The sequence below is a fragment of the Sturnira hondurensis genome, unplaced genomic scaffold, assembly GCF_014824575.4.
Source record: "Sturnira hondurensis isolate 20B ecotype Veracruz unplaced genomic scaffold, ASM1482457v3 Scaffold0017082, whole genome shotgun sequence".
Taxonomy (NCBI): domain Eukaryota; kingdom Metazoa; phylum Chordata; class Mammalia; order Chiroptera; family Phyllostomidae; genus Sturnira; species Sturnira hondurensis.
In genome coordinates, this window is record NW_028089713.1 from 1240158 (window position 1) to 1311089 (window position 70932).

The following is a 70932-nucleotide window of genomic DNA, read 5'->3' on the forward strand; positions in this document are numbered from 1 at the left end:
ACCTGTCAGGATGGCTATTATGGAAAAAACAAAAGACAACAACTGTTGGGGAGGATGTGGAGAAGTTGGAACCCTTGCACACTGTTGACGGGAATGCCAAATGATGTCACTGTAACAGGGTGCAGCCAAGAGGGGGCCCCGAATAGGGATTTGTAACAGGGTCCAGAAGAGCTTGGAGATAATTGGCTCCACACCACAGGGCCACCCCCCTCCCCCCCGGAATGCTGGCTGCTGTGGCCAGTTGTGGGAGGGGCTGGAAATGGGGCTGCAGAGGAAGAATGGCGCTGGGATTTAAAGGGAGGCACGGCAGGCATTTGGCTTCTCTCTTTTTGGGACCACATGTCTGTTTAGGGCCACGCAGCTTTGGTGTCTTGGCTGGGACCAGGAGGCTTTCCAAGCGCTCCCTTTTGCCACGTGGAGGTGCCTGGAGGACTGTGTGCCTTTGTGGAGAACTTTAGTTTGGATTATTTCAAATAAATAATAAATTCCTTTCCTTTTCACTAATCTCTGATATTAAGAGACATCTTCCCTCAGGCGACAGGCTAAACAAACCCAACAGGTGAGGAGGAACCCCCAGAGAAAAAGAGTGGTCTTGTATATTGTTCAGCGCCCCCCTCCCCGGTCTGTTCTGTAACATCACCATTGGAAAATGGTGTGGAGGTTCCTCAAAAAATTAAAAATAGGACTACCTTATGATCCAGCAATCTCACTTCTGGGTATTTATCCAAGAAAATTGAAACCCAATCTTGAAGAGACATAACTCCCAATTTAGCACTATTTACAATAGCCAATATATGATAGCAGCCTAAATGTCCATCAACAGATAAAGAAAAGTAGTATATGTGTGCATGGACTATTACTCAGCCTTCAAAAAGAAAAAATTATGCAACAAGCAACAACATGGATGAAACTTACGAACATTATGCTACATGAAACAACCAAGTCACAGAAAGACAACTACTGCATGATTCCACTTAGGTACGTATCTAAAACAGTCAAATTTATAGAATCAAAAAATGGAATAGTGGTTGAGAGCTGGGGGAGGGAGCCTTGGCTGGTGTGGCTCAGTGCATTGAGTGCCAGCCTGTGAACCAAAGGATAGCTGGTACATTTCCAGTCAGGGCACATGCCTAGGTTGCAGGCCAGGTCCTCAGTTGGGGGCACGTGAGAGGCAACCACACATTGATGTTTCTCTCCCTCTCTTTCTCCCACACTTCCACTCCATCTAAAAATAAATAAATAAAATCTTTTTTTAAAAAGCTGGGGGAGGAAGAAATGGGGAGCTACTAATCAAGGTACACAAGTTTCAGTTAAGCAAGATGAATAATTCTAGAGATCTTTTGTGAAGACTTGTACCTATATTGCACACTTTAAAATCTATGTTTTTCTATATTGTATCGCACACTTTAAAACTTGTTAACAGTGGCCCTGGCTAGTGTAGCTCAGGGGATTGAGTGGCAGCCTGCAAACTGAAGGGTCACTGGTTCAATTCCCAGTCAGGGCACATGGGCGGCAGGCCAGGTCCCTAGTGGGGGGCATGTGAGAGCCAACCACACACTGGTGTTTCTCTCCCTTTCTTTTCTCCCTTCCCTTCCCCTCTCTCTAAAAATAACTAAATAAAATCTTTTTTAAAAAGTTGTTGAAAGTATACATCTAATGTTGAGTATTCCTCCTACAATAAAAAAAAATCTTTTAAAAAAATGTGTGAGGTCTAAAACCTGAGTGGAGGGAAGCTATAATGCAGACAGTGACAGAAACAGGGAAGCTGAGGAGAGGAGCTGCTTTCCTGGTGATGTAGCGGGAGGGAAGCTGTGGCGGGACTTCCACGCAGATGTACCTTTACGGCAGTTGAACACAATTGATTGGCAATAAATGCATAAATAAAGTCGAGACTCAGAGAGACATTTGGGGCCAATGACAATTTACTAAATAAAGAGTTTTAAGGACGATCAGCTCAGGGACCTAAGGAAACGTTCATTTATGAGACGATGGGATGGGAAGAAGCCATGAAGGTAGAAAGGTGATTATCAGAAAAAGAGAGAGCAAACAAGGAAGAACAGGATCACAGAAGCAACGTGAGAAACAAATTCCAAGGAGTGGTCAACTACATCAAAGCCAGTGGGAAGTAAGAAAAGACCATTGGAAAGACATCTGAGATATCCTGGAATATGAGTAGCCCAGCCTGACCTCTCCTACCTGGATAACAAACATTTTGGGCTACATAAGCTGTGAGCCATGCTGGTGTTTTTTCCTCACAGAACGTTCGAGTGGGAGCCTCTCTGTCGGGAAACCTGGGCAAGGCCGTTTTCCCTTCCCTTCCATTCCGGAGAAATGCATATGCAACAGGGCTAATTCTGCTTGCCCTGAAGCTCATTGTCCCCTTACCTCTTACCTAAATGACAGGCAGATCAAAAAAGTTGCTGGTTGAAAAATCACTTGTAAAACTATCGTGTAATTATTATTCATGAGCGACGGAAGCCACAAATGGAGGAGGACTTTCGACGTACTCCAAATTACCTTCTAGCTCAAATGATATATGAGCAGTGTAGCTGGGGATGTGGAAGTGAGAATGAGGAACTCTTCTGTCTATCTTTACTGCCGTGGCTAGCATTATTATTGTTAACGTTTGCTAATGTTAATAACTAACATTAACAGCATGAGATTTTGTAAGGGTCAATCTCTTGATCAAGTGTCCCTGAACTTGATTAATACAATACTGGGGTCATGGAGGAAATGTAAGACTTGGCTTCTATCATGTTCACAAGATCCTGGGTTTGTGTAACTACTTGAAAGAATAGGAAACGGACTTCAATTGGAGCATGAGTGATGAGGCTTGATCTTATATTAGTGGAATAATTTAGGGAATCTATGGAATAATTTTTAATCTTAGCTCCATAAAACCTTTAAATATAATGTGAAACCTATCCAGGGACAGACAGGCAGCTGACATCATGTGGAACGAATCTCTCTTAAAAATCTTTTCTATTCCAAAATTATTTTAAAATAAGATTCCGAAAGGCTGAAGGAGATCGAAAACCCCGAAACTTTCTGTGAGTTTTTAAAAGCAAAACAAAAAACTGCATAAACTACATTTCCCGGGAGGTCCTCGCGAGCAGTCTGCGCACTGGACTGGTTCTCTTCACCGCGAGGTAAACTGGGAAATGTAGTTCTCTAAGCAACTTTGCACGTGACCCGTGCGGAGAGGGCGAGAGAGACTGCGCTGGCTGGGTCGGGGTAGTGAACGCGTGAGCTACTCCTTCCTCCGAGATTGGTTTGTTCAGTGGAGGGAGGGCCCTCATCTTCTGCCAAACCCGGGAAATAAGCTGGCCAAGTTTAGTCGCTTGCTGGGCCACTCCGGGGAGGTCTCGGCGGGTGATACACTGCCAAGCCTCGTTCCGTTTCTCGGCAAGTCCGGCCGGGACGGGGAGAAGGTGCAAACAGCTGGGGGCTCGGAGCTCGCGCCCTGTGCCCGGTGCCCCACCCAGGCTGCGGCCACTCCGGGAGGAAGCGCGTAAAGGTCCAGTGCCTAGTTTCCCTTTTTGCTTTCTTGTCAGAGCAGCCCCAACAGACGGTGGGCAGAATGCCGAACTTCAGTTTGAAGGAGGTCAGGAGCTAAAGGGGTTAAAACCGACTCCCCCATTTCCCGCCTCCTCAGACGTCCACCCAGCTAGCCATGGGCAGCCGCGACCACCTGTTCAAAGTGCTGGTGGTGGGGGACGCCGCAGTGGGCAAGACGTCCTTGGTGCAAAGATACTCTCAGGACAGCTTCAGCAAACACTACAAGTCCACGGTGGGAGGTGAGACGTCGCGGTGGGCAGGGGTGGACAAGAGGCCCGGAGCGCGGACTCGAGATGTGGACTCTAGTGGGGTGGTAGCTGGGGATCTGTTGTCGTTGGGTCTTTCCTCGGTGCCTGGTTTCCTAGAGAGGCTGACTGTGGATATGTGATTTGCACGCCTCTTTTGGGTTTCCTCAGTTAGGATTTCCTAGCCTGAGCTGATTGCCCGAGAAAAGACCAGGCGGAGATGTGAAGATGAGGTGTAGGGAAGGGAGAAGGAGAAAATGAACAGTTGCTGCGCTCCGTGAAGGAACTCGGAGCCTAGGTCTCTTCCTGCAGGCAGCATCCCCAAGCGGTCCTGGGCAAATCTCAGACCAGCAGAGGCAGCTGAGACCCCGTGGAGGGCCTGGTGAAGTGGCAGCGGGGGCTGCTGCCCTTCGCCTCACGAAGTTCCAGGCAGTTAGTTGCAGCTGGCAGGAAGGCATTTACCCTGGCCTAGCTTTGTTTGGGGGATGTCTGCGTGGGAAAGCCTGTAGGCCACACAACTGGATGCCTGTCAGGGCTGATGAGCTGGGTGTTTATAGCCCACTGATTGCTTAAATAAAGGCAACCTAGGAATGCTTCAAGAATGTGAAATACACTACGTCTTTGACCTATCTTTCCATCCCTTTTTCTCTCCAACTGGTTTAGAGAGGAAGGGAGGAAGGAGGGAAGGAAGGAAGGAAACGCCTTAAGAGTTCATGTATTTCTTTACAGGTGTGATCCTTCGGTCTCTCTTTTTTCAGGAGTTGGAAATGCCCTTTTGTTAAGTAGAAGGTGCTTAGCTGGGCAGAGTTGGTGAAGGGGGAGAGTAACAAACATTTATCTCCATTAAAATCATTTTTAAAGGGAAAAAACTTGCACCAATGTAAATTTTGAAAATGTGTGCTGGTAATCATCACAAAATTTTAACAAGTTAACAAGCATTTACATTGCAATTAAAACATCCTTCTTAAGGACATCTAGCAAGCCCTGGTTGGTATAGCTCAGTGACTTAAGCCTGTAAACCAAAGGGTTGCTGGTTTGATCCCAGTTGGGGCACATGCCTGGGTTGCTGGCCAAGTCTCCTGTAAGTGGCTGGTGAAAGGCAACCGCATACTGATGTTCTCTTCTCTCTCTTTCCCTTCCCCTCTCTCTAAAAGTAAATAAGTAAAATCTTTAAAAAAGAAAAGAAACATCCAGCAAAAATTGAAGTTTAAAGTTTCAAACCACTCTGCCCCCCAACTCCTAAATAATATGAGGGTCCATATTTCATGGACTTGGTTTAAAAATGTTCTGCTAATTACCTTTTAGCAACTGTTCTAGTTTTCCTTTAGTAAAGAATATATGTGCCCTGGCTGGTGTGGCTCAGTGGATTGAGCACAGGCCTGTGAATAAGAGGATCACGGTTTGATCCCCAGTCAGGGCACATGCCTGGGTTTCAAGCCAGTTCCCAGTGGGGGACACATAAGAGGCAACCATACATTGATATTTCTCTCCTTTCCTTCCCCTCTAAAGATAAATGAATAAAATCTAAAAAAAAAAAAAAAAAGAAGAAGAAGAATATATGTGATTCTGGCTAATTTTTTTCAGTATTTATTCTAAATTCTCCCTAGCTTTTATTTCTGTCACAGATGTGGAAGAATATATTTCCAAACTTCAGAAATGATTCTATTTCTCCCCTTATCAAAAAGCTCTCTCCCACTGGCATACTCATTGAGCCTTAACTCATGGGGTCTCAGAATCTGCATGTGTTGCAGTATATTCCAGCACAACTTTTTTACTTTATGTTTCTTTACCCAAGGACATTTTTTTTCCCATTGCTTTTAGAGAGAGAGAAAGGCAAGGAGAGAGAGAGAGGAAAAGAAACATTGATGTGGGAGAAAAACATTGATCAATTGCCTTCTCACTCCATTCCCAACTGGGAATTGAACCCATGCCCTTTGGGTCTGTGGTCTACTGGACAACACGCCAACCAACTGAGCCAGCACAACTCTTAAGCATCATCTATAGTGTCTTCTTTCCGGAATCCTCTGGGATCTTTTCACTTTATTGCATTCCTGCCCAAAATAATCTCTATGCTTTATGGAGGATGTAGAATTCCCCCAAGGGTGTGTTTTTATCGTAATACAATTGTATTACAAGCCAAGAGTGAAATTGAATGTGGAAGAGTCAAAAGACACCACACTTCCCTTTAGAAGGGATTTCCCCCTTCTACAACTTCATTATCCCTTCCCTAGGAAACCCCTTAACTCTCCCAGATTACAAGGCTGTCCAACCTTTTGGTGTCTCCAGGCCACACTGGAAAAATAAGTGTTGTCTTGGACCATGCGTTAAATACACAAACACTAACAAAAACTGATCAGCAAAAAAAAAGATTTAAAGTAAATTTACGATTTTGTGTTGGGCCACATTCATAGCCATCCTGGGTGGCTATGAATATATTGAGCCCTCTAGGGTTGAACACCCTGGCTGTGATTAGGGATTGTTTTCGTAACTACCTCCTATCTCCAGCCTTGGAGAGAAGTAGGATCAAATAAATTGGCTTGACAAGAGAGCAGGAGCAAAAAACTCCCTTCTGAAAGTAAGTATAACTGAGCTGTCCTATACTTAATACATGAGTATGGGCTCAGCTCATTGAGGGCTTAAAAATTAAATGAATAAATAAATAGGAGTTGTGTATCCCTAGTGTTGTAACTGCATATTTGATCTAAGGTTTTTCTGTGGGTTGTTTAAAGGTAAATTTTATTCAATATATTTATGCATATATTTTCAGTGGATTTCGCTCTGAAGGTTCTCCAGTGGTCTGACTCAGAGATGGTGAGGCTCCAGCTGTGGGATATTGCAGGTACGCTGCAAAGACTGAATAGGAACAAGGGGCGAAATTTCGATTTAACCAGCCAGCTCCCAGAGAAAAACATGGAGCAGTAAAACCAGAAGTTTTATTCCTGAAGCTGGAAAGGTCATTGGAGCTGGAAAGGTCATCTGAGGATGCATGAGCTGAATAGACATAGAACTTTTGTAGGTGTTTTCTGCAGATGTCTTGTCCTGAATAAACAAATGGAAAGCAGTGTCTGTGGAGGTGGAGGGACGGGCCAGGTGGCGGACTGTCCAGGCTGTGGGTGGATGCTCCTACAGCAGCGGAAGTGTGCTTTTTCCAGGTTTTCAGCGACCCTTGGTGAGAAACAACTTACCCAGAAAATAGAGACATAGTAATAACTAACCCTTATTATGTGTCAAGCACTTTTCTAAACATTTTGGGTTCACTGGCTCATTATTCCTTGCAACGACCCTATGATAAAGCTACTTCTTCTGTCCCTACTTTACAGATGGGAAATAATTAGCCATTGAAAGCTCAACTTGTCCAAAGTCACATAAATAGTAAGTGACAGAGCAGGAATTTAGACTTGGAGAATCTGGGCACAGCATCCGGACTCAAGCGCCATGGACAGTGCCTTCTCTCCCGCAGCGAAGGCAGAAAGGGCAGGGTGTTAGAAGGGGCTTTGGGACTGGTTCCCAGCATCACCCCCTAGAGAACCACCCTCTCCTCCCAGGACAGGAGCGCTTCACATCCATGACACGACTGTACTACCGGGATGCCTCTGCCTGTGTTATTATGTTTGATGTTACCAATGCCACTACCTTCAGCAACAGCCAGAAATGGAAACAGGACCTGGACAGCAAGCTCACACTGCCCAATGGAAAGCCTGTGCCCTGCCTTCTCTTGGCCAACAAGGTACTTGGTCAATGTAGGAAAATGGCCGTTGGCCGTAGTCTTTGGTGGGAGAGCAAGCTGTCTAGAATGCTCTTTGGGCCTGGACATCCACTTTCCCCTCACAAGCTGGCAAAATCCTCTCTGCCTCCTTTCAAGGGATGTTGAAACTTTCTTTGGGAAGAATGTTGAATGTAGATTTTAGATGCTGCTGTTCTTAGCCACTGCTGGAAAGGTTTTAAATCCACAGGTATCTGAGCTGTGTTCCTATTCCCAGGAAGTTTATGGTGTTGCTTTTTATTTACTGTCCTTGCCAGTGTGATCTGTCCCCTTGGGCAGTTAGCCGAGACCAGATTGACCGGTTCAGTAAGGAGAACGGTTTCATAGGATGGACAGAAACATCAGTCAAGGAGAACAAAAATATTAATGAGGCCATGAGGTGAGTAGCTCATGGGCACACAGATGTGCCCATCTCCCACTGTAGCCCGTTGGACCTTCTCTTCTTGTTTCTGAGCAAATAAGAACAGACTGGAATACCAGCTTCTGAAGGTGCTGCCCTCTCTCTTCAGTAACGGGGGACAAACTGTGGCTTTCCTGAAATGGCACTTGGTGTTAAGACAGTATCTGCTGTTTCTGCCTTCCCCCAATACAGCTTTTCAGACTTATTTTTATTTGCTTTTCAGAGTCCTCATCGAAAAGATGATGAGCAATTTCAGAGAAGATGTGTCTTTGTCCACCCAAGGGGACTATATCAACCTACAAACCAAACCCTCCTCCAGCTGGGGCTGCTGCTAGGAGTGTTCTGCGTGCCTTCCCTCCCAGGTCTGATCCCTTCCCTTTGGTAGCCCATGCAGCAATTTCATTAAGTACATTTGAACTGTCTCCTGCTGACTGGCCCGTAAGGAGAGCCATCATCACCAAGAAATGACACCTGGGGCCCAGGTGCATTTCTGCATCTCCCTCAACTTGGTTCTCACTTGCTGCTGGCTTACAAGGCCCGGGTAGTGCCTCTTGTATAAGATCACCTCGTCACTCAGTTTGTGATCTGGGGCTTTGTGGGAAGGATTAGAAATCAGTATCTGTGTCTTAAGGATCGTAATTCTCAGCTGCCTTTGAGCTGATATTTCCATGTGATGTATGTTGAGATACCAATCTGATATGACTCAGATTGAGAGGAAAATGAAAGCAAGCGTCATTTCCCAAATTCCTTGCAGGTCAGGCTTTCAGATTCTTTCTGTCTTGGAGTTTGGATTTTCTGTAACTATCTGATTCTGAGATGCAGACGGAGTGGAACTGGGTTGGGGCTACTGGAAGTGGCTCAAAGTCACTGTATTTTTGAAGCTTCTGAAGTCATAATTACCGTGTTTTTTGCATCATAAGATGCACCTAGGTTTTAGAGGAGGAATATAGGGAAAAATTTTTTCAAGCAAAAAATGTGAAATATTTAATAACAGTATTTCACCAATATAAATGTAAACAGAACTCAACAGCAACATTAACAACCATTATTCCTCCCAAATTTGGGGGGGCAGGGAGGGGGGACTTGCATCTTATAGTCCAAAAATACGGTAGCTTTCTCTTGTCTTGGCTTCAAGAATAGTCACACTTACTCTGTCCAGGTGACTCAGTTGTTTGAAGAATCATCCTATGCACACAAACACATGAAATGTTGTAGGTTCAATCCCTGGTCGGGGCACATACCTAGGACCTAGGGTGTGGGTTTGAGCCCTAGTTGGGCACATATGGGAGGCAACCACTCGATTTCTCTCTCTCTCAACATCAATAAACATATCCTCAGGTGAGGGTAAAAAAAGAATAGTCAAGCTTTTAAACTGTCTATTTTGTATGATGAGAGATTTTCTCTCCACAGAGAAATTACTTCTCACATCAGGGTCTAATTATCTCCCTACTGTAGGGTAGGGGCAGGGTTTGCAGGGTTGGTGTCTTGATGCATAATGCTGCCCATGGTGCCTGGTTGCCTGTTCCTTGCAGCTCTGAGATTGTGGATGGAAGAAGAGGGAGAGGTTACTAGAACAAAACCCTGTGGGGCAACTCGCTTAGGAGCAATCTGGGTGACTAGCACTTAACGGCCACAGGAAATGAATATTGTGTACAGACTTTTGTCTGGGAATGGAAGTAGGTAGAAAATCATTAGCTAATTTAACTGCTAAATCAGGTAGGGTTTTAAGATTTCTGGGCCCCAACCTCAAACTTACTGAATGAACATTTCTGGGGGTGAAGCCTGGAAATTTGCTATTTTTCAAAGTTTCCCAGGTGACTTTGATCAGTCTGGTTTGAAAACAAACCACTGCTGGAGAACTTGGTACCCAGTTGCAGAGACCTAGGCCTGTCCTGTTAGTTCTCCAGGTGATTCTGATGCGCACCAGACTTTAAAACCACTGTCTTAAGGGAGAGGTTAAAAGCCAAATATCAGAAAAAGAATGAGAACCAAGCCTTCAGTAGTTTGTTTATTTTTGTTTGTTTGTTTTTAATGCCAATTATTCTAACTTCACAACTTTTGAGACCTCGGAGTTCTCTTTTGTATTACCCTTTTCAGTTAGAGTTTTTATTACAATGATTCTGAAGATAATAGTGGATTGACATTCACTTTATATGAGAAGAAAATTGGTTTTTATGCACTGGTTCAAACCCCTGAAATATCATAAATAAATGGGAAATAAATCTTGTATTCATGGTCGTTGTTGGTCATTTATGTGAGTTTGTTGAAGTGTTATCCTGTGCTGATTGTTCAAGAGTATTGTGGAAGTGGAGACTGTACTTTAAAAAAAAAAAAAAAAACCTTCTTTAAAAGTGAAGGTGAGTGTTTTTCTGCTTATCTATTAATTTACTAGTAAGTACCAGCTGCCTAGTACCAATTCAGTATTTGATGTAACATCCCAAATACTATTTGGAAATGCGGCCACTTAAAAAAACTGAATATGCTACATGGATGATAACAAGGGGTGGGTGGGTAGAAACGGGGGACGGAGGTGGGGAGGGGTGCGGGGAAGAGGCAGAAAACTACTTGAACAATAAAAAAAGGTTTTAAAAGTTTGAATATTTTTCGTATTTGCTGACTCAAGATATATCTACCTTTTCAAGCATTGATAGTAGCTGGCCTGTCAGCCCTTCAGATTTTGTCTCCCAATTGGTGAAAATTATAGGCCTGAAACTAATAAAAGAGGAAATTGAAATATATCTCATTCCTCTCTATGTCCATACCCATAGAGAAAAGGGAAAACAATAAGGAAGAAGAAAATGTTTACATCATTCAAAGTGTGATTATACTAATCTAACGATTAGATCCTGTCATTTGGATGCTACCTCTTAGGTAAGATTATTTGGAACGTGGAGAGACTGTGGAACCCTTCCCTAGAGAAGTTTCTGTATTTGAGACGCGATGCCCCCCAACCACTGGGCTGGTCTGTGGCCCAGAGAAAACTGCATTCGCTGCAGCTTCTGCAGCCTGTTCTTCGAGGCCGAAGGAAGGGCTGAAACAGCTGTGGGTGGAGACTGCCACTGCTTCTATTCTGGACAGAAAAGCCACGTGACCAAACAAGCAGGGGAAAGAGACAAAGGGCAAGGAAGGCCCTTCAGCAGTCACTGATGGTTTGCTCTTTTGTTATTGATGAGCCAAAATTACTCCAAGATGATTTTCCTAATTCACTTTCCCTAGCTCTTGCTAAAGTGTTCCTCATTTTTACCTATTATCTCCAGTTTCAGTTCTCCATGTGGCCTATCTTTTGTCCTCAAGACACTGTGTCCCATCTTACATGAGGCCTTTCTGCCCTTCATTGTCCTATGTAGGTAGTGGCCTGCTTTTGGCATGATCTAAGGACATGGTTAAAAGATGTAAGAATCTCCACAGGCCCTGGTTGGTGTAGCTCAGTAAATTGAGTGTGGGCCTGCGAACCGAAGGGTCACCAGTTCGATTCCCAGTCAGGGCACATGCCTGGGTTGCAGGCCAGGTCTTCAGCAGAGGGTGTGTGAGAGGCAACCACACATTGATGTTTCTCTCCCTCTCCCTTCCTTCCCCTTTCTCTAAATATAAGTATATAAAATATTTTTTTAAATCTCCATGGTATTCTATAAAATTTAATGACCAGGTTGCCCAAGGAAACAAACCTATTTATTTTGCCTCTCTCTCTCTTGGTTCACTATGTTTAGGAAGAACTCTCTGTATAAGTGACTCATTTATTAAAGCCAAAAAATCCCACAAACTGCAAGTTGGAATAGATAAGAAACCACTAGAAAATGATGTGTGTTCTAAAGAACTATTTTTTAGTTCATGTCTCTTTAATTCAGCCATAAATACAGAGACTTGAACGTATATCTATGTATGACTTTCATTGTTATTAGAAAAACCCTACCTTCTCTTTGACTTTCAAGCATCGTCTGAATTCACTCAAGTTCTACCTGCAATGTTTCAGTATAATAATGGCATTGCTCTTTATCAAGGTTTTCCAGGGAAACAGAACTGTAGGAGTATATATAAGGAACTGGCTTACTTGATTATGGAAGCTGAGAAATCCCAAATCTGCAGACCTGATATCCCAGTTAAAGTCCCAAGGCTGGCAGGCTGGAAGAAGCTGATACTTCCGTTCGAAGGCCATCAGTCAGGAGAATTCTTACTCAGCAGAGTGTCAACCTTTTATTCTGCTTAAGTCTTCAACTGATTGGATGAGGCCCACCCACATTTCCTAGCACAATCTGCTTTATTCACTCCATCGATTTAAATGTTAGTCTCATTCATAAACACACTCACAGAAACACCCAGAATTACGTTTGACCAAATATCTGGGCAGCTTATGGCCCAGTCAAATTGACACACAAAATTAACCATCACATGCACTTAATAGTACCTTACTGTATAATGGTGCTGTTTTCCAGCCTTTACACTCTAATTGGATTGATATTCATCAAAGTCCATCTGATTGGGACCTAACTGTGGGAATCAAGAGGAGAAAGCACATAGGAAGAAGGAGGAGAAAAAGTCAGCTTTTTAGCATTTATCATGGTATGAGCAGGGTAGCACTGGGTATCAATGGCTGGTTTTGTATGAAACTTGTTTTTCAGATATGTGAGTTGTGTGTGCTTTTTACACTGTCTTGGAAATGAGAAAGCAAACTGTTTTCCCCATTTTATGTTCGAGGGAACAAATATCTCTAAATTTGACTTTGTAAAAGGCAGCTGGTTGAATTTGAAATGAAGCCAAGACATAGCTGCAAGTCGTCTGGTTCCCGATCTCCATTCTGTCCTCTAGTTTCTGGGGAATATTTAACCAGAGGAAGCTATTTTGGAGGATAAGCCCAGACAGAGAAACAGCACTGACCGCTTTTGGGTTTGAAACTCTTGTTTTGTGCTAGATTTTGGTTAGAGACCATGTTCATATGTGGAATGGAGACATACATATAATTAAATGTGGAGCCAAATGAAGTGCAGTTTGGAGAATACGCAGTACAGATACATTGTGAGCTGCTTTACTGACAAGCTCTTCTTCTAAGATATGTCACTCAATGCAATGACTCATCTGATTTTGAATGTCAGCTCTCGTTTGCCAGTCCACAGACTTCAGCAGCCATCCCACTTTCTCTGTTGCTACCGGTAGCTAATATCTCGGTGTTGTCATAAACCAAGTAAGTATTCTGAGCGCTTCACATGTGACATATAAATGAGGAAACCGAGGCACAAAAAAACCAAGGTTCTGCTCAAGGTTACACAGCTAGCAAGTGGTAAAACTGGTTTTTAAGTAATGTGACTCCAGGGAACTGGGTCTCTACTACCACGCACTTCCTCCATTTTGCATGTATGTGCTTCGGTAGTGGCATCCTTGAAGTTTTTTCTAAATATTTTATTTATTTTGAGAGAGAGGGGAAGGGAGGGAGGAAAATAGGGAGAGGACCATCAATGTGCGGTTGCCTCTCATGTGGCCCCCACTGGGGACCTGGCCTGCAACCCAAGCAGGTGCCCTGACTGGGAATCAAACTGGCGACCCTTTGGTTCACAGCCCATGCTCAATCCACTGACCTATACCAGGTAGGGATGAAGTTTTTTCATATAACAATTTTTCAGTATGGTGGAAACAAAGAGTAATTTATTAAATGGGCATATAGGTTTTTCTAATACCTTTATAATGAAAAATTTTAAATCTACTCATGAAATGGAGGAAAGAAGAAAAATCCAAATCACCATTTATTTACATATTGATAAATTTGTTTTCAATCAGGTTTTTTTAAAGCAAAGCTTTTTTCCACATAGTTGTATTCACACCTACATCATTTTAGATTACATATCTTTCTTTTATGTGTCTAGTATTATTGTAGGAGTTGTGGGGAATATAAAGCTCTATGCCATAGAGGTTAAAAGGAGAAGGAGGTTAAGAAAGATTTCTTAAAAGGAAGTAGGACTTAGATACAAATCAAGGAAGAAGGGGGATAGGATTTTAGGTTGGTAGGAAAGGGAGTTAAGAATTTTGACACAGAGTTGAGAAATAGCCAGTTCCCAAAGTGCTCAGGCTGCAGATCATGGGAAATAAGATCAGAAAGATTGTTGAGAGATTGTCTGGGTCGTTCATGGTTTTAACTGGTAGTGGCGTACCTGCCATGTGCCAGGCTCTTTATTAGATGCATGGGATGGAGGCGTGGAGAAGAGAAGCTTCCTGCCCGTGAGGGGCAGCCTGGAAGCGAGTCAGACATAACAAAGCACTGCATCTCACTGCAAGGAGTGCCGAGTCTACTTGTAGTGGTGGAGGACCGAAGGGAGGTCAAGAAAAGCCTCATAGACACTTCAGCTGAGTAAGTGTTGCTAACTGAAGGACTACAAGAGGAAATAATGCATCTTTTTAAAAAAATATATTTTATTGATTATACCATTACAGTTGTTCTATTCCCCCCCTTCATTCCCCTCCACCCGCACACTCCCTCCCCCACCATTCTCCCCCCCTTAGTTTATAACCACGTGTCTCAAGTTCTTTAGATTCTATATTTCCCCACTATTCTTGCCCACCCCCCTATTTTCTACCCACCATCTATGCTACTTATTCTCTGTACCTTCTCCCCCCTTCTCCTCCTCCCACTCCCCTGTTGCTAACCCTCCATGTGTTCTTCATTTCTATGGTTCCACTCCTGATCTAGCTGTCCTCTTAGTTTGCTTTTGTTTTAGGTGTGGTTGTTAGTAACTGTGAATTTGCTGTCCTTTCACTGTTCATAATTTTTATCTTCTTTTTTTCCTAGATAAGTCCTTTAACATTTCATATAATAAGGGCTTGGTGATGGTGAACTCCTTGAATTTGAGCTTATCTGAGAAGCACTTTATCTGCTCTTCCATTCTAAATGAAAGCTTTGCTGGATAGAGCAGTCTTGGATGTAGGTCTTTGGATTTCATGACTTGGAATACTTCCTTCCAGCCCCTTCTTGCCTGTAAGGTCTCTTTTGAGAAATCAGCTGACAGTCTGATGGGAAGTCCTTTGTAAGGTGACTGTCCCCTTATCCCTTGCTGCTTCTAGGATTCTCTCCTTCATTTTAGTCTTGGCTAATGTAATTATGATGTGCCTTGGTGTGTTCCTTCTTGGGTCCAACTTCTTTGGCACTCTCTGAGCTTCCTGGACTTCCTGGAAGTCTATTTCCTTTGCCAGACTGGGGAAGTTCTCCTGTATTATTTGTTCAAATAAGTTTTCCACTCGTGGCTGTTTCTTGTCCCCTTCTGGCACCCCTATAATTCGGATGTTGGAACGTTTAAAGATGTCCTGGAGGTTCCTAAGCCTCTCCTCATTTTTTTGAATTCTCACTTCTTCATTCCTTTCTGGTTGGGTGTTTCGTTCTTCCTTCTGGTCCATTCCATTGATTTGAGTCCCAGTTTCCTTTCCATCACTATTGGATTCCTGGATATCTCCCTTCATTTCAATTAGTTTAGCCTTCATATGTTCCTCTAATTTGTGACTATAATCAACCAGTTCTGTGAGCATCCTGATAAACAGTGTCTTGAACTGTGCTTCTGAGAGACTGGCAATTTCTCGGTCACTTAGAGTTATCGGCTCTGGGACTTTGAGTTCTTCTTGCCCCATCTTTTGGGCTGTTCGTGCCTGTTATGTAGCAGGATCGGAGCCCTAGGTGTTCACCAGAGCAGGGCAACTCAGTTGCTGGGTTGTGACGCTGTAGGTGGGGGTGGGGTCAAAGAGGAGCAATGGCGTCCCGTCTGCCGCCTCCCGCCGCAGCCCCCACAGGTGCGGCAGCTGTCACCGTCACCGGGCCCGCGTGTTTCGTCCCACTGCATACGAGTGTGCCACCGTCGTCAGCCCTCGCCCCCTGGGGCCCGCGTGGTCCGTCTCAGTGTGTGCGAATGTGCGACCTTGGTCAGTCTGCCCCACACCCTGACTGGGTCCGGGCCACTTGCACGCCTAGGTCTGGGGACATTTTCTGCCCAACCCTGCTCCGCTGCTGGCTCCGCCCCTCTTACCGTCCCAGTTGAACGGTTAGTTATTGTCGGACTTCCGTATAATTTGATTTTTCTGTTCTTTGGCTGTGTCTTTGTTCTCCAAACCTTTATTGTATTCAAACTTGGTTGTGGGAGAAGGCACAGTGTTTCCACCTATGCCTCCATCTTGGCGGAAGTCTCCAAGAGGAAATAATGCATCTTAAACAGAAGAAAGTAAATAAAGGCATGGGGACATGCAATAAAGTGCAGAGCTTGCTCAGAGAATAGTGGATGTTCATAATACCTGTAGCTGGCAGGGAGGTGGAGGACAGGACTGTGAGAAAATGAGGATAGATATAGGACCAAATTGAGGAGAGTCCCACAGGCCATGTCAAAGCATTTGAACATCACTTTGTAGTGGAGAACTATTAAAGGGTTTAATTTTTTTTAACTGCTCTGGTCTTTTTATCTTTAGAAGGGAAGGGAAGGAGAGAAGGAGAGAAATATCGATGTATGGTTGCCTTTTGTGGGTCCCTGCTGGGAACTGACCTGCAATCCAGGCATGTGCCCTGACTGGGAATCGAACTGCAATCCTTTGGTTCGCAGGCCCACGCTCAATCCACTGAGCTACACCAGCCAGGGCCTTAAAGGGTTTAATTTTTTTTAAGTTTTTTTAATTGAAAAATACATAAACATTACCTTTTTTAAAATAAATAGAAACATATCATTTTATGATATATTTATTTAAAAATAAATAGAAACATATCATTTTATGACATCAAGGTATGAGACCTGGACTAACATCAAGGTGTCGGCAGGACCCTGACAGGTGTGGCTCAGTGAGTTGGGCATCGTCCTGCAAACTGAAAGGTCACTGGTTCAATTCCCATTCGGGGCATATGCCTGGGTTGCAGGTCAGGTCTCCCATAGAGGGCATATGAGGGGCAACCAATCAATGTTTCACACGTTGATGTTTCTCTTCCTCTCTTTCTTCTTCCCTTCCCCTCTCTCTACAAATAAGTAAATAAAATGTTTTTTAAAAAAGATGTTGGGACTTACCTCTAAGTTGGAGACAGAGACATATACACTGTGCCTCCTCATACAACCAAAAGAAAGACAACAGCAAATTTAAAAACAAAAAATAACCAGAACTGCCAGAAAATCAAACTGTATGGAAGTCCAACAACCAAGGAGTTAAAGAAGAAATATTTATTCAGACCAGGGCAGAGACAGGAAGCTGGGCAGAGAGGACTCAGGCAACGTGGCTGGAGGACCAGGGTGGGCAAGGGAGAGGTTGGTGGACCAGGCAGTTCCACATTTGAGTGCAGAAAAACAGGGAGGAACAACTGCAGAGAGAGGCAGACTGTGCAACCCAGGGTTCCAGCGCAGGGATATATAGACTCAAAACCTCTGACCGAAAAAATCTGTAGGGATTGTGGCAGTGGGAGAAACTCCCAGCCTCACAGGAGAGTTCACTGGAGAAATTCACAGGATTCATAGAGTACACAAGTGAACCCACCTAGGAATCAACACCTGAACGGCCCAATTTGCTTGTGAGTAGACGTGGCTTGCTCCACCCTGGTGAATACCTAAGGCTCCATCCCTTATTACATAACATATGCCCTGAGACCAAAAAAAAATATGACCCAAATGAAAGAACAGATCAAAGCTTTAAAAATAGAACTAAGTGATGAAGAGACAGACAACCTATCAGATGCACAGTTCAAAACACCGGTAATCAGGATGATCACTGAAATGGTTGAATATGGTTGCAAAATAGGGGAAGAAGTGAAAGCTATGCAAAGTTAAATCAAAGAAAATGTACAGGAACCAACAGTGACGGGAAGGAAACCAGGACTCAAATCAACAGTTCAGAGCAGAAAGAAGAAATAAACATTCAGCCAGAACAGAATGAATAAGCAAGAATTCAAAAAAAATGAGGAGAAGCTTAGGAACCTCTGGGACAACTTTAAACATTACAACATCTGAATCATAGGGGTGCCAGAGGGAGAAGAGGAAGACCAAGAAGTTGAAAACTTATTTGAAATTGAACAAATAATGAAGGAGAACTTCCCCGATCTGGCAAAGGAAATAGACTTTCAGGAAGTCCAGGAAGCTCAGAGAGTCCCAAACAAGTTGGACCCAAGTAGGAACACACCAAGGCACATCATAATTACATGACCCAAGAGTAAAGAGAAGGAGAGAATCTTAAAAGCAGCAAGAGGAAAGGAGACAGTTACCTACAAAGGACTTCCCATTAGACTATCAGCTGATTTTCTCAAAAGAAACCTTGCAGACAAGAAGGAGCTGAAAAGCATTCAAAGTCAAGAAAGGCAAAGACCTACATCCAAGATTGCTCTATACAGCAAAGCTTTCATTTAGAATGGAAGGGCAGATAGAGTGCTTCCCAGATAAGATCAAGTTAAAGGAGTTCATCATCACCAAGCCCTTATTATATGAAATGTTAAAGGGACTTATCTAAGAAAAAGAAGATAAAAAACATGAACAGTAAAATGACAGAAAACTCACAATTATTAACAACCACACCTAAAACAAAAGCAAACTAAGCAAACAACTAGAACAGGAAGAGAATCACAGAAATGGAGATCACATGGAGGGTTATCAGGGGGGGAGTGGGAGAGGGAGAGAGGGGAGAAAAGGTACAGAGAATAAGTAGCATAAATGGTAGGTACAAAATAGACAGGGGGAGGTTAAGAATAGTAAGGGAAATGTAGAAGCCAAAGAACTTATATGCACCACCAGGGACATGAACTAAAGCGGGGAAAATGTGGGTGAGAGGGGGAGTGCAGGGTGGAAGGGAATAAACGGGAGGAAATGCAACAACTGTAATAGCATAATCAATAAAATAAATTTAAAAAAATAAACTGAAAGTTTGTATACTCTTTGACTCACCACTAGGAGGTCCTAAAAAAGTTTTCACATGAGTGTCTAAATACATATATAAAGATGTTAGTTTGTGACACTATTTGTTAGAGAGAAAAAGAAACAACCCAAATATCCATTAACAGATAGATGGTTACATAAATCATGACACACCTATGCAGTCTCATGCAGCAGTTAGAAGGGATGAGGTAGAACTTTATGTTCATACATGAAGACATAGCCAAGTTACACTGAAAAGAAAAAAAGCAAGTTGCAGGAAGCCAAATGTGAGCTTACTCCCTTCCCTTTTTTAAACACGGGGAGGAGTGCACAGCTAGGACTGTACATATGTATAGAAAATCCTGGAAGAATATTCAAGGAATTCTATCTCCTGAAATGTCTGTATTATCTGAATTCAAAAACAATAATGTTTATTCTTGGCCCTGCTCTCAGCTCGTTGTGTTCCCCAGGCAAGTGCCTTCAACCCACCACTCCCAGTTTTCTGATCTGTGGCAGCACAATAACGATACCCCCTTCCCAGATATTAGAGACCTAATCTCTGGAAGCTGTGGATATGGGCGGGGGGATTAAGGTTGCTAACAAACTGATCTTGATGTGACAAATTAAGCTGGATTATTTGAGTGGACCCAAAGTGAATATTGAAGCTGGAAAAGACACCAGAGTTTGGGCCGTCTGTCACTACCAAACCCAATAAGCAATGGCAGCAACTGAATCTTTGTGGCACTTTATTCAGATGGCCGGGGACCTGAGAAAGTGGCGGGTTCATAGCCTAACAGACCATCTTAAATTCCATTTTTAAATGGCCCTTTTTGTAAGAATAACAAAGTGTAGGTAAGGGGTTTGGAATTGAGGGAAAAGTTAATTGGATTTAAAAAAACCAACTCCAGCATTCTCGCCCTGGGAGGTGGTGTTAAGTTGTGCCCCAGGCAGTAGTCTTTGCTATGTCCTGGGAGGTAGTCATCTCACCCTGGAGGGCAATGGCTCAGATATCATCTTGAATTGCTTGCTGTCTTCCTGAGGCACAAAGGTGGAACTGCGTATGGTCTCCTAGAGTCAAGGTGGGTCAGACCTTCAGTTCCTAGAACAAAAGCTTTTACATGCATTGATTACTAAGCTTATTAGCTATTACTTAAACTCAAATTTTCCAACTCTTAAATTCCCTATCAATCACAAGGTCCTTAAAAAGTAGAAGAGTTAGAGTATGAGATATAAGAAAGATTTGACCAGCCATTGAGGGCTTTGAAGATGGAGGGAGGGGGCCTTGAACCAAGGAATGTGGGTGACCTCTCCCAGCCAGAAAGGATAAGAAAATAATTCTTCTCTAAAGCCTTTATAGAGGAGTGCAGCCCTGATAACATCTTTTATATTTTTATTTATATTTTTAAATGTTTTATTGATTATGCTATTACAGTTATCCCATTTTTTCTCCCCTTTATTTCCCTCCACCCTGTACCCTGCTCCCACCAGCATTCCTTCACCTTAGTTCATGTCCATCGGTGGTGCATATAAGCTCTCTGGCTTCTACATTTCCCATACTATTCTTAACCTCCCCCTGTCTGTTTTGTATCTGCCATTTATGTTCTTATTCCCTATACCTTTTCTCCCTTTCTCCCTCTCCCCCTCCCCACTGATAACCCTCCATGTGATCTCCATTTCTATGATTCTCTTCCTGTTCTAGTTGTTTGCTTAGTTTGGGAGGGTTGTTTTTGTATTAGGTTCGGTTGCTAATAGTTGTGAGTTTGTTGTCATTTTACTGTTCATAGTTTTCATCATCTTCTTTTTCTTAAATAAGCCCCTTTAATATTTCATATAATAAGGGCTTGGTGATGATGAACTCCTTTAACTTGATCTTATCTGGGAAGCACTCTATCTGCCCTTCCATTCTAAATGAAAGCTTTGCTGTATAGAGCAATCTTGGATGTAGGTCTTTGCCTTTCTTGACTTTGAATGCTTTTCAGCTCCTTCTTGTCTGCAAGATTTCTTTTGAGAAAATCAGCTGATAGTCTAATGGGAAGTCCTTTGTAGGTAACTGTCTCCTTTCCTCTTGCTGCTTTTAAGATTCTCTCCTTCTCTTTACTCTTGGGTCATGTAATTATGATGTGCCTTGGTGTGTTCCTACTTGGGTCCAACTTGTTTGGGACTCTCTGAGCTTCCTGGACTTCCTGAAAGTCTATTTCCTTTGCCAGATCGGGGAAGTTCTCCTTCATTATTTGTTCAATTTCAAATAAGTTTTCAACTTCTTGGTCTTCCTCTTCTCCCTCTGGCACCCCTATGATTCAGATGTTGTAATGTTTAAAGTTGTCCCAGAGGTTCCTAAGCTTCTCCTCATTTTTTTGAATTCTTGCTTATTCATTCTGTTCTGGCTGAATGTTTATTTCTTCTTTCTGCTCTGAACTGTTGATTTGAGTCCTGGTTTCTTTCCTGTCAGTGTTGGTTCTCTGTAGATTTTTCTAAATTTTATATAATGCAACCTCACTGCTGCCTGGGTCTTCTTTATGCTGTTGAAGTACCCAGTGAGTTCCTGGCGCATCCTGATAACCAGCATTTTGAACTGTGTATCTGATAGGTTGTCTATCTCTTCATCACTTTGTTGTATTTTTTCTGGAGCTTTGAACTGTTCTTTCATTTGGGCCTCTTTTATTATTTTTGTCTCAGCACACCTGTTGCTGTAGTGAGGGGCAGAGCCTCAGGTGTTCACCAGGGCGGGGCAACCCACATCACTGATTTGTGATGCTGTATGTGGGGCAGGGGTCCCAGAGTGACCAATGGCACTTGCTCCTCTCTGCCAGATTCCAGTCACTTCCCCCACTACCCAGAGTCAAATTGTGCCCTTCTGGTACTGATTCCTGTGTGGGTGGGTTTGTGTACATTCTAGGACCCTGTTAGGACCCTGTGGGTCTCTCCAACGAACCCTCCTGTGAGGCTGAGAATTTCTCCCACTGCCGCCTCAACCACCACAGGTGTTTTCTTTTCTTTTTTTTTTTTTAAAGATTTTATTTATTTTTAGAGGGGAAGGGAAGGAGAGAAATATCAATGTATGGTTGCTTCTCGTGAGTCCCCTGCTGGGAACTGGCCTACAACTCAGGCATGTGCCTTGACTGGGAATCAAACCTCGATCATGTGGTTCCCAGGCCCACGCTCAATCCACTGAGCTACACCGGCCAGGGCCACCCCAGGTGTGCTCAATCAGTGGTTTGGGGCTTTATTTTCCTGAGCTGGGGCACTGGGTTGCACGGTCTGTCTCACACCACAGTAGTTCCTCCTGGTTTATTCACATGTGAATGTGGGACCAACTGCTCCACCAACCGCTGCTGCTGTCCTGCCTCAAGTCCTCTCTGCCCAGCTGCCCGACTCCGTTCCTCCTACCGGTCTGGATGAATGTGTCTTCTTTAACTCCTTGGTTGTCAGATATCTATACAGCTCGGTTTTCTGGCAGTTCTGGTTGTTTTTTTGTTTTTAAATCTGTTGTTGTCCTTTTGGTTGTGCAAGGAGGCACAGTGTGTATATCTACACCTCCATGTTGGCTGGAAGTTCAATTTTGTTAATTAATTTACTCACTCAAAAATATCTGAATGCCTTCTGAATACAAGGGACTCACCCGAGGCCCCCACTCTAGTGGACAGAGTTTAGTCGACCGTAGCAGGATTCAAGCATGAGGTACTAGCAGTGCAGAGGTCCCACCCCACTTCTTAAGTTTAAATATAGTACCCAATTTCCCATTAATATTTGTATAAATATACAACAGGTCCACCAATTGGGTGTGAGGAACCAATTTACCTATATTGTTAGCAAAACTGTTTTTAACTTTTACCTATCTGAGAAGTGAAGATTTAAAAAAAATTTTGTTATGAGTTTATTTTTAAATATATTAGTTAATTTTATGTTTTCTGTTAGTCACCTATTTGTATTTTATGTCTGTTTTTGTTTTGTTGTATTTTTCTTAGTGATTTTGTAAAAGTCCTTTGTATAGTAAAAATATCAACCTTTTGTGATACATATTACAAATATTTTCCCCAGTTCATGGAGAGATTTTAGGTGGAATGATGTTAGATTTTTGCTTGAGAAATGTATCTGATAGCGGCTTAAACACTAAAACACTAGTATAAACCGTTTAGACTAATAATCTAAGAAGTTGTACGGCCCTACCGAGACCGTGCTTCAGGAAGATAGTGTTGTCTGCTTTATCTACCACAGATTACCAAAAGAAAAAAAATAAAAAACAGAGAAAAGAAAAGCTGTTGCGGTAGTTTAAGCATGAATGGTAACAGTGGAAATGGCAGGTGAAAAATAACTTTGAGGAGTGCAATGAAGAAAGAATCAAGAGGTTTCCATGATTGAGACTAACAGTGAGGCGTGGAGGTGGAGTCAGTCGCACTAAGGATCTGAGCGCAGGTGACTAGGAAGATATCGCTGACAGAAACGAAGACAGTGCTGACAGAGTGGGGAGTGAGGAAAAGAAGGAGTGTGAGGAGGAGGGCTTGTTTGGCACAGATAAATTGAGCTTGTGGACATCCACGTGGAGACGTCCTTTAGGAACTCAGAGAGAGGCAGAGAGGCCGTCAGCCTTGGGTGTCCCTGGAATGTATTACTTTCCCAGGAATGACTAGGAGACAGCAGAGAAAGAGTGACACCTTGGACGTTCGTAGTGCTGAAAGGTGACTATCATCCTTCTCTCTGTCACCTTTTCTCCAGCTGTGAGCTGTGGACAGTCTTTGTGAACTATGTTCCCGGGACTTCACTGTGGTGGTGTTCTGTTGGAGGAATAACCCAGCTGTTGGGAGACAACAAACACCGAGGTGAAGACAATGTGATCCATTCTGCTGCCCATAGTGCTTCACAGTATACAAGCCACTCTCATAAGTGAGCCTATGTTTTCACGTTATTATGCCAACTGATACAATTATTCCCAATACAGATGAAGGAGCTGAGGGTCAGGACTCTGAAATCTGCCAAAGGTCACCTAGATAGTAAACCACGGTGCTCAGGAAGATGACAAGCTCGGTGCTGCTTTTGTCACATGTTGGGGCCTTTCCTTTCAGCAATGTTCACTGCACAGGATTTGCTGGTGGTTTAGATGGGTAAGACTCTGTCTCCCTCAGTGTTACAAGGGCATGTTTTCTATAGATTGTATTGGCGTCAAGCAGAACAGCAAGTGTTGAGAAAAACACAAAGTATTAGTCTTTTGGTTTTTCCCCTCAATTCAAACTAGATGTCAAGTTGTACCTCTTTTCTGTGTAAGTAGCAGAAACCCTCCTAAATTTATCTTTTAACATTTTTAAAAGTAGACAAGAAGATGGAAGTCTGGAGCCAAAGACATATACACTTGAGAAAATGAATTTAAAAGTTCGGATTGACTTTGGCCCAACCTTTTTCTAGCTGTGACCTGTGGGCGAGAGAGCACCCTCCTTAACCATGAACCTGCCTCCAGGTAGGCCACTGGGCCTGTGGAGCTCCGGAAAGACCAGCTGGACAGCTCTTCTGTCCCATCATTTTTGCTGAATATGTTGTGGCACAGAGTCAGCAGTATAAGGGTAGAAGTTGAAAAACAAACAAACAAACAAAATCGGAGGAGCTTTCTTTAACTTCCCGACAGGGTCTGCCAAGAGAGGTGACTTCCTGTGTTTCAGTGGTCTGTTGGTCCTTAGGCTTGGTCAGCTGACTTCACTGAGGTCCCAGAACAGAGCACTCAGAAATTTGTATGATGTTCCCAGCTACCAGACCATGGACTTGAAGGAAAGGGTCTTCGTCAGGGATAGGGAAGAAGCATCAGTCCTGCCACCCCAGCACTGCCCCTCCTTCCTGTCTTTAATGCGCTGAAGAGAAGGAAAAGGCTACTTCTCAAAATACAGGGTCTGGCACAAATAACACCCCTTTTTATTACAAAATTTTTCATTACAAAATCATAAGCATGGAATTCTGTAACCTAACAATATCACACTCAAGTACACCATAGGACATTTAGATGAAATGTTCAAATTAAAACTATAAATTATTACACCCATATTATTGCTCTACTCACCACACTCAAGCAAGCAGGCATTACTTCTGCCAGACCCTGCATAATCAAAATCACAGGAGAAATTAAGCATTGGGCTTAAAAGGCCATTAAATCTCATTTCCAGGGAAAAGGAATAACTGATTTTTCTGTCTCCTGAGCCTTTTTGTTCTCATAATTTATCAAAGTTTTAGTATGTGTATTGCCCCTTCAGATTTATCTAACAGTGCTTCTAAAATCTAACCTATTGCCCTGGTCGGTGTGGTTCAGTGGACTGAGTAATGACCTGCGAACCAAAGGGTCACTGTTCGATTTCCTGTCAGGGCACATGTAGGTTGCAGGCTGGGTCCCCATTTAGGGGTGTGAGAGAGGCAACCACATATTAATGTTTCTCTCCCTCTCTTTCTTCTTCCTTTCCCTTCTCTCCAAAAGTAAATAAATACAATCTTTTAAAAAATAAAATAAAATCTAACCTGTCACCCAATCGGTGTTTTTCTTCAGTTTCCAATCAGTTGACACAGATTCCCTGGGTCACTTCCATCTAGCCCATTTTGGAAATGGGCTAGATGGAAGTGACCTTGGAGATTGTATTCCAAGTTCTCTTGGCAGTCAGGCAGATAGTACTAGGGCTCTTGTGGCATAATTTCTATACTTGTCCCCTAAAAAGTAAACTAGAAGTTCAAGTCTTAATTTATTTCATTCCTAAAAGTATTTGTTAAAACACTGAGTGAATAAACAAATGGAGGGAAGATGTTAGCCAAAACTGAGTTGAGGAGAGAGATAGGGTATGACCCTCACCTTGAATGAAGAAGAATCTTCATTCAGTGGCCACCTGTATACTGGGCTTCATACTAAACTATAAGACAGGATCTGGAAGATCTTTTCTGAACTTTCTGCCTGCCTGTACACATTGACTATGGCCAGACCTTTTTATTACCTAATATATAAGTAACAAGAATACCTCTGCCTCACCTCACAATACCAAATAATATTATTTTCTAAAATAATAGCAATCTGCCTTACTCAAATAGCCTCCAAAAGTTACTCATGATTGCTGCACCACCCCATTCTCTGTACTGGCATTTTGACAATAATATGAATGACAATATATTTAGTTAAAACATATCTGGACACCCATTAGGATGGCTACTATTAAAAAACCAAAATAATAAGTGAGTGTTAGCAAGGATGTAGAGAAACTGGATCCCTTGTGTACTCCTGGTGGGAATATAAAGTGGTGCAACTGCTGTGGAAAATAGAATGCAGATGCCTCAAAAAATTAAAAGTGGAATTACTGTATGATCTAGCAACTCCACTTCTGTGTTTACACCAAAAATAATTGAAAGCAGGGTCACAAAGAAATATTTGCACACGTGTGTTCATAACAGCATTATTTACAATAGCCAAAATCTAGAAGCAACCCAAGTGTCCATTGACAGGTAACAGCTAGGCAAAACGTGGCATATGTATGTATGTATGTATGTATATATATATATATATATATATGCAATGAAATATTATACACCCTTTAGGAGGTAGAAAATTTTGATACATGCTAGAACATGCGGAAACCTAGGAGACATTGCGCTAAGTGAAATAAGCCAATCACAAAAGGACAAATGCTATATGATTCTACTTATATGAGATTCCTACAGCAGTCAAATTCGTAAAGACAGAAGGTAAAATAGTGGGTGCCAGGGGCTGGGGAAAGAGGTTATGGAAAGAGAGTTTCGGTCGGATTTGATGAAAAAGTTCTGGAGATGGAACGTGGTGATGATTGTACTACAATGTGAATGTACTTAATGCCACGGAACTATGCGCTCGAAATGGTTGAAATGGTGAATTTCATGTTATGCATCTATTACAACAACAAAGTCATTCAAGGAAAAAAAAAGTGGAGTAGCATGGAAGAGGCAGAAAAGAAATGTAATCCTTCACTGGTGTACTGCGCTATTCATTCTCTTCCCTTAATACCCAGATCTTACAGAGACTTTCAGGGGTCAGACAATGATGGGTTTGTTTGTTTATGGCATGTATCTTCAGTTGGTTATTAACAGGCTGCCTGCGGCAGGGATTAAAGTCTATTTTACAGTGGTGGGGTAAGCCTTAGTTGTTGCCATAGGCGTCCTGAGCTCTGCCTCTGGGAGTTTAGGTATCTAACAAACGTTCATAGATTTTATTGGAATGATCTGGGTTACCCCAAGTAATTTGACTTTGAGTTTTTTCCTATCCCTACGCAGGGATCAGGTCACCTTTTAAGAATTGAACTTAACAATTTTAAGCCATTACATAGTGCTTATTGTATGTCAGAGACTGTCTTAGAGGCTTTTCATATATGGACTTATTTAATCCTAATAACTCTGTAAGGTGTTATTGTTCCCCATTTTACACTTAAGAAAACTGAGGCACAGAAAGGTAAAGTTATACAATTATTAAGTTGTGGACCTGAGCTTCAAACCGAAGCACACTGTGGCTAGAGTTCATTCCCCTCTTAATCACAGGTCCTCGAAGTACTATCGGAGACTGGGACTTTAATGACCCTGAAGCGGATCTCAAGGTCCAGAATGGAGAGTGGAAATTGGAGAAGTTTTTCCTTGTTTATGATCCTACCTCTCTGCTCCAGCGGCGGTTGCACCCCTGAAGGCTAAATGCTAAAGCCAGGGAATGGAGCTTATGGGTTTAAGGTCAATTTTTTTGAACCTATGGAATTTCCCTCCAATTCTGAAGCAGCCCCTTGGTGACGAATCAGCTGCCTAGTTTCTAGGTTTTGATATTAATGTGGTTTCTAGATGATCAAGCAAGCGAAATAAAAAAAAATTAAATTAACAGTAGGTTACATTTGACTCCCGTATAAATCTTTTTTTCTAGTCGTAACAAGATGTGACCCACGACGAATCTGCAATTATGGAGTGGAAACCGGGGGCCGGCAGCAGAGCGACCATTTTTGTTTTGCGGCCGTGCACTCTCAGAGCATCTTGACTAACAGGACCCAATAGAGGAGGCAGGGCCTATCAAAGGGAGGGGCGGAGCCTGGGGACGTGATGATTCAAATAGACTAATGAGCTCTGCGCAACTGGCAAAAACTGCCAATGACGAGGCGTTTTGGGGAGGAGCCCAAAAGCCCTAGCGGTTTTGGTTGCACAGCGGCTTTGGCGCATTTTCGGCTGGTTTGATTCATCCATTTTGAAGAGACGGGGGAGCAGGGGTTCGTCTGATTACGGGTCTCTGAACCAAGGAGCGGCGGAGTTTGAGAAGCCAGCGGCTCGGGGTTCTGCGGTATTGGCCCCCTCGGCCGAAGTTGGGGGGGTGGGGCGCCCAGCGCGCGGGGTGGGGGGGGTCCTGGTCTTTGGCTTCTCAACTCGGTGCTGATTCGACAGCGAACATGTCTCGGCCTGTCAGGTCAGTGCGGAGTCTGAGGCCTGGAGCGGGTTGGAGAGGTGGGCGCGGGGTATATGGTGAAGGAGTGGGGGACACAAGCCTAGAATCTGCTGTCTCCCGTGTCTCGCGTGGCCTCCTTCCTTTTGGGGCCTGAGCGCGCCCTTGAGTGTTGGGGGCCTTGCTGGCACAGAGTGCTGCTTGGGGGGGGAGGTGTCGGCCATGCGCCTATGGTGCTTCTCCCCGCCCCACTCCGCTGCAAGGCTCTGGGCTGCTCGGCTGCCTCCCCCCCCCCCCCCCCCCCCNCGGCCGCCCCCCCCCCCCCCCCCCCCCGGCAGTGGGAGGGGTGTTCCCTGAACCGCCAGCGGCCGAAGGGGGAGGGGTGTGAAGTTAAGCGTCCTTACCAGGCCCCACCTCCTCGGGGCCAGCCTCTTGGAGCTTTCTGGGGAGACGTCGTCGGACCTGGGCTTGGGGCCCCTCACCCTTAAGTGAGGAGTGGAGACACCCGTATTGCCCCTTCCCCATCTGTTTGCGTGGGAGGCTGAAGGGTGGGGAGGACTCAACTCTAGCGGACTGGGTGTTTCACACCAAGGAGGAGGGCAGCGCTGCCACGGGGCCCCGCCTCCGTCCGCTGGGTTGCCCCGGGGCCCCGCCTCCCGTACTGGGTGTGGGCGGGGCCGGTCTTTTCCCCCTCTGGCAAAAGAGTTTGGAAATGGGCCCTGGGGGGATGATGACTGTTGTTTCTCACCCACCTCAGAATTCTGAGGGTCTCAAAGCTCCGGAGTTCGCCCATTTCCCTTGTCGGGGAAATGCCCTTCCTCCGGGGAGGTGCGGGGTAACAGCATGACCTATATCCCCTCTGGTTCTCTTTCCCCACGGCTCTCTACTCTCACCCAGAGTACCTGTCTCGATGTTTTTGTTATTCTCTCTCTACCCCGAATAAATTTAATAATAAAGGGGTTAGATTCAGTTAACCGTTAGACTTTATTCGGAGAATTTCAACAAGTTTGCTGTTATCCCGCGGACGGGAATCTCCTTTTGCTGTCCTCCTGGCTATTGTATGGAATGTCCCATTATGGAGGGGTGTGGCTTAATTCAATCTGTTGAGACCTTTAGGAGAGCTTTTGCGGATAAATACTACTTGTCACGTGATGTCTGTGACGTTTTCGATGTGAGGAAGTGGCTAAGTAGTTTTAGTAGATAAATAGGTAAAGGTTTGGTTTTAAAATCTTAACAGTTGTTTCCCCTTCATTCCAAGTTTTGTGAGAAGCGGAAGTATTTTGGCTTAGATCTCTAAAGGGAGGTTTGGAACCCGTTCTGTTCTCGACTAGATCATCCGTCTCCTACTGGTGGTGTAGAACCGCACCCACACCCTGCGCTCAGGGTGGGCGTGTGGAGAACTCTGAACTACCTGTCCGCTTCTCTGCCTTCTAAGTTCAACATGCATCTGATAACTCACCGTCGCCTCCGGGGAGAGTTTTGCCGACTTTTGGCAGGGAGTCTGAATAGATAGTTTCAGGTTATAGTATGCATCCCCCCTTTTTTTGCATAAAAATTGAGGTAGCCCATCAATTTTTGTAGAATGTTTTCTTTAGAATCAGGTAAAACGGGCAATATCAAATATTCGTTTCATCTGGATTGGATCTTCTGTCTTCTGGTGAAACTGGACTATTATTATTCTCGACTTTTTAACTTAAGTTCATTAGGTCTTGATGACTTTATTGTAACTTTTTTTAAACTCATGTCTGAATTTGTGTTACCAGATTTAGAAACTACGACACGAATAGGACTTTATTTTATTTGAAAACTGGATTTTTAATATCACCAGATAGAGACAAATATATTATTAAGCATTTTCTGTAAGATTTTTTGGAGGCATTGAGATTTCTGCACAGCTTTTTTCTTGCTCGCTATGTTGTTAAAAATAATTTTAACTGTTTTTGCTCCTAATTGAAGAAGTTAATATATTATGGGCTTTTTTTGGGTGACTTTCAAATGATTAATTTCAAAGCAGCTTGGTTTTTTATTATATATTTTAGTGATAAAGGCTTTTTGTAACTATCTTTAAGTTTAATATACTCATGACCAAAAATAAAGCAGAAATAATTAAACTTGAGTTTGGTGGTTTGTTAAATTTTCAATGAAAAATAGTACATCTTATTTTGGAGTATGTTTCTTTCCATAGGCCTATATGTAATTTGAGGTTTTTTTATGGTTTACAGGAAAGTGTAAATATTACTCACTTTCATTTTAATGTTAATCTAAACACTTAAAGAAGATTTAGAAACGTACTAATGGCTACTTGACACTAGTTTCCAAATGAAGGGAATAAGCTACAACAAATGTGTATAACATAAAAATATTGTTATTACCTTTGATGGTATCTGAGTCGTTGTGTATAAATGAGGGCTCAAATATTTCAGGCCTTGGGGTCAAATTTATAGCATAAAATTACATTCTTGGAGCTAGAAAGAATTTAGATGGGTTCATTTTTCAGAGGACTTAATGGGGACCTAACAAATGAATTGCCGATGCCTGATTGGGTCTAGAAACCTGATTTCCCATGGAGTCTTGCTCATCTTCACTCTCCCCCTTTCTGCACAGTAATCATTTTGTCTTCTGCCTGATAAGTATTGATGTAATTGTACTGTGTAGAACTTATAACTTTTCAAAGTGCTTTCATGACTCATCTTTGTGAGGAAGGAGGAAGGATGCTATTGTAAGAGATGAGAAAGTTCAGAGAGATGTACTGACTTGCCCAAAATAGAAACCAGGTTTCTTGAAAATAAGCTTGGTATATTTTCCAGAGATCCTTTTCTCCCTTATAGTGTTAAGGTTTTGGTAACTTGTCTTTTTTTTAGTATTTGAGATTGCAAATATTAAACTTTGAAATTAACATTAAAAGTTTATATGAGAAAGCATAAGCACTTGTAGTTTGATATAAAATTACTTTTATTTTTTTCATGTTTATAATTAAGTTGAGAATTAACAGCTTTCTCATGATTCCAGATTACTTTCTTTCTCAGGAGAATTTTGTTTGAGATGTGTCTAGATTCTAAAAATTGATTTTCTTTCTTATCCGGAAGTTAGTTTAAAAAAATCTTCAGTTAAAGGGAAAACTTGTAAACCTTGAAAATTCCTGCTAGCTTGTGATTTATGATAACAAGTATGCACGGGAAGACAAAAAAATTAGTATTCTAGTAAATGTGGTTAAGTTGAAACTGGTGTTTTATGTCTCGTAATCTCTACTTCCAGGTTGGGGGGAGCAGCTGTTAACCTTGGGTCTGTACTTTTTATTGTTACTTACTTGTTACTTTCCTCTAAAAAGACATAAACTCATCTATAGACTTTACCTTCAAAGGTAACTCAGATAACTTGCAAACTCTAAATAATGGGGGAAGTTAACTTTATAACATCACTTTAAGTGGTCAACATTTGCTAACATATGTTGTTAATTGAGCTGAAAATTGTAATCCAGTGCTTAAAGTGTGGCTTTTAGAGTAGTTTTCTGGATAATAAAGTCACTTGGCTAGATGCTTTCACTTTGTCTTATTTTATCCTTATTATAACCATGTAAGATAGGATTTTTTAAAGTTCCTCCAAAATAGATGATGAAATAAGCTGAAAGAGTATGTTACCTGAGGTCATAGAACTATTAAAGAAGAGCCAGGATTTGAACCCCGATTTTCTAAATACAAACCTGGAATTCTTTCCGTGTGCCAGTCTTTTCATTCCTCGTATTTGGTATAAAGATGGTCAGATATTTTTTAATTTAGTCATCTTTTCGGTGGTGAATACATGTAACATACCTAGGTTTTTTTTGTTCTATATAGAAAATATTTTAAAGAGGAATTTTGTTCAACTCAGTATTTCAAAGTCTTTTCAGAGATACTTTTTAATTAGAAGTATTTTTAAAAAATTAAAAGAACTTCAGAAATTAAGTCTAGTTCCTTTAATTTACGGTTGATGACTTTAAAGCCAAAGGAAGTAAAGTGTAGACATAGTAGCAAAGTCAGATTTAGATTGCATGAATTTTAGCTATACTCCTTTTTACTAGATTTACATTTACTGATATTTGTTTCCATGTAGAACCTATTGCAACTAAACCCCTCATTTGAAACCATTGGGGCCACATACATTTGAAAGTCAAATTTTTGTCCAAGTTTTACAAATGTGACAGCATGTCTATACTGGATTAATGTGCCATCACCCGCGAGGCATTCCTGCCAAACATGTTACTGTGTCTGTAGTAAAACTTAGGAATTTTCACACACACACAAAACTGAGAAACCCCTAATTGTTTAGGTCAAGCCAGGTTTATCATTTTACAAGTTATGAAAAAAATTAGGTTTTATGAGTTTGTAAATTGTGCATCATAGATTTGGACCCTTAATAGAAGTTTCTTTTTGGACCCTTAATAGAAGTTCCTTTCTCAACCTTCAGTGTTAGAAAAAAATAAAATTTTGTTGGCACTCAGTGTAGCCATCACTTATCTAAGCAACTCTTTGTACAAAAATATTCTGCCAGGTACTTTACACATACTTCAAAATTTTGAAACAACCATTGAAGCAAGATATATATTATCCCCCTTTCATGTGTGAGGTAGCTGAGGCTTGGCTAAGTAACAGTTCACCTGACTATTTAACAGGCTAAGCAGGAATTCAAATCCGGGTGTGCCCAGCCCAAGCCAGGCTGACCTTTCTGGTGCGACACGGCCACGGTCACTCTGTCCCAGTCAGTGCTGCACTTTGCTGTCTCTGGAGGGGGTTACAGCCCATGACAGGACTTTTGTGGGAAGGGCCAACTTTAAAATGAGCTTAGGTACAGGGAATGGAGAAAAGGACAATTTTGAAAAATTGTTTTTAGGATAAGGGAGGGAGAAAGAGGGAGAGAAACAATGTGCAAGAGAAAGGTAGATCCGTTACCTTCCACAGTCCCCCAAATGGTGACCTGGCCCATAATCCAGCATGTACTCTGACCTGGAATCGAGCTGGCGACCTTTCAGTTTGTGGTTCACACCCAACCCGCTGAGCCACACCAGTCGGCCAGTTTTTTTAAACCGCACGTGGGGATATGTTTTACTGGTGTTTAGAGAGGAAGAGAAACAGCGATGGCTTGCTTTTAGTACTCACCAAGACTGGGGATCGAGCCTGCGACTACTTTGGTGGATGGGATGATGCTCCAACCAACTGAACCACCTGGCCAGGGCAAAAGGACAATTTTGGGAAGGAATAGAAGACTATGCGAAGGGATTAAAGAAAGATTTACCTAAACGTGGGGGAAAAAACGAAGTGTAGCGTGACCCTCTGTGGGAAGCATGGGTGTTAGACATGTGGTGGGTGCTCCAAGTGTGCATTCTGTGGTACGAGGCCATTGCCCATGACTAAAGAAATAATTCCACACCCACCTAACGGACGCTGCCAGAGAATTAGTGGGTTCATTTTACATGTGAGTGTAGATGCAGAAGTACCAAACAATCTTAGCTAACTGAATCCAGTGTGTATTAAAGTATATATGATTAATTAGGATTTGCCCAAGGAACAAAACTTCAAATCTATCACTGATTCATCATACTAAAATACTAATGCTAAAAGAGAAAAACCATGGCATTTGAAAAGGTTCAACACCTAGAACACTCATAATGGTAAAGGTACCTTACCTTTAGACAGAAATTTTGATTAAAAATGGAGTTGATTGACAAAAGTTACAAGCTCTAAGGTAAGTTGGCATTTTTAGTGTTTTAAATCAATTAGCTCTGAAACTATTGTGGGAGGTAACCTGGCACAGCAGAAGAATCCCGGTCTCTGGCGACTTGAGTCTCAGCCTCTGCAGAGGTTTATGTAATGGCGATGGGGGACTCCATTTGAATAGTAGTACCTTGCATTTATAAAGCATTTCATAATTTTGGAGCTTTGTCTCATAGGTTTCTTTCAGCTCTAAAAAGAAATTAATCAGAGAAAGTTATTTTTAATAAAGGGAGATTGGTTCTTTTTACTTACTCATTTATGTATTTGGTCTTTTTCCCCCCTGGGAATATAAACCAAGGCCACTAAACTGTAACTCTGGGACACCATCCATCCACATTGTGGTCCATGTGAATGGTGCTCCTCTGGAGGTAGTAAGATTCAGAGTCTGCACAGCCCAGTGGATTGCATTACAGACTTGGTTTCTTGAACTTAATAACAATGAAGTTACTGAGCATGCTGTGAAGTGTTACTTCTATTTACATTTTTTAAATTCTTAGTTTCATTTGCTCTCTTTTCGGGAGCATACCTTTGCCTTTCTGTCTTCTAAACTCCCAGGGCCCTTCTTTTGCTTCTGTAACTTGTTTCCTGAGCCTATGAAGCCTAGCTGGCTCACTTCTATTACCTCTATAACTTTCTAAATGAACATCCTCTTGTAATTTGAAAAAAGTAAATATAAGTTCTTAACTGTAAAGAACTTAAATGAAGAAGTATCTTCTTGGATTAGATGAAGTATCTTTGATTGAGGCTAGAGACAAGTTAATTTAGGAGACTGCCATGTTGTACGAGGTAGGAGAAAACATGTACCACAGGACCATTTTGATCAAAGTAGAATATCCCTTTGTTTTGTCTTAAAAAGTGTGTTACTTCCAAGGCTGTTGTGGCTCGGTGGATTGAGTGCCAGCCTGCAAACCAAAGGGTTGCTGGTTCAGTTCCCAATCAGGGAACATGCCTGGGTTGCAGGCCAGGTACTCAGCCAGTCAGGGGTGTGTGAGAGGCAAATCAATAGGTGTATCTTGCACATTGATATTTCTCTCCCTCTAAAAATAAAAATCTTTCAGATGTAAAATTGCTGAAACCAATTGTTGCCAGAAGGCTTCATATTTTTTTGAATGTGTTACTAATTTATGTTCAAGGAAGTGGTACTGGTTGTTTAAAGAATTGCATTACGCCCTGGCTGGTATAGCTCAGTGGATTGAGCATGGGCCTGCGAACCAGAGGATCATGGTTCGATTCCCAGTCAGGGCACATGCCTGGGTTGCAGGCCAGTTCCCAGCAGGGAACGCACGAGAGGCAACCACACATTGATATTTCTCTTCTTCTCTCTTTCCCTTCCCCTTTAAAGATAAATAAATAATCTTTTAAAAATTGCATTATCATATTTTTATTTTTTAAGATTTTATTTATTTTTAGACAGAGGGGAAGGGCAAGAGAAAGAGAGGGAGAGAAACACCGATGTGTAGTTGCCTCATGCACCTCCAGCTGGGGACCTGCCTACAACCCAGGCATGTGCCCTGACTGGGAATTGAAGCAGCGATCCATTGGTTTGCAGACCAGTGTTTAATCCACTGAGCCACAACAGCCAGGGCACCATATTTTTAAAATAATTACTATATAAATAGCTATTAATTATAGGTCTTTGAAATACTTACATAAAGATACCATAGGTCGCCAAAATTGTTTCAACCAGATACAATGTTTTGGGGTGCTTCTTAGTGCATATCTGCTTTTCGAATTATGTACCTGTTCAGTTACCTGCTAGGCAAGGGTCATCAGGGAGATTTCATTTGTCAAGACAAAATGACCTAGAAGATGAACTACTTAAGAAACTGAAAATTGGCTTGACTGAGAAGTAAAAACAACCCTGCTTTTCACTGGGCTGGGATAACAGAGCTGTCTGAATTCCACAGACATGCTGCATATATAAAGATTTATAATGAGTGTCTAAAATCAGAGACTGTCGGAAACTTTGCTGCTTGAAATTATTCCCGTAAGAATGAAAAACTGCACTTTTGTCAGAAAATACTAAATCCTTTTGACATGGAGAGCCAGATTCAATTTACAACTTCAGAGCTCCAGAGGAGGGATTGCTGTATACAAATTCCACATCTCCCTTAACTTTGCCAAGAAATAGGATAAGAGGTCTGCTTTGCAGTCCAGACTTCATGTTGACCTTTTAGAGTGCTGTTGAGCCTATCAAGGCACTGCTACAGTTAAATTTTACCTAAATTGTACCCTTCCCCAAATCCTGTTAATTTTCCTGTTGGTGGGATGCTCCACACTTGTGATGAGTAATTCATTGTAATGAGTCGATAAACGTGACTTGGAACAGCTACAGATTTGTCCTTGGTGATAGGGTTAAGACAATTTGGGAAGATTCCACTAGAGGTTTAGGATACCCTCTCTATTGCAGATGGCCTCTACTTGGTAATGTGGACATCTGAGACGCCTTCAGTTTCATCTGCTTGAGGTTTCTCTATCCCTGATTGCATACGGTTTGCACTAAACTTCTGTGGGCAAAAATCTAACCCATTTTATTTATCTAATACTTCATCTTACACTCAAATTTGTGTGTGACTTTTTTTTTTAGATTTTATTTTTAGAGAGAGAGGAAGGGAAGGAGAAAGAAGGGAAGAAACACCGATGTGTGAGATGCATCAGTTGGTTGCCTCTTGCATGCTCCTAGCTGGGGACCTGTCCTGCAGCCCAGGACTGTGCTCTACTGGGAATTGAACTGGCAACCTTGCAGGTTAGCAGGCTGGCACTCAATCCATTGAACCATACCAACCAGCGCTGTGTATGAATGAATACACAGGGCTAGCATGAATGTTTTAGGAATAAGGAGTGCCTGCCATACATACTCATCTTGATGAAAACATTAGCATGGTGTTTTTTTTAAGATTTAGTAGAGGATTGTGATAATCTAGTAGCAGATGTGCATGTTTAGTTATAAATAACAATGATATAAGATGTAGTGAAAGCAATATATCTTAGCCAAAAGGAACCTGAAGCTCAAAATAAATGAAGCATTTGTAAGAAATTACCCTGATTTGAGTTCAGGTATCCTGGTTTCTATGAGTATTCTTTTATCCTGAAAAGATTTGGCATATGAATAATCTTTGAGGGAGAGAAGAATGGAGAAAGGCAAGTGTCCTAAGATTCAAAGGGAGGAAAAGAGTTAATATGCAGTCCTGGCTGGCATAGCTCAGTGGATTGACCACGGGCCTGCGAACCAGACCATCGCCGTTCGATTCCCAGTCAGGGCACTTGCCTGGGTTGCAGGCCGGTTCCTTGTAGGCTAACTACCAGCAGGGGACGCACAAAAGGCAACCATACATTGATGTTTCTCTCCCTCTCTCCTTCCCCTCTAAATAAATAAATAAAATCTTTAAAAAAAAAGTTAATATGCAGAAACTTTAATAGGATCAGTTCTATGGAGTAGTTAGATTTGTGTGAATGTTTAGGAAGATTTGGGAGACAGCAAGTCCTGACAGTGCCCTGTAGCATGTAGAGCTGGTAAATTGACTTCTAAAGTTTATTTGGAAAGCTACAGAGGTAGTAGAAGTGGGCCTGCTAAGCTGCCTAGGCTCAGGATACATTACAGAAGCCAAAGAAGGCCCTTGGAGCTTAGGAGAAAAGGCACAGGTGTGCTCCTGAGAGTGCACCCATTTTAATGAGAATTTAGGTGAAGTATCTGGCATGTAGTTACTGCTATTGTAGTTATTGTTACAAGTCAGCATGGAGTTACAAAAATGAGTCTCGTAGATAAAACTTTCAGAGATATCTCAAGCATTTGATTTAAATTTTGATTTTATAATATAGATAATTTAGCATGTTTCTTTTAATGAAGGCTCTTCACAGCCTTAACATGTTTAAGGAGGTGATAACATCTAAATTGATCTGACCAGGAAAGCTTGGGGAAACCGGTCTTTTACAGAACTCAGTTGTAAATTCTGTAATGAGGGAAATTTTTAAATTTTAAATAAGACAAATTTATGTTCTTAAAATTATTCTTTTAATTAGCTGAGTTTTCTTTTTGTGGTTCCTGGGAATATTTTGTTTGAATGAAAAAGGTTTATTCCTAAAAGGTTTGATTATTATTGATATAAACCATCTTGAATTGCTCTTTTAAAAAGTTATTACAATAAAAATTAGAATTAAAAACTGGGCCCTGGCTAGTGTGGCTCAGTGGATTGAGCACCGGCCTGGGAACCAAGGGGTCACTGGTTCAATTCCCAGTCAGGGCACATGCCTGGGTTGCGGGCCAGGTCCTCAGTAGGGGACATGTGAGAGGCAGCCACACATCAGTGTTTCTCTCCCTCTCTTTCTCTTGCCCTTCCCCTCTGTCTAAAAATAAATAAATTAAACCTTAAAAAATTTTAAAAACTGAGTTTTTTAAAAAGTTCAACAAATTTTTTAAATGATTTTTAGGGAGAAACACTGATTTGTTGTTCCACCTTTTTTTTTTTAAATTTCATTTTATTTATCTTTAGAGGGGAAGGGAAGGAGAGAAGGAAGAGAAATATCAGTGTGTGATTGCCACTCTTGTATCCCCTGCTGGGAACTGGCCTGCAACCCAGGCATGTGCCCTGACTGGGAATTGAACTGGTGGCCTTTTGTTTCGCAGGCTGGCTTGTGTAATCCACTGAGCCACACGTGCCAGTGCCACTGGTTACTTCTTGGGTGTGCCCTGACAGGTTGGGTTGTGGCTCTAACTAACTGAGAGCTACCAAGCCCAGGCCTCAACAGGAATTTTGGCAGAGCGTCACAGGAGGTCCTTGGCGGGGGAGACGAGAAAATGTTGGCAAAATGAAAGTGCCCAGTGATGAATGCATCTCAGTAGCCATACCCAAAGAAGGCTGGTTCGTGGGTTGGCATCAACCTGGGTGCCTTCGAAGACCTTGTTCTTGGTCCGTGCTGAATAAGTGTGAGGATGATACTAATTTCAGAAAGATAAAAATGTTGAAGTATCGGAGTACAAAAACATTTTAGATTTTGGGAAGAGGAGGTTTTAGTCATTGGAATTGTAATATCCAGTCCATTGTGTGATGTAACAGCCCAAAGGCAACTGAGATCTTGGACTGCATTAGTACAAATGTGGAGTAGAATAGGAAGAGGACAGTCATAATCTGATATGCTCCCCTCCCTCACACGCCTTTTAAAACCGTGTCGGCATGTTTAGATCAAGGCACTACTTCCTAGACTTTACAGAATCTGAGGTGGTGTGGAGGAAAGCAAGTAGGTTGTGAGGTTGCTGGAAAATGTGATGAGGAAAAGTTAAAAGGAACCCCAGTATTTAGCCCCTGCTCTGGAGGAGAGGTTAGATTTAGACCATGGTGATCCCAAGAGGTAGATGAGAGAATCATTTAGTGGATTTTAGAGGCAGATTTCGCCTCATTGAGGAGAACCGTTTCATTATTGGAGCTTTCTTAGAATAGCCTGCCTTGGGAGATTGTAAGAGGTTCTCAGTCATTCCCTGTTGATAGGGTAAATTTTGGGTAAGGCCGTCTGAAGTACATGTAATACACATGTTATAATCATATCACCCTACCACACACACACACACATACACACACGCCAAACTTCGATAGGTTTTGTGAGTGCTTAAGCTTGAAACAGTGATCTGTTGGGGGGGTGGGGGGGCTATGGATCAATAACATAGTTTTTTGTGTGAAGAGATTTTGTAAATCTCTTTCTGCAACCTACTTTTTAGTCTAAAGCAGTGGCTCTCAACCATTTTTGATGACGTTCTAATAAATACATTTGACATTGTAATTGTATGCATAAGTACACACACACCTGGAACACACCTGGAACAAATACTAAATTCAGGAATTTAGTATTTAGGTACAGCTTGTGCTGATGTTTTCAATTTCCTTTTTCTTTTAAAATGCGGGTTATATACTGGTAAATTGATATTAGGACTCATTAATGGGTGTGACCTATAGATTTAAAAACATTTTTTAAGGGTCTCACTGATCTGATGAAATGATGTTTTTACCACCTAGTCCTAGGTGATCTATACTGGCTCTTTTTGGTTTCTCAAAACTCAGATTTCAAATGTACTCTGCCTAATGAGAAACTTACTATATTCTAGAAAATTAGCAAGGTGGTTTTGTTCTTCCCTGATTAGAACAATATAATTATTCAGGATAAAAAAGTGCGATCAAGCCAAATAAAGTAGTAAATGTCTCTGACTTGCCTTGAGAAAATGGTTTTGTTTTCCTTAAGTGATATAAAGCTTAGGGTTTTTAAAAGTTTTGCTCCCTCACCTAGAGCTTGCTTATCTTTCTCCCTGTTTTGATGTGCAGGTTTATTGTAAAGTAGAACTGGGTTATGTGATCTTAGTTGTTTTCTCATCCAGAAGCTAAGGAGTTAGATGAGATAACCTCAAAGGTGTGATTCCATCTCTGGTATGATCCTTGACTCTTCAGAATGTTGGCTTTACATACCTCACTTTTCATAAATACTATGTTTTGGTCTTAGACCTCTGCTGCTGTAAGGAAGAAGGAATCAAAACAACAAAACAAACAAGCAAGCAAAATATGACCAATGACACTCAAATATGGAACAGGCTGACAGGGTCCAGAGGGGAGAGGGGAGAGAATCATAGGGGAAAAGGGGATGGACTCACATGAACAAGTATAAAGGACACACGGACAATAACTAAGGGTGGGGGGCACTGGGGTGGGGGGCAGGGCTGGGAATATAAGACAAGAAAACTGTACTTGAACAGGAATTAAATAAAAATAAAAATTTAAAAAAAAGAAAAAGCATTTGGAGGGTACACTTAACCAGTATTTAGTAGAAAGAAGTTGATTAAGAGTGAAGGAGAGAAATCCTGTTGTTCCCGAACTGCTGGAGTAATCACCAGTTGGTGTCCCCAACTCATCTTCCAGTGTTCTCTGTTTGGCTTCCACTTTACCTCTCACGTAGCTGATGCAGAAGTGGGGGCTTCTCACCTCAGCCCTCTGGCGGTCACCTAGGAATTGGCTCATTGTGTGACCAAGGGACTCTTAGAACATAAATAGATTATACAGCTTTTAAAGTAAGAGTAGGTGCATAATTGAAGTTTTTGTGTTCCTATAACATTTATTTCCCTTATAGGGTTCCTTTTTAAAGAGAGAGAGGGGAAGGGAGAAAGAAACATCGATTTGTTGGTCCACTTGTGCTTTCATTGGTTGGTTCTTGTGTCAGTCTGTGAACAGGCCAATGCTCTAACCAGCTGAGCTACCTGGCCAGGGCACAATTTTCTATTCTAGTGCAAACCTTTAGACTTGTTTAGATGGAACTCCAGTTGTTGTGAGTGATAGAAATTGAGCTAACTTGTATGGTGGCTTTAAAATAGCAACTGTTGCTACTTTATTTGGTTTAATGGTAACCTGAAAACTTTATCATAAAGTTGGAAATAATATAAAACGCATTTTCATATTGCATTTTAATGAAATGAGCAACAAACCTTTTAAGTCATTCTTTCTAAATGGTACTAGAGCCAGTATTCTTAAGATGTTTTAAAATGGAGTGACTTATGTTCAGGTAATTATGAGTGCTACTTAAGAGTGTTCAAGATTGCAGTGATATTCTGGGTGGAACAAATTAGTGCTTACAAGTTATAATAGCTGCTATACTGGATGGTTGTGTACTTGGCACTCAACAATTTTGAGAGTTAGGTGTTGTTATTCCTATTTTACAGGTGAGAACACTGAAGTTCATTGAGGGGAGGTAACTTGCTCAAGGACATACAACTAGTAAGTGGCAGAGCCAGGATTTAAAGCCAATTTAAAAAATCTGTGTTTTTAACCTTTATATTGAAATTTTGTTTCTTCTCCCGGTTCTAGTTATTGATCACTTTACACTGAAGAGTTGGCTTAGCTGCGGCATTTAATTTATGGTCTTTTGAGGAAGTAAGAAGTTTCTTTGTTTTCAGCTAGAAGTAAAACTTCTTAAACTTAAATATTTCCCTTGAGGGTTGTGCTTCTATCCCAGTATATCATGTCAGTTTCCAGTTTACATAGGAATAAGTTAATCAAAATGTGTTTCAACCCTAAATAAGGTAAACCCCAAGAAATGGAAATAGTGTATTGTCTGGAATAGCAACTTTAGAGGGCAGGAAATGAACCAAACTTATTATAAGTCATTAAAGATTTATTATGGATAAACTTTGTTACCATAGATCTTTTAATTATTTTTCTCTTCCCTCTTTAGCATGTATAGGTGGATGCATTTTTGACCAGTTACCTGTAAAACAAGGTTGCTTCTGTATTCATGTTTTGCCTTCCTCAGTTTTTATAGTTTTGTGATAAAATTACATTTACTCTGGCCATTTTCATGTGATTGAAAATTAAAATGTTTAGTGTTTCAAAGGAAGGAGTGGCCTTCTAATTTGATTTTGAAGAATTTAAATTTGCCCTGGCTGGTGTAGCTCAGTGGATTGAGTGCGAGCCTGAGAACCAGACGATCGCCGTTCGATTCCCAGTCAAGGCACATGCCTGGGTGGCAGGCTAGTTCCCAGCAGGGGACGCACAAGAGGCAACCATACATTGATATTTCTTTCCTGTCTTTCCCTTCCCCTCTAAAGATAAATAAATAAAATTATTTTTTTTAAAAAGAAAAGAAAAATTTAAATTTAACTGTGTATATGTCAGTATAGTCTACGTGTCATTTTTGTAGTTCTTGAAAACTAGGACGGAAGAAACTATACTGTGCTCCGACCAGTTCGGCTCAGTTGGTTGAGTGTCCTCCCACAAAGCGGGGGTCACTGGTTCAGTTTCTGGTTAGGGCACTGGTGTAGGTTTCGGGTTCGATCCCTAGTCAAGGAGCATGCGAGAGGCAGCTGATTGATGTTTCTCTCCTCTTTCTCGCTGCCCCCATATCTAAAAATAAATAAAACCTTTTTTAAAAAAGAAAAAATGTACTACATCGTTCCCTTTTTAATTTCTTAATGTAACAAGTTATTTAATATGGCAGAAACTAAATTTTCTTTTGTTGTTAAGGACAGTGGTAATTAAATGTCTGATTGGCTGAAAACTCCAGGGGCACACTCGTCCTTTGTACTGATACCCTTTCCTACCGTAATCTTTTGCAGAGGCCAAATCATTCATTCATTAAATGCATCTCTTGAATTTGGTGTTCCAGATGAAGAAGAGACAATCCCTGTCCTCAAGAGGTTCACCTTTGTTAGGGAACAGACGTTTAGTAATTACACGGTATAAAAGAATCAAAGGTGTTGAAGTGAGGTTGAACCTGTTATGAGTGGGGAGTGATAACGAACAGCATTCTAGGCCAAGGAGCAGCATAACCAATAGGAAACAACATAATTGGAGGAATTAAATGGCAAGAGGTGAGACTTTAAGGAGATGGGATTTTATTCTTTAACATATGTTATAAAATTAGGTTTCTAACAGATCTCTTCAATTTGACCCTAAGAGCCAAAAGTTCAGAACACATTTGAGTGCCTACTTTTTTCCTGCTCTGTCAGAAACATGGGTGTGGTTATTACCTTCAGGAGGTTCAGATTAGTGAAGAAAAAAAATGGGATAGTGAGCTCTGGCAGGTGTGGCACAGTGGTTTGAGCTCCAGCCTGTGAACCAAAGGGCCGCTGGTTCTACCCCCAGTCAGGGCACCTGCCTGGGTTGCAGGCCAGATCCCCTGTAGAAAGTGTACAAGAGGCAGTCACACACTGATGTTTCTCTCCCTCTCTTTCTCCCCCCTTCACCTCTCTCAAAATAAATGAAATCTTCTTTTAAAAAAATAATGCAGTGATACATGTTAAAATATGTAGTATGCAAAAGAATAATTGACCATTTGTGATTGAAAAGAATTGTTTATCATCAAATTTTAATAATATTTAATTTATAGCATAACTTCTTAGATCTGTCAGGAACTTAGGTGATCACTTTCAACAGAGGAGGACCTGAGGCCAAGAGAAATTAAGTGATTTGCTTGATGTTCTAGGACCAGAACTCAGGATTTTTACTAACAAAGATTCTGTACGTATTACTGTAATAATTTCCTAGAGTGTTCCCTAGTGATACACTAAGAAAGTAACTATCTTTGTCAAACTGCTAGAAAGTACTTTATGTTGAACCCACACTTAATTGGATCAGCAACATTTACTACTGCTTGTTTTAAAGCCCTAAAGTAGCCAACACATTTTCCCTTATTTGAAGTTAAACATCTAGTTTATTCGGTTATTCTTTGTATAACTAGAATGGAGAAACAAACAGTATGTTTCTCCAATCTAGTTACCCTCCTTAAAATAGTCTCATCAAATGTATTTATTGATTTATGGTACCCAGAAACTATACTGATTTATGAGTAGGGACCCCACCAGCATGGAAAGCCGGAATGATTATGCCTGTGACTTCAGAAATGTACATTATTACTAGTGATTAAGATTTTAGACTCCCCATTCTGGATGCTTTCCTTCCCCTGGTTCCCTGTCCCGTACTCTGCGGTCCTAAGTAACGCCCCAAATCATCGTCTTTGCATTATGATCATAATACTGTTCTCGTGGCCCCTGTCATTAAAAATCACTTTTGGTGGAACATGGTAAGCATTTGATTACCAGCCGCCCTCTGCCCAAATAGTTTGGTTTTTAGAAAGAAGATATTTTTCTTTTCCTTTTAATTATGGCAAAATAACAAATTTAACATCCTAACCATTTTTAAGTGCACAGTTCAGTAATGTTAAATATATTCACTTTTTTGTATACCCAACCTCCTGAACTCTCCCTCTTGCAAAATTGAAAGTGCACATGCCATTAACTCGCCGTTTCTCCCTACCCCAGCTCCTGGCATCTACTGTGCTCTTTCCTGTCTGTGAACTTGACTACTCTGTACAGCATCTACGTGATACTAACTCATTTTTAAAATTAGCTTTCCTAGTAGAATGATGGTACCTTTGACATATAAACTCAACTTATAACAAAACTAGTAGTCTGTTGTTGACTGGAAGCCTTACCAATAGCATAAGCAATTCATTAACACATTCGTATGTTACATGTATTATAATATATTAATACAATAAAGTAAGCTACAGAAAACTGTTACAAAGAAAACAGTATGGAAGAAAATATACATTTATAGTGCTGTATTTATCGATACTGTAAGCTTGTCTCATCTGTTCACACGATTAAAAAATCTCTAATAAATGGACCCGTGCATTTCAAACCTGTCTTGCTCAAGGCTCACTGTGGTTAGAGCATAGTTTTTAGTTTTGTGTCTTGATTCATTGAGGTAGTAAACTGAGAAGATAGCTGATTGATGGTAGACTAAGGAAAAACTGAAGGAAAAAATTCCTTATGAACCTTTCTTTTTTTCTCTAAAGCAAAGGGTATGGCTGTATGCTCTTCAACATCTAAGCCTCAAATATTTTCTTAGAAATCATTCCTACACCTATCATTTTGCATATTACACACAGGTTATTTGTACCTGTGTTTGAATTCTGATTATCCTGTCTTTGAATTTAAATGGTATCTTAGCCCTGGCTGGTGTGGCTCAGTGGATTGAGTACCAGCCTGCAAAGCAAAGGGTTGCTGCTTCAACTCCCAGTCAGGGCACATGCCTAGGTTGTGGGCCAGGTCCCTAGGAGAGGGTGTGTGAGAGGCAACCACACACGGATGTTTTTCTCCCTCTCTTTCACCCTTCTCCTCTGTCAAAAATAAGTAAATTCTTTAAAAAAATTAAAACTAAGTGGCATCTTAATCTTTATTATAAAACCAGGAATATCCCTCTCCTCTGGTTTAAGTGTACTTGGTGGCCCGTTTCTCCTCACCCTTTCAGTTCTCTTGTTCAGTATCATTTAGTCACAGTGCATGTGAGACTCCTTTGAAAGCCAGGCTGTCTGGGTTCCCACATGGAAGCTTCTCTGTACAGGGTGGGGCAGAAGTAGGTTTACTGTTGTTCACATGGAAAATAATACAGTAAATAATAATATAAGAACAAGCTGTTTGGCATACTCACAACTGTAAACCTACTTTTGCCACATTGTGTATATTTTTGGAGGAAGAATTTTTAAATATTAGGGTTTTTAGAATATAAAGTAGGAAAATGGAAATTAAAGTTTGTTTGAGATGTTAAAAAGATGCCTTACCTAGAAGGAAGTACTTAACATCATTGAGTCAAGTAGACATATAAATTTGGTAGATTTTCATATTTATAGACCCTTAGACAAAAAGAATCTTTTGAATTATTTTTATTAAAGAATAAAAAGATATTCTTAAAGATATCTAAAGATATTCTTTATATTCATAAAGAATAATTATTCTTCTTTAATAAAGAATTATTCTTTATTCTTTTATGATCAGTTTTTTCCTTCCCTTTCTTTGTAAGGCTTAACTTACTGTCACCATTATTTATGTATTATAATGTAATTGTATTGTATTTAAAAAATCACTTTATCTTGAAAAACTCAGTAATTTGTCTATCAGGTATACATAGATATGTGTATGTTAGCAGTAAGGGAAAACATTCACAGTTTTGGTTTGTGCACATGTGAACATAAATGGTAGTTTGGGTCATTTTTCTGTTTTATGTATGTGTGTTTGGGGTTGTTTAGTGAGAAAGAATAATATTTGAGTGATCACTGAGGTGAGCAATATGAGGACTGTAGTTTGAAACACTTGGTTTAAACTGCATGTTACTGTAACAAAATGTGATGTTTAGCTGAGGTGGGGACTTCAAAACATTTTGGTTGCGTGCAAGAGGCAACCAAAATGTTTTGAAAAAGATTTTCCAAGAGCTAGTTCTAGTTCTGCTTATGAAAAATGTGTTCTAATATCTTAGAAAATCCCTACATTTTTATAATCTTAATTTAGGATCTCTTCTTTCTACAGAAATAGGAAGGTCGTTGATTATTCACAGTTTCAGGAATCTGATGATGCTGGTAAGTTTTCTGTTTCAATAAATTATAAGTTGGACCCTAGTGGAAGCATCACCAGCTTATGAACTTTTTCATAAAAGTTTAACATTCCTATTAATGGTAATAAGATATTCCGTAATAGAATTTATAATGTTTCCAACACTTATTAATTGTTTAAGCTCCAGACTACTTCCATATCCTCACCATTATGCCTAATGGTGTAGTAAACTGTTTTGGAAATACTCACTCCAATAACCTTAAGGCAGGGTATTTTCTTGAGTTTAATAGGGCTTTTGGAATTGGAGGTATTTTCCTCAAGTGCCAGAGTACATACTATAATTGATACTTTAAAAGGAATTTACTTAAATAACAGAAGTTGTATTATGATTGTAGAATTGTGGGTGGGACCGGGACAGAAGAATTTGTTCTTAAGTGAAAAATAAAAAGTATGTGGGAAATCCTGCCCTTCATCATTTGAATAGCATGAGAGGTAATTATTTCAGTAAATACAGTAGTAATTTCTACATGTTAAAATGATAACATAGTTTATTGACCTTGAAAAATGCTGTCTAGATGAAGATTATGGAAGAGATTCGGGCCCTCCTGCTAAGAAAATTCGATCATCTCCTCGAGAAGCTAAAAATAAGAGGCGATCTGGAAAGAATTCACAGGAAGATAGGTAAGAGGCCTTGTTAAGTTGTCCCTGCTTACTCTGTCAAACACTCTGAGATGAGGGTAATTTCTGATCTCTAAATTAGTAGAGTCTTCATTTCTTTTGGGAAGGCACTAATGGTCCACTTAATGTTTTGCATATTTAATCTTAACTTAGGCAAGGCTTCTGAGACTAAAGGAGAATGAGTGATCTTTTTTGTTCAGTTATAAATCACTGGTAGAATCATTACTAAAGCTTAGAAAATTTTAAGTGTATAATCTGCCAAGTTTTACTGCCTATAAGCAATTCTCTTTAGGTAATTTAATCACACAGGGTCATTTCCCTTCCCTTAGGATTTTTTGTTTGTTTGTTTAAAATATTTTATTTATTTATTTTTAGAGAGAGGGGAAAGGAGGGAGACAGAAAGAAAGAGAAACATCAGTGTGTGGTTGCCTCTTGTGCACCCCGCACTGGGGACCTAGCCCACAACCCAGGCATGTGCCCTGGGTGGGAATTGAACCAGCGACCCTTTGGTTCATAGGCCAGCATCCAATCCACTGAGCCACACCAGCAGGGTCAAAGTCTGTTTTTTAACCATTGAACTATATTCCAAATAATACTATTAAGTATTTGCAGTTCAAAGACAGGAATAATATTTCTTACTAGTTCTAGATATTTTCTGACAAGCACTAAAATCACTATAATAAAGCTCTAGGCAGAAGTCTTACCGTTCTGAATTTACAGGGTGCCAAATTTGCAGAAATAATGATACTAAATATATACAGTAACCTCATTTTTATGCTTGCTTGTATTGCTAATATCTAATATTTTCTTTCTTGGAGAATTTCAGAAAACTGTGGGTAAACAAATCTTTCATAGTTTCATAATATATCTCTAATCTAGTTTTATATAGCAAGCCAATATCTTATATTAAGATCTTATATTAATATCTTATATTAAGTATATTTCTTCTAAGAATAAGCTTTCTTGTAGGCTATTATAATGTCTTCTTGATGTAATTAATATCTGGCTAAATTTTTCCTTGTTGTAGTCATTCAATTTTATTATTCTCTCCAAAGTGTCAGGAGTGGTTGAAGTAAATACAGCTTTTATTATTGCCATTATGTTTATTCCGTCAGACCATATTATGTTGATTTTTCTGTTGATCTCTACTTAAAGCTCAGCTTTGCCCTGACTGGTGTGGCTCAATGAGTTGAGTGGTGTCCTGCAAACCAAAAGGTCACTGGTTTGATTCTCAATCAGGGCACCTGCCTTGGTTGCTGGCCAGGTCCCTGGTTAGGGAACAGGCAAGAGGCAAGCAGTCGATGTTTCTTTTACACATGAATGTTTCTCTCCCTCCCTTCCCCTCTCTAAAACTAAATAAATAAAATCTTTTAAAAAATGTTTTTAAAGAAAAAAAATGTTTTTAAAAAGCTCAGCTATTAACTTGGCTTTGCTTTAATAGGACTCAAGGATTAATGGTTTCTGTAAATTCAATAACAAACGAGAAAACTCGTAATTTATTGTCATAGACTTGTGAATAAATGCTTATTTTGCATAAAAACATTTCTGTAGAACAGTTACAACCCTGGCTGCTGTGGCTCAGTGGATTGAGCGCCTGGCCTGACGACTGAACAGTTGTAGGTTTGATTCCCGGTCAGGGCACATGTCTTGGTTGCCGTCCAGGTCCTCAGTTGCAGGCCATGTGAGAGGCAACCAATGGATGTTTCTCTCACACATCAAAGTCTCTTCCTCTCTTTCTGCCGCCCTTGCCCTCTCTCTAAAAAATGATAAAATTTTTAATAAAAGGTTTTTAAAAAAAGTAAAGTTACAAGTTTCAGAATTACAGTTTCTTGCATCGGATTGCTTAGTTAAAGAAATATCGGGGATTTCTTTTCTTCACTTAGGAATCTTGGGTTCAGTAGTTTGTCATTTGAGTATGGTCTAGATTATGAAAAATACCAAGAGATTTATAAGAACTACTGTTTAAGAAAGGAAAGTTATGAAGAGAATTTTTATGTATGACTTTTGTTTTTTTGTTTGTTAGAGTTTTTTGTGGAATCATAAAATTTTAGCACTGAAGAAAACCAAGTGATTTGCTTGAGATCATAAAACTAGTTAATGACAAAAACAGGCTGCTAGAACCCAGATTCCTGAGATAGGATTTGTGAGGACGTAAAATACGCATCTTTGGGACTTTAAATGTTGTTTTATAAAACTTTTCATTCATTGAACTTTGAAACTTATTCTATTTTACACTCATTTTGAGCTCACTTTCATTTTCTCCACGGTACCAACCAGGCCCATGTGCTCATGTTTCTCATGCATAGAAATAGTGGAGGCAAAAAATATGTAGTTAATAATTTTATTCTTTTTTTGAATATATTTTATTGATTATGCCATTACAGTTGTCCTATTTCCCCCCTTCATTCTCCTCCACCCTGCACACCCCTCCCCCCATTCTCCCCCTTTACTTCATGTCCAAGTGTCACAAGTTCTTTAGATTCTATATTTTCTATACTATTCTTGTCCTCCCCGCTGTCTATTTACTACCTACCATCTATGCTACTTATTCTCTGTACCTTCTCCCCCCTTCTCCTCCTCCCACTCCCCTGTTGCTAACCCTCCATGGGATCTCCATTTCTATGGTTCCCCTCCCGGTCTAGCTGTCCTCTTAGTTTGCTTTTGTTTTAAGTGTGGTTGTTAATAACTGTGAGTTTGCTGTCCTTTCACTGTTTATATTTTTTATCTTCTTTTTCTTAGATAAGTCCCTTTAACATTTCATATAATAAGGGCTTGGTGATGATGAACTCCTTTAACTTGGCCTTATCTGGGAAGCACTTTATCTGGCCTCCCATTCTAAATGAAAGCTTTGCTGGATAGAGTAATCTTGGCTGTAGGTCTTTGGATTTCATGACTAGGAATACTTCTTTCTAGCCCCTTCTTGCCTGTAAGGTCTCTTTTGAGAAATCCCCTGACAGTCTGATGGGAAGTCCTTTGTAGGTGAATGTCCCCTTATCTCTTGCTGCTTCTAGGATTCTCTCCTTCATTTTAATCTTGGCTAATGTAATTATGATGTGCCTTGGTGTGTTCCTTCTTGGGTCCAACTTCTTTGGGACTCTCTAGGCTTCCTGGAAGTCTATTTCCTTTGCCAGTCTGGGAAAGTTCTCCTGTATTATTTGTTCAAATAAGTTTTCCACTCGTGGTTGTTTCGTTTCCCCTTCTGGTACCCCTGTAATTTGGATGTTGGAATGTTTAAAGATGTCCTGGAGGTTTCTAAGCCTCTCCTCATTTTTTTGAATTCATGTTTCTTCATTCTTTCCTGGTTGGATGTTTCTTTCTTCCTTCTGGTCCACTCCCTTGATTTGAGTCCCAGTTCCTTTCCATCACTATTGGTTTCCTGTGCATTTCCCTTAGTTTAGCCTTCATATGTTCCTCTAATTTGTGACTGAAATCAACCAGTTCTGTGAGCATCCTGATCACCAGTGTTGGTTTTTTTTTTTAATATTTTATTTATTTATCTTTAGAGGGGAAGGGAAGGAGAGAGGGAGAGAAACATCAATGTATGGTTGCCTTTCATGCATCCCCTGCTGGGAGTTGGCCTGCAGGGAACTGGCCTGCAACCCAGGCATGTGCCCTGACTGGGAATCAAACCGCGATCGTCTGGTTCGCAGGTCCGCGCTCAATCCACTGAGCTACACCAGCCAGGGCTGATCACCAGTGTTTTGAACTGTGCATATGATAGGTTGGCTATCTCTTGGTCGCTTAGAAGCATTGGCTTTGGGGCTTTGAGCTGTTCTTCTTGAGCATAATGTTTTGGCCTGTTCATGCCTATTACATATGAGGGGCGGAGCCCTAGGTGTTCACCAGGGCAGGGAGCCCCAGTGCTGGGTTGTGACGCTGTATGTGGTGGCGGGGTCAGAGAGGGGCAATGGCGTTTTTTCCGCTCTCTCTTGGATTTTGGTCCCCTCTGCTGCTTCCCACAAGCAAATTGGGCCCTTCTGGTGCTGGTTCCTGGGTGTGTGGGCTTGTGCACCCTCCAGGACCCTGTAGGTCTCTCCAATGAACTCTCTGAGCCTAGAAGCTTCTCCCGGCACCTTGACCCCTAAAGTTTTTCCAATTGGTGCTTTTAGGCTTTAATTCCCGTCGCTGGGGCTCTGGTTTGTGTGGTCTGCCTCACTGCTCGCTCTTTCGCCTGGTTTATTGGTCTGGCTGAGTGGTTCGTTGTTGTTGGACTTCAGGCTTCAGTACCGTTCAATTTTCTGTGTTTTGGTTGCATTTTTGTTACTGAAACTTTGTTGTCTTTAAACTTGGTTGTGCGAGGAGGCACAGTGTTTCTACCTACATATCTTGGCTAGAAGATAATTTGATTCTTTTAGATAAACTTTAGACATAGTATAATTTATGTAACTGAATTCCAATTTCCTCTAATAACTATATTTGGTGCTGTCCATTTGTTTGCCTATTTTACCACCATTGACACATTATACAATGGTAGTATTTCTATATTCTGCCTTTAACAACAAAGAACTTTTTTCTTATTAAATGTTTTTGTGAGAAATTTTCAACCTGTGTTGAGATGCCTTCTTTTTTTACCTTTGGGGTTTTTTAAAAAAATATTTTATTTATTTATTTTTAGAGGGGAAGGGAAGGAGAGAGGGAGAGAAATATCAATGTATGGTTGCCTCTGCCGAGGACACACAATGTATCGTGTGTCCCCTGCTGGGAACTGGCCTGCAACCTAGGCATGTGCCCTGACTGGGAATCGAACCGCGATCCTCTGGTTCGCAGGCCTGTGCTCAATCCACTGAGCTACACCAGCCAGGGCTACCTTTGGGTTTTTAGAAGCAGTGTTTTCCAAAAGTAAGTAAAAATCATGCTTAGTCACCAGCATCCCTATAAAGGAGGAAGTAATGGAACCTCAGCATAGTTTGAATTTTATATGAGTAAGAAGGTTTTCTTCAGACACCAGGGATCTACAGTCACTTAGATTTTGCTCTAATAACGTAAATTTTTTACCCCTTCCCCTTATAGTGAAGACTCAGAAGAAAAAGATGTGAAGACCAAGAAGGATGATTCTCACTCAGCAGGTAATAAACAATATTTAATGTAATAGATGTAATTCTCTTTATGTATTTATGCATTGGACATTTTAATACACAGGGGTTTTTTCAAGTTTTAAATTTTTTTTTTTTTTTGAGAGAAAGGGGAAGGGAGGGAAACATAAATGCATGGTTGCCTCCCACATGGCCCCCACCATGGACCTGGCCTGCAACCCAGGCATGTGCCCTGACTTGGAGTCAAACTGGCAGCCCTTTGGTTCGCAGCCCATGCTCAATCCACTAGCTGTACCTTCCGGGGCCAAATAATGCTGTTTTATATTAATGGCTGGCACTATTGTAAATACAAGTTTAAAGTATGTTACAAGAAGCATGTGTTTACACCTAAATTCAGCTTTATTTTTACTTAAAACTAAATGCATAAGTTATTTTATATGTAATAGTGTGGGGTACCTGATCTTATTGAAGTTCATTCTTTGAATTGTAGCTCCTCTTCTGTTGGAATTTTTAAGGATAGATTTTATCCTTTTTGAATGCAATAAAGCTGTAGATTATATCTCACAATGGCCATTGCATTGGTTTTTCTGATTAGTTGTCAAATAAACATACATCTTGGATTAGTGCATCATAACTTTGATATTTCAGAGGACAGTGAAGATGAAAAAGAAGATCATAAAAGTGTGCGCCAGCAACGGCAGGCAGCCTCTAAAGCAGCATCTAAACAGAGAGAGATGCTCATGGAAGACGTGGGCAGTGAAGAAGAACCAGAAGAAGAGGACGAGGCACCATTCCAGGAGAGTACGTACAGTTGGCTGGGTGCCTTGGTCTTTTTTTTTTTAAGGTTTTATTTATTTATTTTTAGAGAGGGGCGAAGGTAGGGAGAAAGAGGGAGAGAAATAATCAGTGTGTGGTTGCCTCTCATATGCCTCCTACTGGGGACCAGGCATGCGCCCTGACTGGGAATCAAAGCAACAACCTTTTGCTTCTTAGTGCAGCACTCAATCCACTGAGCCACACCAGCCAGGGCCAGTGCCTTTGGCAGCTTTTAGGGAGGTGCTGAATGTTGCAAATAGCCCCTTAAATTACTCATTGTTAGAAGAGATGATGACTTTGACATCTGTTGATAATGTAAAAGATTCAAAGATTATCATGACTATGCTGTTCATCATTTGTACTTAAATACTCAATAAAGGATTGTTAAAACAATAGTTACACAGTGGACATTGTGATTAAGATTTGTGTTCTGGCCTGGTGGAGAAGGGTGTAGAGCTCTTCCCAACAAAAAGTGTTAGTGACAGAGTTTAGATGTTTCAGGGGTTATTCACATTAATTAGTTACATGTGTTATTGCTTCATACGTAATTTTCTTGTTTTATTTATTCATGTTTGCACCAAGCACATGATGTCAATTCAGTTTTATTTTCCTGGTCTCACCTATATTATTTGGGAATGATATAAGTACCAAACATTACTTGATAGCTTCGGTATTCATTCATTCAGATTAAGTTTTATCCCTTGCTGTGTTCAACCTACTTACTCTTCAAACAAGTAAGTCATGTACCCCTCATGTGCGTCCTAACCCCCCCCCCACACACACACATTTTACAGGTGGGGTCGGTGACAACCCCCACCAAAAGGGTAGTACAGCAGCAGATAGAATCCAGGAGTGTTTGGCTCCAAGATCCCATCCTCCAGTCATTCTTAGTGCTTTCTCCCTTTGTTCACTTAGAAGCTTGTGTACATTAAGTTGGACGTTGAAATTCTTCTTTCCTCTCAGAAGATTCCGGCAGTGATGAAGATTTTCTAATGGAAGATGATGATGATAGTGACTATGGCAGTTCAAAAAAGAAAAACAAAAAGATGGTTAAGAAGTCCAAACCTGAGAGAAAAGAAAAGAAAATGCCCAAACCCAGGCTAAAGGCTACAGGTGAGTTCTGCAGAACTGACGTTACATTACTGCTTTGAAAATTTCATGAACTAACAAACTTTCTTTACAGAAATTCTTCACCAGGTAGTGGCATTGGCCACACACTTAGTTAAGAATACATGGGTTCTGAAAGGATTGTGTATTCTACAGCTGGAAGTGTTGCTTATTTGTTAATAAGGACTCTAACCCCTGCTCCAAGAGGCTGGTGGCTTAGCCCTGTTCTTCAGCTCCTGGCAAACCATCAATAAGATTTGGGAATGACCGATTTGTGTCAGGCACAGTGTTAGAAACACCGTGTCAACATAGCTGTCACTGCCCTTTTTCCCACCAGGAACCCAATCCCAGCAGCTAGTGAGGACTCGGAACTGTGGAAATGTGCGCCTACAGCAGTTCATTCCGCGTTCTGGTCACTGCGCCAGCCTCTCTGTTAGCGGAATAAAGCCACACTGACCACATGCAGTCGTTTCCCCTGCGGCCTGTGGTTTCTGCGTGATACTCTCCTGGTCAGAGCTAGTTGGTCATTAAATCAGAAAGCTAGATTTGTCTTTTTATCCTGGCAGGTGGAACCTCGTGATTTTTAAACCTTTTACTCATCACTTCTTACTGTTGGGAGTCCTAGAACTGTCAAATTATTTGATGGCTTCAGATTCTACTCAAATTGTCATATCCTTTCTTCTTCTTGACTCACTTTTAAACACAAACAACATTCCGTTTCACAAGCCACTGGGATGATGTGCAGTGTCTGCAGCGTCCTGTTTCTTTAGTATGAGCGTGACCGCTTACATGACACGACAATTCTGGTAAAGAGGGATTGGAGACCAATGTCCTCCGCCTTGGGTTTTAGTAAATGGTCTTTATAGCTTTTATTCTGGTGGATTGTTTTGTTTTGTAGTTGATTTTTTATTAAAGTCATTGTCTTCCCTTCCCCAATTTGGCATTTCTCTTCCCTCAGTGACGCCAAGCCCTGTGAAAGGCAAAGGGAAAGTGGGTCGCCCCACAGCTTCAAAGGCATCGAAGGAAAAGACTCCTTCTCCCAAAGAAGATGACGAGGAACCAGAAAGCCCTGCAGAGAAGAAAACACCTGCAAGCCCCGCGCCGGAGAAGTCTGGGGACGAAGGGTCTGAAGATGAAGCCCCGTCTGGGGAGGATTAAAAGTGATGATGGTGTGGGAGAGATTTTATTTAAAAAAGAAAAAAAAAAGAAAAAAAAGAAAACAGGGGAAAAAAGAAAACCTACATAAGATAGAACATGGTTTTGGCTATGGCTTGACTCATGGGCTTTCAATGCTTTTTTTTCCTTTTGAATATAACATATTCTCTCTTTTTTAAAAATTTTTTTTAATTAAGAAAACCATTGTATGTTTAATTTACCTTTTTGTCTATTGGTCTTTTCTTTGCCACCACCCTTTCCTCCCTCGCTTTTTCAATGAAAGCCGTGTCAAATTAATCACTGGATCAACTGCTTCATCTTTTTATTTTTAATGGATGGCATACCACAGTTGTAAAGCAATAAGACTTGTGATGAACACTATGGAAATGTTGCTTTTTGCTAGACAGTAGCAAGTTGAGCAGTAATCAAAAAACATTAGAAGGGTTTTAGTTCAAAACGATTGCCTCTTTCTCTACTTAGACTTTTTAAAAAATCAATTGTCATCTAATACAAATTTATTTTTTACCTTGGGGCAGGGCAGGGAGTAGGTTACCTGACCTTGTTTGAGGGTGTGGGTTTTTGTGTGCTTTTTGTTGTTTTGTTTTTGGTTTTTTGTTGTTTTTTTATTTCATTTCATCACTTGTTATCTCAAAGAGATTCAGAGCCAGTGACCCTTTTATCCTGCTACAGTCTTTAAGGAATTTAAAAAACAAAAACAAACAACAACAAAAACCAAGGACCTCTAAAACTTAAATCATGCTTAATTTCCTACTTTATTCTCTAATGCTTCATGTTTTAAAATCTATGTGTATCCTGTTTCTTGGATAAAATTTTACCAAGGATAAAAAAAAAAAAAAAAAACCTAGAATTTAAATGGCAAGTCTATATTATCACAGTGGATTTCTTCTTAAACTGACAATGTTTAGGTTTTAAGCAAATAAAATACCGGTTAATGTGAAACTCATTCACAAAGACTTGAGATTTTTTCCTTTATGAAAACAAAGAGTTGAAATTTTTTTATGCCATAAATGTGCGTGCATTCAGATCCCGTGAACTGTGCTGTTTTTATTTGGGGGTAGAACATTTTCCTTTTCATATATACCTACTTCCCGGGTCTTCATAGAAGCATGGTGTGAAGTGCATCTCTTGGCTTCCTGCTACATGTAGGGTACCACTGCACACCTTCCCCCAATGCCTACCAACCCTGCTAGAGGACATGATTTCTCCTGGCTCTGTCTTCACTTCACATCCTGTGTTTGGTGGGTGTGTGTTAATTGCTCCCACACTATTCAGTTTGCTTTTCTTTTTACTGGTGTGCCTGCTTACTGTTGATGCTGCTTAAAGCAGGAGTTTATGGGGTACAGCAGGGCTAGAGAAGGCATGTGTTTGGGAGGCCTGTGTGCAGTTGATAACAGACTTTCCATGCCTTGTGAAAGCAGTCAGGAGAGATCAGAAGGTTTGATCCTTCACATCCCGACATCTTAAGCTTCTGGGAGCAAAGGTTAGGGGTCTTAGCATGCGAAGAAGTTGAAAAATTAGTGAAATTTAACCTCTGCTTTTTTATTTAGATTTGCTTCCTCGGTATTTTGCTTATGTGGTTTTTTTCCTTTCAATTGCAGCATATTGTTCTGTCAGACAACATGGCTTTCTTGCCTATTATGTTCTAGAACAAAAGGTTATTTAAGGAATATTTTTACTCCGATTATTAAGACACTTCAATATTTTTACTTTGTGGTTAAAAAAATTAACACCCAGTGACAGAGTCGTTTCACTGTTGCACTACGTGTTAAAGATTGAATTTGGAGATTGCAGTACTAGGCTGGAAATGCAAAGTTTGAACATAAGTGAAGTCGGACTGCTACCTAAAGATCATTCTGTTCGATTTAGTGGGTTTGTCCAGGTATCTCATTTTAACAAGGTTTGTGTCTTACAGCAAGAGACCGATCAGTGTTTCCACCGTGCACTTCGATTTTTAGAGGTTTATGACTTTAAGTCTTACATTCCTAGTAACATTTGGGATTTTCTTAGATCATGTTTTGTGAAAATTTGGGGGTGGGGGGGCATCTTTTAAAACTTTAGCCTTCGTATTTTATGTGATACAGTCTCTTTAATATATTAATCTGCACTAACATCTCTGATACAGGCACATACTTTAGAGGTGATCTTGTCTTATAAGTTACTTGTGTGCATTTGGTTGGGCTTTTTGTGTGGGATCCCTTTTTAAAAAATTCATGAGATTGAAAAATGTATTATGTATTTCTAATAGACTGGACAAGAGGATCTGTGTCCCCAAGTGAGACAGGCTCTGAATGACCTTTGTTTCCTCCCCTTTCTATTGATTAAAACACTCTAGTCTTCCCCTCAAATCATGTATGCAAAGAGGAGCATGACTGTGGCATCGCAACTGGAAACAGGTGCCTGATAGTTGGGCTTGGTGGTGTCAGGAAGGGTTACAAGCTGCAAGCTGATAGAGGCTGGCCGGGGGCACCACCCTTGACCAAACCCCCTCTCTCCCTCTGGCATGCCGGTGGTGAAGTGGCAGTAGGTTCACTGTCTTGTCTACAGTGCTCAGGAAGTGGGACGTTCACGTTGAAGGTGCTTGTTGGTGTTAACTGAATTCTTACGGTAGCTCTTAGGGTTTACTCTGAAACATGGATTTTAGCATCTGTGCTGACTGACACTACATTCTAGTTAGTAAGATTTTTTTTATAGACTTCCCAGCACACTGCAACTTGACAAGGGTAGTTTCCGTGCTATCAAATCTATCTGTACCTTGCTGCTGCTTTTAGCCCTCCCCACCTCGGATTGGAATCAGTGGAGCAGGCCCAAAGGATACCTTTTACTTTTACTTTTAGTAATGGTAGATTTGTTCTTTCTAAAAACCTCCACCTTTCCTATCTCCACTCCTTACTGAGTCCATAAAGGAAAATCAGTGGGTGTGTCCTCCTTTAGGAAGGTAATGAGCAGAAATCTTGTCATCTCAAAAAAAAATGGTTGATTTCTCATGAGGGAGGTTTGATAGTGATTTCCCTCCACAGTAACAGTTGGCCCAGGTTTAATTCTCAATTTGATACTTACTGTAGGTCCCGACTCAAGTAGCATTTTCTTATAGGTAACTAATCAAGAGGAATTGGGGGCTATAATCCAGTAACGTTTTGACACTCATGGATGTATCTGGTCGACTAAACTGAATTGCCCTTTCTCTTTTCCCCTCGAAGATTTCTTTCTTTAGCCGTGGCCATTTGGGTAGCAAGCGAATTTTGGAGTATTGGTTGAGGAAAGGGAAGAGTGCTTTTCTTTCAGCAAACCAGTTTAAAAGGTGCTTTGAGAGTGTTAGGCGAGAGCAGCAGTTACTACCTGGAGGGGCCACAGGGAAAGCCTTACGGAAGACCCTGTGGCCAGTGTCGCTGTTGCAGAGTGTGGGCATTGGGGGCGTCCTCCTGTGCCCACCTTGCCGGCTGCTGCACTGAGAAGCAGGGATGGCCACCTCAGGAGTCCGGAAAGGAAGAAGCCTGGGCGCTGGGCCCCGGGGCCTTCAGACTTGGGTACTTAACACAGAATGCATGGTGCACATGTCCTGCCAAGGGGCAGGGGAAATCCAGTGAAAACCTGGTTGCTCTTCAGGTTAGAAAGGTGTCCTTTTCGCTGGGTTTTTGGGGAAAGAAGTCACTTTGAATATTGGGGCATCAAGCTATCAATCTGCAGTCCATTTTCTTTCACTTTGTCTTGGGATAAACTTGACACAAAATGAACCGTTAATCTGTAAGTCACCCTTTTTTGTCATAGCCAAATTCACAACATTCACAGCGGTGCTGACTGTTTATTAACCACTATTGGGAAAAGTCCCTGAAACCTGCCTGTCACCGTGCCAGTAGGATGACTGAACTGGTGACGTCTGTCCTGTCCAAGCATGCTTCATGTCGCCGATAGAATGCCACCCTTGTGCATACACTTTGTACATCAGGGGTGAAGGGAGGGGTTTCTGGATTTGGGGGGAGGGTAAAATTGGGTTTTTTTGTTGTCCCTTTTTTGATGTGGCATTAGGGGTATAGTACTAAGCTTATGCCCTAAGTAATGTGTATAAAAACCCCTGAAGTATTGTGTGGATGTGTGTGAGTGTGTGTATATGTCTGGCAATTAAACCTTTGTCTTTTGGAAATTAAATCTTTTTTTTCTCCAGAAGTATTTGTTACAAGATCTGTAAATAAGAGTTCTACCTAGTTTATTTACCAGGAACATGTTGCAGCCAACCTTAAACACCTAATTCCTGCAAGATTGAAGGAAAGACTTGAAGACTTTCCGGGTTAAGCAGCAGCCAAGTTCTCAGTAACCGTTTGCCTTGATTCATCTTTCAGACTTCATTTTGCCAGCTCTAAAATTCCCAGTCTTCATTTTAGTTCTTAATCTTTTGTGTTCTGAGCAGGAAGGGTAAAAGAGGAACCTGCTTAAACGTATTTAGTTGTAAGTCCATGGGCCGAGACTGGGTCATCCCTTTTCTTAATACTGCGATGTTGCTAAGTTGGGATCAGACACCAAGAGAGTTGGGCATTCTTGCAATACCTTAACAGTGCTGAAATCTGCAGCATGGTACTAAGGAAGTTCAAGTTTGAATGTAACCACTTTATTTAAAAGTTTTTTTTTAATTTAAATGAAACGGGGTTGAAGTAAACATGATTTTGTTGACCATGTTCGTGAATTATAGGTGCAACATGCATTGGTAGACTTGTGTAATGGTCTTTTGTGATACTTAATTTTTACATATCCCAGTCTCTACGTATCTGCATAGACAAAGAAAAAACAAACTCCTGCTTTCTTTTATTAAAGGGTTTCCAGGACTGCGTGTCTGCTCCTGAGCTCTGTTTTAAGTATGTATCCTTTGCTTGTATTTTGTATTAAAAAATAAGAAAAAGAACCCGTTATTGTTGAGCATGTTGGCATTGTCCCCTTTATTTTTGTTTTGTTTTTTCTTTTGGGGGGGGACATGAAGCAAGTTATTCTTTTTCTGTATCCTTTTTTCTTTTGTAAACTTTGTTTTGTTTAAAAAATGGCTTTATAAAAGGGCTTTTATAACCCAGATATGTGCTCTGTGTACTTCTTGAAATACTCTTCACTTAAATACACTGACTTAGAGAGCTGATCACCTTGGCCTCTCAGCCCCAAGTCCAGCCAGAATAGACGGGGGTGGGGGGTGGTATTTCCTGAATCGATTCTTTAGAAACTAACAGTGACCATCACTTTTGTTGGTAACAGGAAAAGCATCTCTTATCTCAAGTCAAAGGAGAAATTAATACTTTAAGGAATCAAGAGGCAATAGATTCACTAACTTGAATCAACAAGGGAGTACGGACGACTTGGGTCCTAGTTAGCATTTTTCTCCATGTTCACATTCAAGGTTATAAACTTGTGGAGGGCAAAATCTTTCAGCAATCATATTATAATTTAGGATAATGTTTATACTCATGAAACACATCTGTGTTCAATTTTAGATATCCATAAGAACTGCTATATTGCATTTTAGAATTAAATACTAAGATGGTGAACATGGTACAAGGTCCCTTTAGAATTGGGCTGATATTGTAGCTATTTGTGCTTTTATTTTCAACTTTGTTCCTTGTTTAAGTTCTTGCATTGTCATGCAAATATTTAATAACATATAAACTCAACTTGGCTTTGGAATTAAGTGCTTTTTGCATTTTGTCCCTCAGTGACTAAGTTCACGATTATTTCTCAGTTATTTGTCCCAGGTCTAAGTGGGCTTTGGAAGAATGTTAACCAGCCATTTTCTGGTAATATAGATGTGTTATGATTAACATACCAGATACCGTTTCAGTACAAGAAATAGGATCTGGTTTAGAGGATTTCAGAAACCAGGTGGGTGACAGAAGTTCTGTTTGGGAAAGCGTTTGGAGCTCCCTCTACTCTTATCCCTGAACGTTACTAGGCTGTAATGTAAGACTTTGAAGTTTATAAAGTGCTTATTTACATATCACCTCATTCAGTTTTTCCGACAACTGAGATGGGCTAGCTGTCTGTTGTTCCCCGATTCTGTAGCAAACGAACTGGCTCCTATAGGATGTGCTTTGATGTGACTGGTATGGCACAGGTGTTCGGACCAGGTCGCTGTCCCGTGTGCCTGAAGCTGTCACAGCTCCTGTTCTCTTGTATAAATGGGTCCCTTGAACCTTTCTGATGACCTTTTGAGCATTTTGCTGTTCTTTAGCATCTCTAACATGGCAGTGGTAAAAATTATTTTCAGTGAGATATAAAAATTCCTCATTAAATACTTAAATTTACTTGTATATCCCTGTGGTCCCCCTAGATACAAAGCTTTAACTTATGTGAAAGCTTTTATTTTCTTATTATGTCTTAAGATAGTGACTGTGACTAGTCATCTTAATTATATAGCCCATACCTCTGCCAGTAGAGGGCAGTGTTTGTCCTCTGCGTACTTAGCTAGTGGGCCCTGGTTCACCCCACCTCATTTTTGGACACCTCCCCCTGGGCTCAATGTCCACGGTATGAGGGCACCCTGCCACCTACTTGGGTTGGAGAGGTTCTGTGATCGGTGTGCCCACTCAACGTTCTAGTGTGTGCAGCCACAATATTTCCTGGACTTTGGAAAATAGGACCTCGGTTCGTGCACATCTGTCTGCTTGTGTTGTCCTCTCTACACTTCCCAAATCCTATGTGGATAACCCCCCAAAAGTAAAGTACACGTCTGTTGAGATTTCAAAATGCAGCTGTAAATTCTTGGCCCTAGTTCGAAACAGGTGTTGCCTTTTGAAATTGCACTCCAGCTCAAAAGCCTTGTTCTTGCACCAGCAGCACGGACACACATTCAATGCAGTGAATACTGAGGCCTGTTTGCAGAGCAATACGGCCCCTTGTGTTCCTCCTCTTGAGGGTACGCTTCCCTTTTCCATTATCACAGTAGAATGGACGGGTACCCATGTGACATGCTTTGATTGGGCCACCATCAGAAGAGACCATTACTCATGCATGGGCGTGTCCCCTGTTTCGATGTTAAAGTCCTGGGCAAATATTGTGAAATAAATGCTGTGTTAATCTGGGGTCAGAGAGTGAGGTGCAGCCAGAGTTTCCCTCCCTGTGTAGCAGAGCAAATAATTACTTAAAATATGATAACAAAATGTTGAAAATAAGAGTTTGATTTAGGTCTAAGCTGGCACCCAGAAATGAGTTGTTGAAAAATGTATGGAGTTAGTAGATCAAAGGAGATTACACACACACACAATTGGCGGTGTTAGCTTGGATGTGTATGTGTGTGTACACACACACCAAGTCTTTTTGTTAGAATCTGTAAGACAACATCCTTGGCTAACACGGAATGTAATGTGTCTGATGATAAACTTTTTCCACCTTGGGTAGGAACAGGGATTTGTAGTCTGTGTGTCCTAAGGACTATAAGAGATTAGGGTGAATGAATAGTTAGTCTTTGAAGGAGACAGAAAGTCATTTGGAACATGGAAAAGGATGGCCTAGGGGTGTCCAACTGCAAAAAAAAAGGTAAGTAATTACAATTTTGTGTTGGGCTGCATTATTAGGCATCCTGGGCTGCAAGCGGCCTGCAGGCCGTGGACACCCTTGGTAGTTCTAGCTGATTGTTTATGTGGTGAGAAGTGATTCTTACCTACAATGAACTGAATGAATAGTGGTATAATTAATAAAAAGTAGATTGGGAGCCCTGGCTGCTGTGGCTCAGTGGATTGAGCACTGGCCCACAAAACGGAAAGTCATAGGTTCGTTTCCCAGTCAGGACACATGCCTGGGGTGCAGGCCAGGTCCCCAGCTGGGGGCGTGTGAGAGGCAACCAATGTATCTCTCACACATTGATGTTCCCCTCCCTCTTTCTCCCTTCCCCTCTCTCTAAAAGTAAATAAATAATTTTTTAAAGAGTAGGTTGTGAAACAATTGTCTTCACCCCAAAAATGTGCAGAGACAGTGATAATACATTGGATCCTTTGTGACTACAAATTGGTTCTCTTTTGGTTCACTAATTTAGCCTGATGGAATAAAATACCAAGCATTTTTTAAGTATGGTTTTATCTCTAAAGTATACTGATATAGCAGAACTCTTTTTTAAGATATTAAATGTCTTTAGGAGTCATGGAGGAATCAATTGATATTCTTTTTAGATCTTGGAACATAATCTAGGGCTTCAGTAACCTGACTTCATATCTAATGCATGCCGCCTCTCAGTTACAAACCAAGGCCCCTGTTCAGTCTTTCCTGTGGCCTCTGACCTAGTTTACCCATGTCTCTCTTTTCCTTTTCCTCCTCTCTCGCTTTCTTGTAAATGAACCTCTGAACATTTTCCATGAGGATGGTGTTTTTGAGGCAAATATATTGTTTATAAACGAACCGTGTAGTTCTATTAGATTAACTAAAGATAATAGTTATTTTTATGGTTTTGTTTGAAGTATTACTAATTTTAAATCTTTTTGTTTTCTAGATATAAGGAAACTTGTTTTTTCCCTAGAACAGTTTGTAAATTATGGCCTCATAAGCAACATTGAAACATTATATTTTTCTCCCTACCTAATCCCTCCAGAGTTTGGCAACTCTTAATGAGTGAGGATTATCTTCAGGGCGATGTGTTTGTTTGCATAAACCCGGTAAGAGTCTGTTGTCTTTACAGTAGCACCAGTGTACAAATGTGGTTTTAATACCCAAGACTTTATCTGGAACGTCATGATCAAAAGGGTCAGGCCTGGACTCTGGATGTCACCAGAAAGCTTTCAGGAGTTGACTTTTGAAGCTAGTTAGAGCCCCTTGGGGAAGGGGCCTTGTGCCCACTCGGTCACGCGGTTTCTGGCAGTCTTTCTAGGTGAGGAACAAAGGTTGCTTTCCTGAAAGATGGAAAGGAAGAAACTTCAAGACATTATGGGGACCTCAAGAACTTGAGGAATCCACTCAAACAAACAGGTATTTGCGGCAGAGCCCGATGGCAGCTGTGTGGTTCGGCCTCTGTGCCCTGAGAGGCCGACTGAAGCTCAGTCTGAACGTTTCCTGTAAAATTCCCGCAAAGCAGATCTGAGAGAATCTGCACCATCAATTACCACTCTTGCTGTGTTCATGCAAATAGGCTAAATTGAAACTAAACTTATATACAGTCTGTTGGCTAAAATGAAGGTGACTTTAGGGAGAGAAACTGTTTCAATGGAAATCCCAGTGTCCAATTGTCACCCACAAGCTGATCGAATCCTAGTTTTTCTAGTTTCCTGCCAAGCTGATGTTTCACTTCTTTCCTCCTTTGACTCGGAGTCACTGAGAACTACTGATGCAGTGTGAGCCACGCAAAACGCACCTGCTACTCTGCCTCTCCCTTTTGGGAATGTTAAGTTCAATGTCTGGTCTTGGTTTTCCTAATTCCCTTCCTAGGATCCGTAGCGGCCTTTTTCTTTATTCTTGTTTTTAGGCTACGTCTCCTCAAATATCTCATATCCTGCATTCAGCAGAACAAGATTCTCGCCATGAGCAGCCCCCAGCCTCAGCTCTCACTTTTCGGGCTGTCCAGCTCTACCCTCTTCTTCTTGATGCCCCACATCCGGACCCACAGGCAGGGACAGCTCTGCGCCCTAGCCCACCTAAAGTAGTTACAGGAGAAGAGACCTTAGACCCGCCTCCCCAAAACCAGAACTGGGCCAGATCATTAAGAATAAATCCATTTTTGCCCTGGCTGGTGTGGCACCGTGGGTTGAGCGCAGGCCTATGAACCAAGGGGTTGCAGGTTCGATTCCTGGTCTAGGGCACATGCCTGGCTTTCAGGGTGGGTTCCCGGTAGAGGGGGTGTGAGACATGACCACATATTGATGTTTCTCTCCCTCTCTTTCTCCTTCCTTTCCCCTATCTCTAAAAATAAATAAATAAACTCTTTAAAAAAAAGAATAAATCCATTTTAAAACCAGAGAGGGATGAAAGGGAAAAGCCAGCCCCATTTGCTATCGTGGTGCCATTTGCTGAGCAGACCCATGGAACATGACGGTCATTTTACTCTTCTGAGCTTGTGTCCCCAGGACTGGAAATGCCTGGAAGCAACAACAGAACTAACCGCTCCCACAGCCACAGGCAGAACATACCATTGGAACAAACTGCAGCCTCTGTTACAACGCCCCGACAGCCCAGGGCCACACGACAGCACCCCCTTTTAAATCCAATGACGATCCAATAAAAGCTCAAAGCCCCCACCCCTCAAGCCTGGTGTATCTTCTCCACACGAGTCCCCTCTCCTTCTTGGAGAGTGAATAAAAACTTTCTAAAAACAAAACAAAACCAAAAAATGAACCAGGTAGTCCTAGAAGTGGTTGGGGAACCAGCTGCCCTGCGCAGAGTGCATGGTTGGCCCAAGTACAAAGCAAACAGCATTTCTTGGTAAACCTGAAACAATACAGAGCTTGGAGTCCAAAGCTCCATTGCGGGGAGCTGCTGCTGAAACTCCAGGTGTACAGGATATACAAACACGGCAACTAGTTAAAGAGAGTGGTTTTTGTTCTGGACCTTGCACAATGGGCCAGCCTTAGGCTACCAGCAAGCATTCTTTACTTCTCTCAACCTGCATTTCTCTTTCTTCCCCTATGCTCAAGTGGAGCAGTGAGACCCATAATTTGTCTCATGGTTACTCACTGTCCGTTAGAAATCAGCACCACCGAGCCGTCACTGAGAACTGGGTGCCCCACTCTGAGGGACTGAAGTCTAAGTGGGGACACGCACTGATAATGCCAGACAGTGGGAACGCGAATTCCCAGAGCGGGCGCTACCCCTAGAGTTCGTCTCTGAATTAAGCAACATTTATTACAGTGACGATCGTGGTGACTATATTCCAAACCAGGAGTTGGGGCCTGGGTATAACAAAGAGTTTTTGCCTTTCTTTCCAGTAGGAAAGATAATCTAAGTAGACTTTGGATCTCAGAATGTTGCCATTTCTGGGATATTTTTATGGTTTAAAGAAATAAGGCATGAACTATTTAAAATAGGATCCCTTCAGGAAATGTATGTGGCAAAGAGTAAAAAGTACAGCAGGTGCTAAGCTACAGAGTTGAGAATGGCCTGCGATGCTGTGATGCTCTCACTGCAGCAGGAGCCGGCGCCTTTTTACTGAGACCCTGCACTCACCTTTCCTCACCTGTGATCTGCTTTACAGAAGCTTTGTGGCTGATGGTGCATTAAGCAAACAAAGCTCGGGCAAGTCACCTATCACCCCCCATCGCCCCCCGTCGCCCCCCACCCCTTGCCTGATTCTCCTTTTTGTATAATGAGGATAATGAGCAACTGATTATCCTCGCCTTCAAAGGGAACACTGTGAGAGTGGGTGAGGCTGTGTGCACCTAAGGCCTGGAGAGAAGCCCTCTGTGCACCTAAGTTGCTCTTGGCATTGTAGACCAACCAGCCTCAAACAAAAGCAGCAATGTTCCTCCAGGCAAGGTCCCTGTGAGATGTCGTTCCTGCAGAACTGAAGCCCTTTTAGCTTTGTCTCTGAAGTACAAATGAGTTATTTATTAGTAAGAACACTCTGGCAAAAGGGTAAACTTTAACCAGCCCACAAATTAGGGTGGCTTTAGAGGAGACAGTGGAGTAACAGGAACTCCCAAGTCACCTGCACTAGTAAAAGGTGTTTTTTTTAAATAGTGTATGTACACAGTACTGATTGGAGTCTGAATATTTCTCCAGCTTCTCATAAGAACAAAAGTTTTTATTCAGTGGATACAAACTGCATTACTAATTATGAAATACATATTTCAGTTTTCTAGAAAAATGATTAGAAATACTTGTCAGGGGTGTATTTTTGGTATATGAAATCATTTATTTTTGTGTCTTTGGTTCTTCAAATTTAATACCAGAAAGGAAGCCACACAACTATTGACTAGAACCATTATCGGGGACAGAACGCTGGCTCAACCGAAACGTTTACTATCAGGTGCTCAATCTCCTGGTTCCTCTTGGCACCGGGGCCTCCCTAGAACATTCTGTGTAGGGCCCCCCATCAGGAGACCTACTGGAGACAGCACCTCGGCCTCTGTTCCCCAGGGAGCAGCTACACTGTGGAGGCCTCCCTCCTCCCTCGCAAATTCTCCTCAGTCTTTGGGGAAGAAAAACCCAGTTTCAACAGATAGTGAGGAGGCCTTTTAAAAAAAAAAGAAAGTTTGATTTATGTAAGCTGAGTAACAGTCAGACAGTATAAATGCTGAAATTCTGGTCAGCCGCCTGTTATCTTGTAATCCCGTCTTCTATCCGAGTTTTAAGAACATCCTGTGTGCTTCTTGGGGAGATAAGAGAACTCCCAGAAGTCCAACAGCCCCTCTGGTCAGACAGTCTTGCTGGAGGAGATAAAACGGCCGTTTGGCTCCGGTTCGGTTTTCACTTTTCTCAGCCCAGTTGCTATCAGTGAGCTCTGTTCATGCGCCTGCCTCATGCTTCCCCTTCATCGGGCGTTTCAGACAAGTGTCAGCATGTAAGGTCATGAGAATTGGCTTCTTGTTCCCTCTTAACAGTGTGGTATTCAAAGAAATTTAGCTGAAAACTAGGATGGCCTCCTTCCCTCAGGGCTTAGCTCTCACCACATTTTTGGAGAGTAAGAATGCCAGCTGGGTCGCAGATTCACACACGGGCAGGTTCCCCACACAAAAGCATCGATGGTGAGGGATCAGTGTGAGGAGTGAGAAGTCCTGCTTCTCCAGGTCCCTTCCCTGCTCATTTTTAGGTCAAGTGAGTTCTGCGGAATGTCCATCAGACTTTCAAAAGAGATTTCTGCCTTGGCAGGTGTAGCTCAGTGCATTGAGCATGGGCCTGAGAACCAAAGGGTCGGTTGGATTCCCAGTCAGGGCACATGCTTGGGTTGTGGGCTGGGTACCCAGTAGGGGGCGCGTGAAAGGCAATCTCACATTGATGTTTCCCACTCTCCTTCCTTTCCTCTCTATTAAATTCTTTTTAAAAAGAGAGGGATTTCTTTGATTTGTGGTGTTTGTTGGTTTCTGTTTTCAATATAAAATTCTTAATTGAGAAATCATGTCATTTTCTAATCAGTGTAGTAAAAGAAAGTAAAAAGCTAATGATTGCAATTGTTACATGCATTGGAAAGCAAGATGTTAAGGTTTGCATCCGATACACCCAGATGTCCGTAGAGGAGTGCTTTAAACCAGCGGTTCTCAGAATGTGATCCCCAGACCAACAGCTGGGATCTTGTTCAAAATGCAGCATCTTCGGGCCCATCCCAGACCCACTGGGTCAGAAACTCTGGGGGAGAGACCCCACGGTCAGGGGTCACCAAGCCGTCCAGTTGCTGCCGGCGCACACTGAAGTTGGACAGCCACTGCTAGAGGCCCTCCTGCCAAGGGGTCAACTGGACCAAACCCTCACTCTTTTCTTCATATTGGAACAGGGAGCTCAACGTTACCGAGGCAGACCCACTGTCGCACCTGTCTGTCCGGCATGACAGCACCAACGAACCCGGTGGTGAGACCCTGCTTTGCCTTTCCTGGAGATAATTTCTGTCACTCTCAGACGCTTCATCCCCATGGGGAGTCACCAGATGACATGGACCCTCCTCTCCTCGAGGATCCCACTGTCCTCACATCCTTGGACACATCTGCTTTTCACCCTTCGACTCAGGATAAGAATCCTGCCTGCTGTTGAATTTCTTTTTTAAAAAAATATATTTTATTGATTATGCCATTGCAGTTATCCTATTTCCCCCCTTCATTCCCTTCCACCCTGCACACCCCCTCCCCTACCATCCCCCCTTTAGTTTATGTCCATGTGTCACAAGTTCTTTAGATTCTGTATTTCCCATGCTATTCTTGCCCTGCCCCCTGTCTATTTTCTACCTACCATCTATGCTACTTATTCTCTGTACCTTCTCCCTCTTTCTCCTCCTCCCACTCTCCTGTTGCTAACCCTCCATGGGATCTTCATTTCTATGGTTCCACTCCTGATCTAGCTGTCCTCTTAGTTTGCTTTTGTTTTAGGTGTGTTTGTTAATAACTGTGCGTTTGCTGTCCTTTCACTGTTCATACTTTTTATCTTCTTTTTCTTAGATAAGTCCCTTTAATATTTCATATAATAAGGGCTTGGTGATGATGAACTTCTTGAATTTGATCTGAGAAGCACTTTATCTGCCCTTCCATTCTAAATGAAAGCTTTGCTGGATAGGGCAATCTTGGCTGTAGGTCTTTGGATTTCATGACTTGAAATACTTCTTTCCAGCCCCTTCTTGCCTGTAAGGTCTCTTTTGAGAAATCAGCTGACAATCTGATGGGCACTCCTTTGTAGGTGACTGTCCCCTTATCTCTTGCTGCTTCTAGAATTCTCTCCTTCATTTTAATCTTGGCTAATTATAATGTGCCTTGGTGTGTTCCTTCTTGGGTCCAACTTCTTTGGGACTCTCTGAACTTCCTGGATTTCCTGGAAGTCTATTTCCTTTGCCAGATTTGGGAAGTTCTCCTTTATTATTTGTTCAAATAAGTTCTCCTGTTGTCGCTCTTCCTCTTCCCCTTCTGGTACCCCTGTAATTTGGATGTTGGAACATTTTTTAAAAAATATTTATTTATTTATTTATCTTTAGAGGGGAAGGAGAGAGGGAGAGAAACATCAATGTATGGTTGCCTTTTGTGCGTCCCCTGCTGGGAGTTGGCCTGCAGGGAACCGGCCTGCAACCCAGGCATGTGCCCTGACTGGGAATCGAACCACGATCCTCTGGTTCGCAGGCCCGCGCTCAATCCACTGAGCTACACCAGCCAGGGCCTGGATGTTGGAACATTTAAAGATGTCCCGAAGGTTCCTAAGCCTCTCCTCATTTTTTTGAATTATTGGTTCTTCATACTTTTCTGTTTGGTCATTTTTTTTTCCTTCTGGTCCACTCCCTTGATTTGAGTCCCAGTTTCCTTTCCATCACTATTGGTTTCCTGTGCATTTTCCTTCATTTCAATTAGTTTAGCCTTCATTTGTTCCTCTAATTTGTGACTAAAATCAACCAGTTCTGTGAGCATCCTGATCACCAGTATTTTGAACTGTGCATCTGATAGGTTGGCTATCTCTTGGTTGCTTAGAGTTATTGGCTCTGAGGCTTTGAGTTCTTCTTGAGCCATAATGTTTTGGCCTGTTACATATGAGGGGCAGAACCCTAGGTGTTCACCAGGGCGGGGCAACTCCATTGCTGGGTTGTGATGCTGTATGTGGGGACGGGGTCAAAGAGGGACAATGGCAGTCCCCTCTGCTGCTTCCCGCTGCTGGGGCCTGCACGATCTGTCTCACTGCTTGCTCCTTTGCCTGGTTTATCTGCATGAGAATGTGTGACTGCTGTCAGCCTGCCACCTTACTCCCTCACTGGGTCCGCCC

The 70932-nt window shown here is 41.6% G+C and overlaps 2 protein-coding genes and 1 long non-coding RNA gene across 8 annotated transcripts; 2 read left to right on the forward strand and 1 right to left on the reverse strand.

Moving 5' to 3' along the window:
• The first annotated feature begins 3204 nt into the window (after positions 1-3204).
• RAB29 (RAB29, member RAS oncogene family) lies at positions 3205-8923 on the forward strand. 5 transcript variants are annotated; one of them, XM_037067195.1, is made up of 6 exons: positions 3227-3245; positions 3560-3797; positions 6571-6642; positions 7349-7530; positions 7824-7945; positions 8190-8923. In XM_037067195.1, the coding sequence occupies exons 2-6, from the start codon at positions 3674-3676 to the stop codon at positions 8299-8301; spliced, it is 612 nt and encodes a 203-aa protein (XP_036923090.1). In that variant the 5' UTR covers positions 3227-3245; positions 3560-3673; the 3' UTR covers positions 8302-8923. The 5 variants fall into 5 exon arrangements, with proteins under 5 accessions (XP_036923091.1, XP_036923090.1, XP_036923092.1 ...); XM_037067194.1 differs by lacking the exon at positions 3227-3245 and adding an exon at positions 3254-3431 and having other exon boundaries at positions 3555-3797; XM_037067196.1 differs by lacking the exon at positions 3560-3797 and having other exon boundaries at positions 3205-3245.
• Positions 8736-30264, reverse strand: LOC119001716 (uncharacterized). Its single transcript, XR_005069620.1, has 3 exons — positions 30252-30264; positions 16711-16715; positions 8736-8799 (listed from the first exon to the last, which is right to left on the reverse strand). It is a non-coding gene; the product is annotated as an uncharacterized LOC119001716 (long non-coding RNA).
• On the forward strand, positions 27949-56548 carry NUCKS1 (nuclear casein kinase and cyclin dependent kinase substrate 1). Of its 2 annotated transcripts, none has more exons than XM_037067192.1 (7): positions 27949-28216; positions 46772-46821; positions 47371-47476; positions 52484-52539; positions 53155-53307; positions 54289-54435; positions 55388-56548. In XM_037067192.1, exons 1-7 carry the CDS (start codon positions 28200-28202, stop codon positions 55585-55587), a joined length of 729 nt encoding a protein of 242 aa, XP_036923087.1. In that variant the 5' UTR covers positions 27949-28199; the 3' UTR covers positions 55588-56548. The 2 variants fall into 2 exon arrangements, with proteins under 2 accessions (XP_036923087.1, XP_036923086.1); XM_037067191.1 differs by having other exon boundaries at positions 27950-28216; positions 54286-54435.
• The last annotated feature ends 14384 nt before the right edge of the window (positions 56549-70932 follow it).

Excerpts from the sequence above, each read along its gene's own strand:
- RAB29 (XM_037067195.1), top strand. The coding sequence starts at position 3,674 with ATGGGCAGCCGCGACCACCTGTTCAAAGTGCTGGTGGTGGGGGACGCC. Across the intron at positions 7,531-7,823 it reads GCCTTCTCTTGGCCAACAAG|TGTGATCTGTCCCCTTGGGC; the intron begins GTACTTGGTCAA and ends TGTCCTTGCCAG. Across the intron at positions 7,946-8,189 it reads AATATTAATGAGGCCATGAG|AGTCCTCATCGAAAAGATGA; the intron begins GTGAGTAGCTCA and ends TTTGCTTTTCAG.
- NUCKS1 (XM_037067191.1), top strand. Across the intron at positions 46,822-47,370 it reads TCAGGAATCTGATGATGCTG|ATGAAGATTATGGAAGAGAT; the intron begins GTAAGTTTTCTG and ends AATGCTGTCTAG. Across the intron at positions 54,436-55,387 it reads ACCCAGGCTAAAGGCTACAG|TGACGCCAAGCCCTGTGAAA; the intron begins GTGAGTTCTGCA and ends CTCTTCCCTCAG.